General features: G+C 33.5%; 1 protein-coding gene across 1 annotated transcript; it reads left to right on the top strand.

Annotated features, from left to right (window-relative positions):
* The first annotated feature begins 32,951 nt into the window (after positions 1 to 32,951).
* On the top strand, positions 32,952 to 41,884 carry LOC139852722 (protein phosphatase 2C 70). Its single transcript, XM_071842050.1, has 13 exons — positions 32,952 to 33,119; positions 34,194 to 34,407; positions 34,494 to 34,694; positions 34,804 to 34,979; positions 35,074 to 35,232; positions 35,574 to 35,714; positions 35,790 to 35,851; positions 36,929 to 37,064; positions 39,527 to 39,621; positions 40,184 to 40,299; positions 40,386 to 40,515; positions 41,280 to 41,334; positions 41,435 to 41,884. Exons 1-13 carry the CDS (start codon positions 32,952 to 32,954, stop codon positions 41,588 to 41,590), a joined length of 1,809 nt encoding a protein of 602 aa, XP_071698151.1. The 3' UTR covers positions 41,591 to 41,884.
* The last annotated feature ends 30,205 nt before the right edge of the window (positions 41,885 to 72,089 follow it).

Raw genomic sequence — 72,089 nt, 5'->3', positions numbered from 1 at the left:
TTGGAGGATGCACTCTGGGCTTTTAGAACAGCCTACAAAACTCCAATTGGAACCACACCTTTTAGACTTATTTATGGAAAAGCATGTCATCTTCCAGTAGAAATTGAACACAAAGCATTTTGGGCTTTGAAGGCATGTAATCTTGATTTACATGAAGCTGGACGTTTACGATTAAGTCAACTAAACGAATTAGAAGAATTAAGACATGAAGCATACAAAAATTCGTTAATCTATAAAGAAAGAACGAAGAAATGGCATGATAAAAGAATCAGAAGTTCAAAAGAATTTAAAGAAGGAGACAGAGTTCTTCTTTTCAATTCACGATTCAAGCTATTTCCTGGAAAATTGAAATCAAGATGGTCTGGACCATTCATAGTCAAAAGAGTTTTCCCATACGGAACGATAGAATTAATAAATTCAAATGGGATTGAATTTAAAGTTAATGGTCACAGAGTTAAACATTACATACATGGTCCGATGGAAGTTGACAATGAAGTTAATCATAATTTCACCACCCAAGAAAACCTTCAAAATGAAAACATAAATATGTTATCAACAACATATGAAAAATCAAAACTGGAATATAGGGAGGATTCAAATTTGAGTGATGAAGAAGAATTCCTATACAAACCTCCCATTCCAAGAAATGAAGAAAAATGTGAACAAGAAATTCAAATAGAAATGAAAGAACTAAGGAAAGAACACCCGAAAAAAGTTTACAAACCAACTCGACTTACTAAAGCAGGAGACCCGGGTGAATTTATCATTTCTTGCTTACTTAATGATGGTGCTGTATATAATGAACTCGCAGATTTAGGAGCAAGTGAAAATATTATGCCTCTTTCCTTATACAAAAGATTAGGTATGGGTAAATTAAAACCAACCAAAATAGGTGTTCAATCATTTGACCAAATCATTAAACACCCGGTTGGAATAGCAAATAATTTACTTGTTAACGTGGGAAGTTTAACCTTTGTTGCAAACTTCATAGTGATTAACATGGAGGAAAACCTTGATATTCCTCTAATTCTAGGTCGCCCATTTTTAGCAACCACCGAGGCATTCATTGATGTAAGAGAAGGTAGAATGACACTTAGGGATGGTGATACATCGATCACCTTTGTGAACCGAAAGTTTAGATCTCCACAAACCAAAACTGTTAGACCAATAAAAACGCATAAGTGTGGGGAAGATGAAGAAACACTTAATGATGATCCAATCACAAAGAATGCCGTTGATGATACGAAATTAGATGAACCCATTTTTAACAGTTCAACGAAGAAACTTTATAAACGGATTCACGATGCTAAGATTAAAGGAAACTTTAAGTTATATAACCGATTAATATCCAATTTATCGTCAAAAGAAAAGGCAATGTTAGTTGAATTTGTGAAAGTTACGGAGGAAATCAACAAATGGATTGAAGTAAAAGTCAAAGATATACAAGTTGTTGATGATTCAATTGAAAATAATGTTAATCACAATTTCGATACCACAGCTGACTAAGTATGGGGAGAATCAAGGGGTTTATGTATTTCTGTTAGAGTTAGATTGTCTGTTTTCGTGTAGTTCTCGAAAATGGAAACCGAATGGTCTTTCCCTAGCAGACCCTAAAGAACTAGTCTTCTCCCCCCATTCTGAATTTTTATTTTTTTTAGGAAATGAAGACTGCCTGTGAACTAAACCATGGTCTAATGCTACACGCTTTGATCACTAAACGTAATAATGACACACTTCCAAGTGAAATAGTATCAGTAATCAGAGAAAGAATGGACGGAGTTAGAAAAGAATCCAGATGCGAAGATAATAAGTTACAATTTGGTAAAGGAAAATCAAAATCCGCAGCGAAAAGAAGAGCACGACACCTAGAAAGATGTCACAAATGCGGAAAATGGTCACATGGAGGTAAATGTTTAAATAATCAAACCTATTCAAATACCGAATTTGTTACTTTATGCAGAGACGGACCGTTCATATGTTTAGAAGAAAAGACACTGAATGCTCGAGGTTACGCCTATGTAGCTATGGAAAACCAATTAAACCGACTATCTTATGAATGGGATAGATCATATAACTAAGAAATCTATTTCACAGGTAAGTCTGTACAGTTTTTATTTTATTTTTTCTTATTTTTAACCTTTTGATAATAAACGCTAATTTGTTCGCTAAAAAGTATTAAATTGATATTGAATAAAATTAGGTTTGGCGACCGAAATTATTGATATCATTCAAAAATTTATTACATCACTGCGAAATTTAACGTTTATTCTTAAGGTATAAATATCTTTAATCAATCAACCCAAAATATTTCAAAAATTCGTCATGAGTTAAATTAGGTCTTGGAACCGAAATTACTTTACCGAAAAGAGGGGCGCATATTTTTGATAATATTTGATTGATTAAAGTGGGATAAAAAGCCAAAAAGATTTTTAATTTTATTTTTACCATGTTTTTAAAATTAATATATAAATCTTAAATTAATATTGTAAACTTTGTAAAAACAATATTTTTAAAATTGTAAATATTTGAAAAATTAATATAAGTTTGGTGTGAATTTATAATATGAATTTTTAAATTAAGTTTGGTGTGAATTTTTAATTTTTAAAATATGAATTTTAATTTTATGCATTTCAAATTTTAAGTTTGATGTGAATTTTTAATATTAATTTTGAATTTTATATTTAAGTTGTGTGAATTTAAAAACAAAAATTTACTTTATCTCATTAAGTTAAAAATATGATTTTTAAAATTCGTCGTAAGTTGAATGTAGTGACCCGAACTTTTCCATGTTTATATATATTAATTGAGATTGATGTTTACATGATTAAATGTTTCCAACATGTTAAGCAATCAAACTTGTTAAGACTTGATTAATTGAAATAGGTTTCATATAGACAATTGACCACCCAAGTTGACCGGTGATTCACGAACGTTAAAACTTGTAAAAAAAAAAAAAACTATATGATGACATATATATGGTTATATATATAGTTAACATGATATTATGATAAGTAAACATATCATTAATTATATTAACAATGAACTACATATGTAAAAACAAGACTACTAACTTAATGATTTTGAAACGAGACATATATGTAACGTTTATCGTTGTAACGACATTTAATGTATATATATCATATTAAGAGATATTCGTACATCATAATATCATGATAATATAATAATTTAAAATCTCTTTTGATATTATAAACATTGGGTTAACAACATTTAACAAGATCGTTAACCTAAAGGTTTCAAAACAACACTTACATGTAACGACTAACGATGACTTAACGACTCAGTTAAAATGTATATACATGTAGTGTTTTAATATGTATTTATACACTTTTGAAAGACTTCAATACACTTATCAAAATACTTCTACTTAACAAAAATGCTTACAATTACATTCTCGTTCAGTTTCATCAACAATTCTACTCGTATGCACCCGTATTCGTACTCGTACAATACACAGCTTTTAGATGTATGTACTATTGGTATATACACTCCAATGATCAGCTCTTAGCAGCCCATGTGAGTCACCTAACACATGTGGGAACCATCATTTGGCAACTAGCATGAAATATCTCATAAGATTACAAAAATATGAGTAATCATTCATGACTTATTTACATGAAAACAAAATTACATATCCTTTATATCTAATCCATACACCAACGACCAAAAACACCTACAAACACTTTCATTCTTCAATTTTCTTCATCTAATTGAACTCTCTCAAGTTCTATCTTCAAGTTCTAAGTGTTCTTCATAAATTCCAAAAGTTCTAGTTTCATAAAATCAAGAATACTTTCAAGTTTGCTAGCTCACTTCCAATCTTGTAAGGTGATCATCCAACCTCAAGAAATCTTTGTTTCTTACAGTAGGTTATCATTCTAATACAAGGTATTAATCATATTCAAACTTTGGTTCAATTTCTATAACTATAACAATCTTATTTCAAGTGATGATCTTACTTGAACTTGTTTTCGTGTCATGATTTTGCTTCAAGAACTTTGAGCCATCCAAGGATCCATTGAAGCTAGATCCATTTTTCTCTTTTCCAGTAGGTTCATCCAAGGAACTTAAGGTAGTAATGATGTTCATAACATCATCCGATTCATACATATAAAGCTATCTTATTCGAAGGTTTAAACTTGTAATCACTAGAACATAGTTTAGTTAATTCTAAACTTGTTCGCAAACAAAAGTTAATCCTTCTAACTTGACTTTTAAAATCAACTAAACACATGTTCTATATCTATATGATATGCTAACTTAATGATTTAAAACCTGGAAACACGAAAAACACCGTAAAACCGGATTTACGCCGTCGTAGTAACACTGCGGGCTGTTTTGGGTTAGTTAATTAAAAACTATGATAAACTTTGATTTAAAATTTGTTATTTTGAGAAAATGATTTTTATTATGAACATGAAACTATATCCAAAAATTATGGTTAAACTCAAAGTGGAAGTATGTTTTCTAAAATGGTCATCTAGACGTCGTTCTTTCGACTGAAATGACTACCTTTACAAAAACGACTTGTAACTTATTTTTCCGACTAGAAACCTATATTTTTTTTGTTTAGATTCATAAAATAGAGTTCAATATGAAACCATAGCAATTTGATTCACTCAAAACGGATTTAAAATGAAGAAGTTATGGGTAAAACAAGATTGGATAATTTTTCTCATTTTAGCTACGTGAAAATTGGTAACAAATCTATTCCAACCATAACTTAATCAACTTGTATTATATATTATGTAATCTTGAGATACCATAGACACGTATACAATGTTTCGACCTATCATGTCGACACATCTATATATATTTCGGAACAACCATAGACACTCTATATGTGAATGTTGGAGTTAGCTATACAGGGTTGAGGTTGATTCCAAAATATATATAGTTTGAGTTGTGATCAATACTGAGATACGTATACACTGGGTCGTGGATTGATTCAAGATAATATTTATCGATTTATTTCTGTACATCTAACTGTGGACAACTAGTTGTAGGTTACTAACGAGGACAGCTGACTTAATAAACTTAAAACATCAAAATATATTAAAAGTGTTGTAAATATATTTTGAACATACTTTGATATATATGTATATATTGTTATAGGTTCGTGAATCAACCAGTGGCCAAGTCTTACTTCCCGACGAAGTAAAAATCTGTGAAAGTGAGTTATAGTCCCACTTTTAAAATCTAATATTTTTGGGATGAGAATACATACAGGTTTTATAAATGATTTACAAAATAGACACAAGTACGTGAAACTACATTCTATGGTTGAATTATCGAAATCGAATATGCCCCTTTTTATTAAGTCTGGTAATCTAAGAATTAGGGAACAGACACCCTAATTGACTCGAATCCTAAAGATAGATCTATTGGGCCTAACAAACCCCATCCAAAGTACCGGATGCTTTAGTACTTCGAAATTTATATCATATCCGAAGGGTGTCCCGGAATGATGGGGATATTCTTATATATGCATCTTGTTATTGTCGGTTACCAGGTGTTCACCATATGAATGATTTTTATCTCTATGTATGGGATGTGTATTGAAATATGAAATCTTGTGGTCTATTGTTACGATTTGATATATATAGGTTAAACCTATAACTCACCAACATTTTTGTTGACGTTTTAAGCATGTTTATTCTCAGGTGATTATTAAGAGCTTCCGCTGTCGCATACTTAAATAAGGACAAGATTTGGAGTCCATGCTTGTATGATATTGTGTAAAAACTGCATTCAAGAAACTTATTTTGTTGTAACATATTTGTATTGTAAACCATTATGTAATGGTCGTGTGTAAACAGGATATTTTAGATTATCATTATTTGATAATCTACGTAAAGCTTTTTAAACCTTTATTGATGAAATAAAGGTTATGGTTTGTTTAAAAATGAATGCAGTCTTTGAAAAACGTCTCATATAGAGGTCAAAACCTCGCAACGAAATCAATTAATATGGAACGTTTTTAATCAATAAGAACGGGACATTTCAGTTGGTATCCGAGCGTTGGTCTTAGAGAACCAGAAAATTTGCATTAGTGTGTCTTATCGAGTTTGTTAGGATGCATTAGTGAGTCTGGACTTCGACCGTGTTTTCTTTAAAAATGATTGCTTAACATTTTTGTTGGAAACTATATATTTTTAACATATGAATATTATGTGATATATTAATCTCTTAACGTGTTTGATATTATGTGATAGATGTCTACCTCTAGAACAAGTCCCATTGACTCACCTAATAATAATGAAGAGTCAAATGTAAATTGGAATGATTTGTGGACTGATTCACAAGTTCCCGAAGAGGAACCGGAAGAAGAGTCGGAACCGGAAGAAGAATCGGAACCGGAAGAAGAATCGGAACCGGATGAAGAAATAGAACCGGTGGGGGAAATAATAAAACGGTTAAGTAAAAGAAAATCCTCAACCAACCGACCAAAGTTAATTATGGTCAATGGTGTTTCCGCCAAGGAAGCAAAATATTGGGAGGATTACCAATTCTCCGATGAATCGGATTCCGACGAGAATTCCGATGATGTTATAGAAATTACCCCAACCGAATTTAAAAAGGCAAAAGAAAATAATAAGGGAAAGGGCATAAAAATAGAGAAATCTAATTCCAACCCCGATGAACTTTATATGTATCGTCAACCCCCGAAGTCCTTAAGTTGTAACAATGACCCGGGAACCTCTAAACCACCAGGTTTTTCTAAACCAATGTGGACAACGACGGCTCGTATTAGGGGAACATCATATATCCCTAGAAACTTGGCAAAACGAACCAAAACCGAAGAAGAAGAAACGAGCGAGTCGGAATAAGATAGTTGTATTCGTGTGGTGTAATATATGGAATATAGTGTTCTTATGCTTTATGATATATGTAAAAATTGCTTGTATTAATAAGTATTTTTTTTATGAATCTAACTCTTGTCTATTTTACAGTTTAAAAACACAAAATGGATAGACAACCCAATATTTTAAGAGACCTACCCGGAGACATGATTGATGAAATCTTGTCTAGAGTCGGCCAGAATTCTTCGGCACAACTATTTAAGGCGAGATCAGTTTGTAAGACATTCGAAGAACGTTCCAAGAATGTCTTGGTTTATAAGAGACTTTCGTTTGAAAGATGGGGGATATCACATTGGGAAACCCATAAGTTACGATGTGTTTACTTTGACGCATATATTGCGGGGAACCCAAATGCTATTTTACGCAACGGGTTAAGAAATTATTTTGACTCAATATATCCGAATATTGGACTTCGTGATTTAGAAAAAGCGGCTAACATGCAACATAAAGAAGCATGTTATGCTTACGGATTAGTAATGTTCGCTTCTCACCAAAGTGAGAACAAGAACATCGGGCTACAACTATTAAACAAAACGTTTCCACAAGTGACGGAGTCGGTAATTGGGGTAAGAAATGAGGTTTTTAGATTATTACGGGACTGTTGGACATTACGTAACCCTCGTCCCTTTGATGACGTTACAACACGCTGTCTTATCAACGGCCATAACGGTTATGTTGCACAAGACCAAGGATGGGAAGTAGTCATAGTAAAACCAGAATGCATGACTTGTTTCTGGACGTATGAATTACGTGTCTTTATTGCCTTTGCTGAACGACTTGTGTACTAGCTAGAATTGTCTTCACAACTATCTTGTATCAAAGTTATTGTGTGCTATATTTCATGCTTTATGTAAAATAAGCGGTATTGTAATTTTGTAAAATATTGTATAAAAGTTTGAACGCGAAATATTATTATAATCAGTTTTTCATATAGAATTGTAGTAGTTGAATTGTATATTAGCTACTAAGTATGAACTTAACGGGTAGGTACTACCCGAATTTAAACTTATAAAACGCTAATATGAAGAAAAAGCTTTTATAAATGAGTTCATATTATGCTACGAAATACTATTAACTACTCTTAATATTCTGTATGATTAACTTGTTCCATTTAACTATTTTGAAGGAAATGGCACCGACTACTCGACACACCGTGAATATGAATGAAGAGGAATTCCGTACTTTTCTAGCTTCAAACATAGCCGCAGTACAGGCTGCGCTACATACCAACAATAACCTTGGATCTAGCAGTACAGGAAATCGTGTAGGATGCACCTACAAAGAATTCACTGCCTGCAAACCTTTGGAATTTGATGGAACCGAAGGACCGATCGGATTGAAACGGTGGACCGAGAAGGTTGAATCGGTGTTTGCCATAAGTAAGTGTACTGAAGAGGACAAAGTGAAGTACGCTACGCATACCTTCACAGGTTCTGCGTTAACATGGTGGAATACCTATCTAGAGCAAGTGGGACAAGATGATGCGTACGCACTACCGTGGTCAGCATTCAAGCACTTGATGAACGAGAAGTACCGTCCCAGAACCGAGGTCAATAAGCTCAAGACAGAACTTAGAGGGTTACGAACCCAAGGATTTGATATTACCACGTACGAAAGACGATTCACAGAATTGTGCCTATTGTGTCCGGGAGCATTCGAAGATGAGGAAGAGAAGATCGACGCGTTTGTGAAAGGATTACCGGAAAGAATCCAAGAAGATATAAGTTCACACGAGCCCGCCTCCATACAACAGGCATGTAGAATGGCTCACAAACTAGTGAACCAGATTGAAGAAAGAATTAAAGAACAGACTGCTGAAGAGGCCAATGTGAAGCAAGTCAAAAGAAAGTGGGAGGAAAACGGTGATAAGAATCACCAATACAACAACAACAGCAATTACAACAATAATCGCAACAATTATCCCAACAATCGCAACATCAATCGCAACTACAACAAACGGCCCAACAACAACAACAACAACAACAACAGCAACTACAACAATCATCCCAACAACAATAATAACCGCAACAACAACAACAATCAGAAGCAACTATGCCAAAGGTGTGAAAAGAACCACTCGGGGTTCTGCACCAAATTTTGCAACAAGTGTAAAAGAAATGGTCATAGCGCGGCGAAGTGTGAGGTCTACGGACCAGGGGTTAATAGAACGAAAGGAACAAATGGTGTCGGAACGAGTAATGGCGGAGCAAGTAGTGTCGGAGCAAGTTATGCCAATGTAGTTTGTTATAAACGTGGAAAACCAGGCCACATTATTAGAAATTGCCCGAACCAGGAGAACACGAATGGACAAGGCCGTGGAAGAGTTTTCAATATTAATGCGGTAGAGGCACAGGAAGACCCGGAGCTTGTTACGGGTACGTTTCTTATTGACAATAAATCTGCTTACGTTTTATTTGATTCGGGTGCGGATAGAAGCTATATGAGTAGAGATTTTTGTGCTAAATTAAGTTGTCCATTGACGCCTTTGGATAGTAAATTTTTACTCGAATTAGCAAATGGTAAATTAATTTCAGCAGATAATATATGTCGGAATCGAGAAATGAAACTGGTTAGCGAAACATTTAAGATTGATTTGATACCAGTAGAGTTAGGGAGTTTTGATGTGATAATCGGTATGGACTGGTTGAAAGAAGTGAAAGCGGAGATCGTTTGTTACAAAAATGCAATTCGCATTATACGAGAAAAAGGAAAACCTTTAATGGTGTACGGAGAAAAGGGCAACACGAAGCTACATCTTATTAGTAATTTGAAGGCACAAAAACTAATAAGAAAAGGTTGCTATGCTGTTCTAGCACACGTCAAGAAAGTACAAACTGAAGAAAAGAGCATCAATGATGTTCCCATTGCAAAAGAATTTCCCGATGTATTTCCGAAAGAATTACCGGGATTACCCCCACATCGATCCGTTGAATTTCAAATAGATCTTGTACCAGGAGCTGCACCAATAGCTCGTGCTCCTTACAGACTCGCACCCAGCGAGATGAAAGAACTGCAAAGCCAATTACAAGAACTTTTAGAGCGTGGTTTCATTCGACCAAGCACATCACCGTGGGGAGCTCCTGTTTTGTTTGTCAAGAAGAAAGATGGTACATTCAGGTTGTGTATCGACTACCGAGAGTTGAACAAACTTACCATCAAGAACCGCTACCCACTACCGAGAATCGACGACTTATTTGATCAACTACAAGGCTCGTCTGTTTATTCAAAGATTGACTTACGTTCCGGGTATCATCAAATGCGGGTGAAAGAAGATGATATTCCAAAGACTGCTTTCAGAACACGTTACGGTCATTACGAGTTTATGGTCATGCCGTTTGGTTTAACTAATGCACCAGCTGTGTTCATGGACCTTATGAACCGAGTGTGTGGACCATACCTTGACAAGTTTGTCATTGTTTTCATTGATGACATACTTATTTACTCAAAGAATGACCAAGAACACGGTGAACATTTGAGAAAGGTGTTAGAAGTATTGAGGAAGGAAGAATTGTACGCTAAGTTTTCAAAGTGTGCATTTTGGTTGGAAGAAGTTCAATTCCTCGGTCACATAGTGAACAAAGAAGGTATTAAGGTGGATCCGGCAAAGATAGAAACTGTTGAAAAGTGGGAAACCCCGAAAACTCCGAAACACATACGCCAGTTTTTAGGACTAGCTGGTTACTACAGAAGGTTCATCCAAGACTTTTCCAGAATAGCAAAACCCTTGACTGCATTAACGCATAAAGGGAAGAAATTTGAATGGAATGATGAACAAGAGAAAGCGTTTCAGTTATTGAAGAAAAAGCTAACTACGGCACCTATATTGTCATTGCCTGAAGGGAATGATGATTTTGTGATTTATTGTGACGCATCAAAGCAAGGTCTCGGTTGTGTATTAATGCAACGAACGAAGGTGATTGCTTATGCGTCTAGACAATTGAAGATTCACGAACAAAATTATACGACGCATGATTTGGAATTAGGCGCGGTTGTTTTTGCATTAAAGACTTGGAGGCACTACTTATATGGGGTCAAAAGTATTATATATACCGACCACAAAAGTCTTCAACACATATTTAATCAGAAACAACTGAATATGAGGCAGCGTAGGTGGATTGAATTATTGAATGATTACGATTTTGAGATTCGTTACCACCCGGGGAAGGCAAATGTGGTAGCCGATGCCTTGAGCAGGAAGGATAGAGAACCCATTCGAGTAAAATCTATGAATATAATGATTCATAATAACATTACTACTCAAATAAAGGAGGCGCAACAAGGAGTTTTAAAAGAGGGAAATTTAAAGGATGAAATACCCAAAGGATCGGAGAAGCATCTTAATATTCGGGAAGACGGAACCCGGTATAGGGCTGAAAGGATTTGGGTACCAAAATTTGGAGATATGAGAGAAATGGTACTTAGAGAAGCTCATAAAACCAGATACTCAATACATCCTGGAACGGGGAAGATGTACAAGGATCTCAAGAAACATTTTTGGTGGCCGGGTATGAAAGCCGATGTTGCTAAATACGTAGGAGAATGTTTGACGTGTTCTAAGGTCAAAGCTGAGCATCAGAAACCATCAGGTCTACTTCAACAACCCGAAATCCCGGAATGGAAATGGGAAAACATTACCATGGATTTCATCACTAAATTGCCAAGGACTGCAAGTGGTTTTGATACTATTTGGGTAATAGTTGATCGTCTCACCAAATCAGCACACTTCCTACCAATAAGAGAAGATGACAAGATGGAGAAGTTAGCACGACTGTATTTGAAGGAAGTCGTCTCCAGACATGGAATACCAATCTCTATTATCTCTGATAGGGATGGCAGATTTATTTCAAGATTCTGGCAGACATTACAGCAAGCATTAGGAACTCGTCTAGACATGAGTACTGCCTATCATCCACAAACTGATGGGCAGAGCGAAAGGACGATACAAACGCTTGAAGACATGCTACGAGCATGTGTTATTGATTTCGGAAACAGTTGGGATCGACATCTACCGTTAGCAGAATTTTCCTACAACAACAGCTACCATTCAAGCATTGAGATGGCGCCGTTTGAAGCACTTTATGGTAGAAAGTGCAGGTCTCCGATTTGTTGGAGTGAGGTGGGGGATAGACAGATTACGGGTCCGGAGATTATACAAGAAACTACCGAGAAGATCATCCAAATTCAACAACGGTTGAAAACCGCCCAAAGTCGACAAAAGAGCTACGCTGACATTAAAAGAAAAGATATAGAATTTGAAATTGGAGAGATGGTCATGCTTAAAGTTTCACCTTGGAAAGGCGTTGTTCGATTTGGTAAACGAGGGAAATTAAATCCAAGGTATATTGGACCATTCAAGATTATTGATCGTGTCGGACCAGTAGCTTACCGACTTGAGTTACCTCAACAACTCGCGGCTGTACATAACACTTTCCACGTCTCGAATTTGAAGAAATGTTTTGCTAAAGAAGATCTCACTATTCCGTTAGATGAAATCCAAATCAACGAAAAACTCCAATTCATCGAAGAACCCGTCGAAATAATGGATCGTGAGGTTAAAAGACTTAAGCAAAACAAGATACCAATTGTTAAGGTTTGATGGAATGCTCGTAGAGGACCCGAGTTCACCTGGGAGCGTGAAGATCAGATGAAGAAGAAATACCCGCATCTATTTCCAGAAGATTCGTCAACACCTTCAACAGCTTAAAATTTCGGGACGAAATTTATTTAACGGGTAGGTACTGTAGTGACCCGAACTTTTCCATGTTTATATATATTAATTGAGATTGATGTTTACATGATTAAATGTTTCCAACATGTTAAGCAATCAAACTTGTTAAGACTTGATTAATTGAAATAGGTTTCATATAGACAATTGACCACCCAAGTTGACCGGTGATTCACGAACGTTAAAACTTGTAAAAAAAAAAAAACTATATGATGACATATATATGGTTATATATATAGTTAACATGATATTATGATAAGTAAACATATCATTAATTATATTAACAATGAACTACATATGTAAAAACAAGACTACTAACTTAATGATTTTGAAACGAGACATATATGTAACGTTTATCGTTGTAACGACATTTAATGTATATATATCATATTAAGAGATATTCGTACATCATAATATCATGATAATATAATAATTTAAAATCTCTTTTGATATTATAAACATTGGGTTAACAACATTTAACAAGATCGTTAACCTAAAGGTTTCAAAACAACACTTACATGTAACGACTAACGATGACTTAACGACTCAGTTAAAATGTATATACATGTAGTGTTTTAATATGTATTTATACACTTTTGAAAGACTTCAATACACTTATCAAAATACTTCTACTTAACAAAAATGCTTACAATTACATTCTCGTTCAGTTTCATCAACAATTCTACTCGTATGCACCCGTATTCGTACTCGTACAATACACAGCTTTTAGATGTATGTACTATTGGTATATACACTCCAATGATCAGCTCTTAGCAGCCCATGTGAGTCACCTAACACATGTGGGAACCATCATTTGGCAACTAGCATGAAATATCTCATAAGATTACAAAAATATGAGTAATCATTCATGACTTATTTACATGAAAACAAAATTACATATCCTTTATATCTAATCCATACACCAACGACCAAAAACACCTACAAACACTTTCATTCTTCAATTTTCTTCATCTAATTGAACTCTCTCAAGTTCTATCTTCAAGTTCTAAGTGTTCTTCATAAATTCCAAAAGTTCTAGTTTCATAAAATCAAGAATACTTTCAAGTTTGCTAGCTCACTTCCAATCTTGTAAGGTGATCATCCAACCTCAAGAAATCTTTGTTTCTTACAGTAGGTTATCATTCTAATACAAGGTATTAATCATATTCAAACTTTGGTTCAATTTCTATAACTATAACAATCTTATTTCAAGTGATGATCTTACTTGAACTTGTTTTCGTGTCATGATTTTGCTTCAAGAACTTTGAGCCATCCAAGGATCCATTGAAGCTAGATCCATTTTTCTCTTTTCCAGTAGGTTCATCCAAGGAACTTAAGGTAGTAATGATGTTCATAACATCATCCAATTCATACATATAAAGCTATCTTATTCGAAGGTTTAAACTTGTAATCACTAGAACATAGTTTAGTTAATTCTAAACTTGTTCGCAAACAAAAGTTAATCCTTCTAACTTGACTTTTAAAATCAACTAAACACATGTTCTATATCTATATGATATGCTAACTTAATGATTTAAAACCTGGAAACACGAAAAACACCGTAAAACCGGATTTACGCCGTCGTAGTAACACTGCGGGCTGTTTTGGGTTAGTTAATTAAAAACTATGATAAACTTTGATTTAAAATTTGTTATTTTGAGAAAATGATTTTTATTATGAACATGAAACTATATCCAAAAATTATGGTTAAACTCAAAGTGGAAGTATGTTTTCTAAAATGGTCATCTAGACGTCGTTCTTTCGACTGAAATGACTACCTTTACAAAAACGACTTGTAACTTATTTTTCCGACTAGAAACCTATATTTTTTTTGTTTAGATTCATAAAATAGAGTTCAATATGAAACCATAGCAATTTGATTCACTCAAAACGGATTTAAAATGAAGAAGTTATGGGTAAAACAAGATTGGATAATTTTTCTCATTTTAGCTACGTGAAAATTGGTAACAAATCTATTCCAACCATAACTTAATCAACTTGTATTATATATTATGTAATCTTGAGATACCATAGACACGTATACAATGTTTCGACCTATCATGTCGACACATCTATATATATTTCGGAACAACCATAGACACTCTATATGTGAATGTTGGAGTTAGCTATACAGGGTTGAGGTTGATTCCAAAATATATATAGTTTGAGTTGTGATCAATACTGAGATACGTATACACTGGGTCGTGGATTGATTCAAGATAATATTTATCGATTTATTTCTGTACATCTAACTGTGGACAACTAGTTGTAGGTTACTAACGAGGACAGCTGACTTAATAAACTTAAAACATCAAAATATATTAAAAGTGTTGTAAATATATTTTGAACATACTTTGATATATATGTATATATTGTTATAGGTTCGTGAATCAACCAGTGGCCAAGTCTTACTTCCCGACGAAGTAAAAATCTGTGAAAGTGAGTTATAGTCCCACTTTTAAAATCTAATATTTTTGGGATGAGAATACATACAGGTTTTATAAATGATTTACAAAATAGACACAAGTACGTGAAACTACATTCTATGGTTGAATTATCGAAATCGAATATGCCCCTTTTTATTAAGTCTGGTAATCTAAGAATTAGGGAACAGACACCCTAATTGACTCGAATCCTAAAGATAGATCTATTGAGCCTAACAAACCCCATCCAAAGTACCGGATGCTTTAGTACTTCGAAATTTATATCATATCCGAATGGTGTCCCGGAATGATGGGGATATTCTTATATATGCATCTTGTTATTGTCGGTTACCAGGTGTTCACCATATGAATGATTTTTATCTCTATGTATGGGATGTGTATTGAAATATGAAATCTTGTGGTCTATTGTTACGATTTGATATATATAGGTTAAACCTATAACTCACCAACATTTTTGTTGACGTTTTAAGCATGTTTATTCTCAGGTGATTATTAAGAGCTTCCGCTGTCGCATACTTAAATAAGGACAAGATTTGGAGTCCATGCTTGTATGATATTGTGTAAAAACTGCATTCAAGAAACTTATTTTGTTGTAACATATTTGTATTGTAAACCATTATGTAATGGTCGTGTGTAAACAGGATATTTTAGATTATCATTATTTGATAATCTACGTAAAGCTTTTTAAACCTTTATTGATGAAATAAAGGTTATGGTTTGTTTAAAAATGAATGCAGTCTTTGAAAAATGTCTCATATAGAGGTCAAAACCTCGCAACGAAATCAATTAATATGGAACGTTTTTAATCAATAAGAACGGGACATTTCATTGAAGACTAGGTCGTTGAACCAAAATTGCTTTACCCAAAGGAGGGACGAGAACTTTTATTATCATTATTTTTAATCTTATTGAATTAAAGTATGCCAAAAACATTAAAAAAAACCCAAAAATCTTAGCTTTTAAAACAATCGCTACAAAAAGACAAATTTTAAAATTTTGTCGAGGGACGGACTAGGACATCGATCCGAAACGACCTCGTCCTAAATAACAAGGGAAACAAAATTTTAAAATTAATTACTTAATTGTTTTAATTAGTATAAGTTATAAAAAAAAAATACCAAACTCCGCGACTCGCGGAGTTTGAAGGGTAAAACTCCGCGACTCGCGGAGGGATCGGATTACAGAAAAAAATAAAAAGAGCTGAAACAGCTCAAACCACACAACACACAAAAAAAAACCTGCGAACAAACTGCCGAAAATACACGAAAAATACACCCCAAAATCACAATTTTTAACCGTTAATCATCAAATCTTTTACTAAAATCATGTTGAGAAGGATGCTATCAAGGAATTACTCAAGAAAAACGGTAAATTTCTACACCTAAACGCCATTTAATCCGAAAATTAGTGTTCTTGAGCAATTTTTTCCCCAATTTGATTTTGATGCTTTTTAGTGTAATTATGCTTAAATTGTTTATGTATTATGCTTGTATAACCTAGATTGATGCTATTTAACATGATTAGAAGCCTTAAACTTCAAATTTTGAGTAATCTAGGGTTTGTGTTCTTGAGCAAATTTGGGGCTTTTTAATATAAACAGGTTATGGCCGATTTTTGTCATGAATTGTTGCTAAATTAAGTAGTGTAACATGTTTAGGTAGTTAAATGATCTAAACTTTGAGCCTAAACATGATTTTGAGAATTAAAGTGGACTTTTTCAAGTCTAAAATTCATGAACTTGATTTTTGAGAGATAATGCCATTTGAAACTTGTTTAATTGCTAGTAATGATTATTTTGACATGTTATTTGAGTTAAAAGCTTATGAACTTGGCGAACATTTTCGTATATGCTTATTTGAAAAAGTGTAGATTTGATAAAAATGTGAAAATGAGCTTAAGTTTGATATAAATTGATCATGTCATTGTAATTACTTTGATTGATGATTTTGCTGACACTAATGCATATTTGGATGCACAAAAATTGTGTTTGATGTGTTTTGCAGACTGAAAGGGGTGAATCATCATCCCAAGCTCGCAATGCTCCTGCTGAGAATGCGGAACAACAGGAGGTGGATAACTACTACAAGCAAGATATACCGCATCCAGTCATGACATTTTCTGATATGCACTTGGAAGAGTTGCACCCGAACCTGAGATTTGACAGACTTTGGATAGATTATCCAAAATACCAAAGGGGTTTGCATACTCTTCATTCTAAGGTTGTTGAGGTACCTAGGGTCATAGAATGGGGACCATTAGAAGCTGTAGAATTGGCCGGGCCAATTAGGGAATTACTTGTACAGAGGTATGGTAATTCTACTTTTAATGACTGGGTACGTTTATTCACCATGCGTAGACCTGTATATAAAGTATGGTGTGAAGAATTGTTGTGTAGTATAGAATTAAATGATCGGGTAGCTAGTTTAATCGATCGATCTTTTATTAGATTTTTATTAGGAGGTTCGATGCGCCACATGTCTTTACTAGACATGGCTCAGGCTTTACGTATATATACGCCTGAGGAGTTAGCATCTGCCGATTGTAGAGGGTTGATATTAAATGGTAGAAAGATAGATGAAAATTTTGATACACACGGTGTGTGGAGTCAAATGACAAGCCATCACCGTTTCAAAGGGGGAAATTACTCTTATTTGGATATAGATAAAGCTGAATTAAGAGTGATTCATAGGTTTTTAGCTAATTCGATTACACAAAGAGGTAAGAACAAGGAAAAGGTAAATGAACAGGATTTGTTTTACCATATGTGTATTCGAGACCCACAAAGCGCTGTAAGTATACCTTATTGTGTGGGTTATTATTTATCAGCTATGGTTAGGGGGATGAGACCGCATAGCATAATAGGAGGTGGTATTTTTATTACTTTGATTGCTGAATATCTCGGTGTGGATATAAGCCGGGGGGGATTATTAGTCGAAGAACCAGAACCCCGCGATACTATAGGTTTAAATGTATACCATGGTGTGAAAGTTTTGAAGAGGCAAAATAACGCCGCAGTACAATACCATGGTAGACATCCACAGGTTGAGAGAAACCAACAGCAAGGTAATGTAGGAGGGGGAAATGAGATGCAAGAAATGCAAAGGTTTATAGCTTCACAGGAGTACGAAAATGCTAGACAGAGAGCATTTGAAGATTGGCAAGTTCATCAGAACCAAATCATAGCTCATTGCCAACATATAGGTAGAAACTATATTCCTACACCAAAACCCATCTTCCCTCCCTGGTCTATAGAGATGCAACCACCGTATCCTACGTATAACCCTGCCGAAGCATTCTATAGCACCTATGGTTATGCTTGGAACCCCTATTGGTATCAGTATCATCCCTAGTCTACTTAGTTTTATTTATTTTGTAATTTGTAATGATGATACGTTTAATACTTATGTTAATATTATAATAGTTTTTATAATTTTCTAACTTTTATTCTTAGATTTTAATAATTTTTGAATGTGGGGTAATATACCAAACTTCAAAAATATGTATATATGTTTGCAGTTTATCTTATGTACACAACAGGGTAAAACAACGCATTTTCAAAGACTGGCATTAAGTTCAGCAAAAGCAACTAATTTTGACGACAAGATGCAAAATATATGTGAAATAACAACAAGACGGAATGAACAAATGATGTGCACCATTTATCATTCAGCAAACAAACGCCAATATATTTGGAAACTTTGGTAAAAATTTAATCATTTTCACACAAATCACCCTCAATAATTTAAATTGTTACTGATTTCTTGCAAATGAGGGCATTGCAAGATCTTAAGTGTGGGAAGGGGTTAAATTCTTTCGGATTTTAAAAATTTTTTTATCTTAAACACTGGGTTACCATTAAAAATACTAGTAAAGCAGTAGTTGTATTAGAATCTAGTGCTCTCTGATAATAAAGAACAGCCCTAGTCTTATATACTGACTACCCAAATCTAGTAAAAATTTTCAAAATTTTCAATTAAATGAACTCAAAATAATGTTTATACATATTTATGAACGATAAAACTAGGTTTTAACACCGAAATTATTATTACCTCAGAAAGGACATAAATTGAGAAACAAACCAAAATGTTAAAATTCATTTAAAATGGAATAGAGGACGATAAAAAGGAAAATAAAAGCCAAGTGTGGGAAAATTTACCAAGTTATTCAAAACATATATCACATATTTTTGTACAAATAACTGAAAATACTTTTGCTTTGGACTAAACTAAAAAGTTTTACCTGATTTACTGTAAGAAAGATGGATCTACACGATGAATCAATTCCATCATTAAAAGGAAGTAAAGTCTTCCGAAAAAGAAACGCGCTTCTTGATTTAAGTCAGGAAGTTGTCGTCCAGACCAGCTGTAGGTTGACGAAAAATCTAGAAAAGTCATCACTAAAATCAGCAGGAAATCCACGGACCTCAGCATAAAACAGGGTCGCCAAGTGGTCAGATTTATCCTAACCATGAGAAGGATTTATCTCGTACAATGGGGGGGCACCATGCAAATTAGCTTGATAAGACTAATGAATCAGATCTCCAGAAAGGATAATCTCCTTAAAAAATCAAAAATCAGCTTTTAAGCCTGATATTACTCAATCCTTGAGATTGACCTTAAAGAATGAGAATTACAAACTCATGGAATTCAATGATATCTAAACTCGAGCTTGAACGAGAAAATATTTTGATCAAAATTACAAACCGATTTGTTTTCTGAAAACCCATTTTCAATGCGTTCATTACCATTGAACGTAAAATCCTAGGAATTCACCTGGAATTCATTAGGTCACCTGAACTAAATCGGGTGTCAACCGTAAGAATGGTGGTTGCATAGCATGGTCAAAGACAGGACCTTGTGCCAGACCGAAAAATCATAAGGGTGAGCTTTACTATTGCTCCTACCAAGGATAGTAATTGCGTCCAACACGTTATAGACCATAATTAAAAGCATGTCAGGGGACATTGCCTTAACAGTTGCTTGTTCAACGCTTTCCTTTACAACCGGACGGTAGTTTACCGAAAGGTAATATACGGGATAAGTAAACTGGACGTGTTGCTTTCCAAATACAAGGTGAGCAAGTGGGTGACACAAAACCATAAGTTTTGAGCTAAAATTTTCAAATCTGAAACCCACCAAACCCACAAAAATATTTTGCAAATACCGGTAAAGGGTTATTCCGGAAAACTTATCTAGGGTAAAAACTAGATTTAATTTTCAAAAGATCAAATGTTTTCATAAAGATCCAATTTCCTTAATGGATCTAAATTTTTATAGCCATGAGGGACTGTAAACCATATCATTACTACCATTGTTTATACCGCTGTATAGAAATCACTGATGTACAAAGTGTGAAGAATAAAGAAGTGATTCTAGTATTTCAAGATGATATTGCTTGAGGACAAGCAACGCTTAAGTGTGGGAATATTTGATAATGCTAAAAATGAATATATATTTCATAGCATTATTCCTCAAGAAAGACAAGCTTTTAGTTGCAATTGTTCTATTTACAAGTGATATTCGTTTAAATAATAAAAGGTGAAGACAAAAGACAGATTCGACAAATTGAAGACGCAAACGACCAAAAAGCTCAAAAGTACAAAATACAATTAAAGAGGTTCCAATTATTGATAAGAAACGTCTCGAAGTTACAAGAGTACAAGATTCAAAACGCAAAGTACAAGATATTAAATTGTACGCAAGGACGTTCGAAAATCCGGAACCGGGACATGAGTCAACTCTCAACGCTCGACGCAACGGACTAAAAATTACAAGTTAACTATGTATATAAATATAATATAATATATAATTAATTATATTAATTATATATATATTATATTTATAAATAAATCGTCGGCAAGAAAGACTCCAAAAGCTGGTGAGCTGTATTTACAAACTCCGCGACTTGTGGAGTTTGAAGGCCAAATGGGCCGCGAGTCGCGGAGCCCCAAAGTTTGAAACTCCCTATAAAAGCAAACGAATTCTGATCGCAAAAATGCATCATATATCCATCATATATCATTCTCTCTATCTATATACGTAAAATATATATATATATATATATATATATATATATATATATATATATATATATATATATATAATTTATATTTTAATTTTAATTTTAATCTTAATAATAAGGGTATGTTAGCGAATGTTGTAAGGGTGTAAGTCGAAATTCTGTCCGTGTAACGCTACGCTATTTTTAATCATTGTAAGTTATGTTCAACCTTTTTATATTAATGTCTCGTAGCTAAGTTATTATTATGCTTATTTAATCCAAAGTAATCATGATGTTGGGCTAATTACTAAAATTGGGTAATTGGGCTTTGTACCATAATTGGGGTTTGGATAAAAGAACGACACTTGTGGAAATTAGACTATGGGTTATTAATGGGTTTTATATTAACTAAACAATACCTTGTTAATTTAATATACAAACTTATAATTCGACGTATTTATATATAACCACATACGCTTGACTGGGTACGGTGGGCGGGATATCTATAAATACCAATAATTATTCATTTTACCGGATACGGAACTGGATTAATAGTTAATAGACTTGTTGAAACAGGGGTGAATTACATTCAAGGGTAATTGGTGTAATTGTTAACAAAGTAGTAAAACCTTGGTTTACACGCAGTCGATAACCTGGTGTATTCATTAAACAAAGTATTAAAACCTTGTTACAATTCGAATCCCCAATTAGTTGGAATATTTGACTTCGGGAATAAGAATAATTTGACGAAGGCTTTCGCTCTTTATATTTATGACTGATGGACTATTATGGACAAAATCCGTATGGACATATTAAATAATCCAGGACAAAGGACAATTAACCCATGGGCATAAAACTAAAATCAACACGTCAAACATCATGATTACGGAAGTTTAAATAAGCATAATTCTTTTATTTCATCTTTAATTTCCTTTATTTTATATTTAATTGCACTTCTAATTATCGCATTTTTATTGTTATTGTATTTAATTGCACTTTTAATTATCGTACTTTTTAATTATCGCAAGTTTATTTTATCGAACTTCTATTATTCACAATTTCATTATCGTTATTTACTTTACGCTTTAATTTAAGTCTTGTATTTATTTTTAATATTTTACATTTGGTTTTAACTGTGACTAAAGTTTTAAAATCGACAAACCGGTCATTAAACGGTAAAAACCCCCCCTTTATAATAATAATATTACTTATATATATATTTGTATTTTTATAAAAGTAAACTAATATAGCGTTAAGCTTTGTTTAAAAAGATTCCCTGTGGAACGAACCGGACTTACTAAAAACTACACTACTGTACGATTAGGTACACTGCCTATAAGTGTTGTAACAAGGTTTAAGTATATCCATTCTATAAATAAATAAATATCTTGTGTAAAAATGTATCGTATTTAATAGTTTTTCCTGTAAAAATATAAGCTATTTCGTATACCCCGCTGCAAACATCACTTACAGTAAATCGGGTAAACCAGTTAATTTAGTCCAAAGTAAAAGCACCTGCAATAACTTTACAGAAACATCTGCTAGATAGTTTTTAATTTAATAACTAGGTACATTCTCCCCACACTTAGTTTCTTTCTTTGCCTTTTTATTCTCCTTTATTCCATTTTAAATGAATTCAAGCGTTTTAGGGTGTTTCTCAATTTATGTCCTTTCCGAGGTAACGATAATTTCGGTATTAACACCTAGTTTTCATCGTTCATAAATATGTATAAACATGATTTTGAATTCATTTAGTTGAAAATTTTTCAAATTTTCACAAAGTTTGGCAAATAAAATCAAGTATAAACCCGAGAGAATTTATAACCCTTCCCCACACTTGAGATCATTCAATGCCCTCATTTGCATGAAATCAGACATTAATTATAAATTCATGAGGGTGATTAGTGTAGAAAAGTGATTGAAAATACCCAGTTTGTAATTACAAAGCTCGTCGAATGATAGATGGTGCGTCTCATCGTTCACTCCTTCTTGTTTTATCACACATGCGTTTTTTTTCAAAAACGGCTGCTTTTCTGAACTATTTACTAATATTTGAAAAAGCGTCTTTTACCCTAATCATGCATTTTTATTAACGAGTTATGCACTAACCCGAACCCCTAATTTAACGTTAAGTGGGGTTAGACTTCCCCATACTTAGCTGACGACATGTGAAGTCGGTAGAATAAGTTCCACGAATTAAAATAGTGATCCAGTTATTTACATCTCGGGTGGTATAAAATATATCAATGGGTTTAAAGTTTAGACTCACCCGATCGTCACTACTTAATTCTTTTTTAAGTGTAGCTTTTAGTAAATGGATATGTCTCTTTTCTGGTTCTTGGTCAAATGGATCGATATACACCGACATACATATTATAGGGTGGACAATTCCTAACATTTCCTTCCTTTTATTCTCGGGATTAAAGGTTTCACCTCTATTACCCAATTGGGTGAAATTCGAGGTGTCAATATCTATTACAGCTTGTAGTTCATCTTTGGTAGATGACTCGTCTATTGAGAATATTGGGTTGGAAGGTTGTGGCTGGATTGAAGCAAATTCTTCTTCATTAACGGTACTTATCGGTCCCACCATTTTGGTCTCGGGGGTAAAATTTTCAATGTTATCGTTTTCCCAAGAGTACCAATTTGTCATCCTTACTTCTTCTTCATCCATAGATGGATCGATGATTTCGTTGGTTGAGGCTAATGTGTCAATATGTTGTGAAATTGCTAAAGCTGAATAAAAAGTATCATCGGGATAATTGGTGATTTCGGAGCTCTCGAATTCATCAAAATTCGATGATATGAGATTTTCTTGCACACGACTCCCCAGATCAACAGGTGTGTAATCTGATAGAGTTTCAGCTTGCCGATTTACAAACTCTCTCATTTGTTCATTTTGAGCATCAAGTTCTTCGAGTTTGATTTTCATATAATCTAAAGAATTTTCAGGCACATAATTTTCCTCGTCTTCTGGTTGTTGAGTTTGGATATATTCTTGGAAATAATCCCAATTAGAATTGTATTCCTCATAATCGTTCCATTCAGGTTCCATAGGTGCATAATTTTCCATAGGAACGTAATAATAACATTCCCATATTGAGTGATAATCTCCACAGATTTCACAACCAGTTATTGTTTCGTCGTTCGTGATCCAAGATTGACTGATCGAATTGTCATCAACACTCGGTTGAGAGTATTGATTTTGTATTTCATAAAGAGTTTCCAAAATATCTTCGAGACTTTTCATAATGCGCTTATTACCAAATTTTAATTATCCTATTAGTTATAAAAATAGAAAAACTTATATAAGTTGTCCAATTAATAGACTTTTCTGCTTTTGCCCACGTTTCGAATAGCCAATAGATGCAGCAGGGAGCCAGAACCCTTTAAATCGGAAGCTCACAACTCAGCCACTAACAAATCCAACTATTACTACGAAGCAGAAAATTTGGATGTCTATCAATTTAACCGCTTAAAATAATTTTTCGTTTTGAAATTTTAGAGAAGAAATAGAGAAAATTTCTAAGTTCTAAAAACTAGCGTGTCGAGAAATAAGAAAGAAAAAGAGTGTGCGTCGAAAAACGTCGAAAAATAAAAATAAGAAAGATAGCGCGAAAAAATGGCGTCGCAAAATTCTAAAGCACCTAAATCTTAGTCTAAGGAATAAGCACTTAAGGGATTTTACGGCAAAGCCTAAAAATCTAGAAATAAAAATAAGCTACGGCAAAATACTAAGCTTAAAACTAGATATGAACGATAAAAATACAAATATTACGATTAACCGATTAAAAAGATACAAAAATAAAAATAAGCTTAAATTTTGATAAAATTATTTATTTTTATAAAAATATTATTTTTATATATTTATTTTATAAAAGTATTAATTTATATATATAAATAAAACTAATTAAAATTTAAAATACAATTTAATTAAAAATTAAAACTAATTATATTAAACTAATAAAGTAATTAGGGTTTAAAAATAATAATAAATAATATTACTCCGTAATTAAAGCGAAAATAGGGTTTCTGTCAGCGCGTCAGGGCGGCTCCGCGAGTCGCGTTGCAACGTGCCCTAAAATTCCGCAAGTCGCGGAGTTTGCATTTTCGTTTTTTTTTATATAATTTTATATTGTTTTTCTAAAAATATATATATATATATATATTTATACAAAAATAAATTAAAAATATAGAGTTTCGCCGAGTCCCCGGCAGCGGCGCCAAAAACTTGATGTGGTAGCGTGGGGGTACGTGATAGTACTATTTTTTACTACGAAATACGTTACAAATTACACAAGTTTTAATTATTTATTTACAAATGGGATATACCTAAACCTTGCTACAACATTATAGGCAGTGTACCTAATCGTAGAGTAGTATAGTTTTTAGTAAGTCCGGTTCGTTCCACAGGGAGCTGGCTTATTTCACACTCTATTTTAAACAATTATATTCGTACAAAATATATTATATTGATAATATATAAAAGGGGGTTTACCGTTTAATGACTGGTTTGTCGATTTTATATTTTAAGTTACAATTAAAACCTAATGCAAAATATAAATGACGATAATTAAAGTAGCGAAAAATAAATGACAATAAATAAATGACGTTAAATAAAATAGCGAGTAAATAAAAGTACGATGAAATATGAAATAAAATATATTATGCTTATTTAAACTTCCGTAACCATGATGGTTGACGTGTTGATTTTAATTTTATGCCCATGGGTTAATTGTCCTTTGTCCTGGATTATTTAATATGTCCGTCTGATTTTTGTCCATAACAGTCCATCGGTCATAAATTTAAAGTGCGAGTGTCCTCGTCAAATTATCCTTATACCCGAAGTCAAATATTCCAACTAATTGGGGACTTAAACTGTAACAAGGTTTTAATACTTTGTTTAATAATTACACCAGGATATCGACTGCGTGTAACCCAAGGTTTTAATACTTTGTTATCAATTATGCCAAGTGTCCTTGTACATAATTTCACCCCTGTTTTAATAATTCCATAGACTATTAATCTATTCCCGTGTCAAGTTAAATGAACGATTATTCGTACATATAAATATCCCGCCCATCGTGTCCGATCGAGTGTATATGGTTATTTATAGGGACGTCCAATTGTAAATCTTTATATTAAAATTAACAAACTATCATTTAGTTAAACAAATATAAAGCCCATTAATAGCCCATAGTCTAATTTTCACAAGTGTCGTTCTTTTGTCCAAACCCCAATTATGGTACAAAGCCCAATTACCCCGTCTTTAATATTTAGTCCAACATCATGATTACTTCAGCTCAAATAAGCATAATAATAACTTAAGTACGAGACATTAATTTAAAAAGGAGAACATAACTTACATTGATTATTTATCGCGTAGTGTTACACGGACAGAGCTCCGACTTTAAAACCCGTAAAATAACCTTTACATAACCCGAACTAATCTAATATAAAACTACCCTATATTATATATATATATATATATATATATATATATATATATATATATATATATATATATATATTATATATATATTTATTTATTATTTATTACAAAGTTTTATTATTATTATTTATATTTTTTTTATCGAACGAATGCATGGCCTTTTATAGGCGTTTTGATTTCTGACAGCTCCGCGAGTCGTGGAGTTTTTGGCCTTCAAACTCCGCGAGTCGTGGAGTTTGAAAATCCAGCTCAGGATCCTTTGTCTCATAGCTTGTCGACATGATTATATATATATTTATAATATGTAAATAATTTATATATTATATTTTATTTTTGTGCATAGTTGACTCATAATTTTTGGTCCATTGCGTCGGGCGTTGATAGTTGACTCATGTCCCGGTTCCGGATTTTCGAACGTCCTTGCGTACAATTTAATATCTTGTACTTTGCGTTTTGTAACTTGTACTCTTGTCATTTTTAGACGTTTTTCATCAATAAATTGAACCACTTGAATTGTATCTTGTACATTTGAGTTTTTTGGACGTTTGTGTCTTCAAATCTTCGTTTTCGCCTTTTGTCTTCGCACTTATTTATTTAAACAATTACAATGAAAATATAATACAATTACATATGAAAACCTATTATTTAGAAAGGATATTGCTATGAAATATATGTTCCTTTTTAGCCTTATCAATTACTATGCTCATATATTTCATATATTAATTTACCATGGTTATTATATATTCATTCCTTATTAACTTTGTTAAGGAAATAAAGCGAGTATTCCTAAATAATGTATTCAGAGTTTTATAACTATATATATTCTACCATACTATATATATTTACTACTTAACAAGTTTTTATTATAATTCATAAACTATTTTATATCTTTAACTTAAATAACTAAATCGTATAATATTTTATTAATGTAGTTTAGATTATAATATATCTATACATATATATATATATATATATATATATATATATATATATATATACATATATACATATATATACATATATACATATATATATATATATACATATATATAGATATATACATATATATATATATATATATATATATATATATATTTACCTATCTTTTTACAATTAATTGTTCGTGAATCGTCGGGAATAGTCACAAGGTAATTGCATATATGAAAACAGTTCAAAAATTTTGAGACTTCAACATTACAGACTTTGCTTATCGTGTCGAAATCATATAAAGATTAAGTTTAAATTTGATTGAAAATTTCTGGGTCTCACATAACACCGCATCTGTGCCATCAATTCTGACTAGCCCGAATGATGGTGGGTCATTTTTAACCACGCATTCTGAGATCATCATCTCATATTAGGGTTACTCACGCTACTCAGGACAGGAGAGTTAAACTCAAAGAACCCTTAAATCCTCCTTATTTGTTGATCTTGCATAGACCGAACCCATTGAACTATTTTATGCTTGATCATACAACTTACAAATGTAGCAAATTCAAAGAAACCATCACCTTCTCTTGCATTCCTAATATTAGATGTTGTGAAACCGTAAATTCATATAAACCATTAACATTAATAAAATTTAAACATATAATACCAAAAAATTCTAATTATTGTATTGTATGTATATAGCCGGATTGCTATTTTAAACATGATTTGGTAGTTAACCTTTGTTGTTACGTTTGTTGTAGACTTTAGATTTAGTTAGTTTTCATTGATATGCACTCTCTGACTGGAAGTACCTACAAATTTATGAATCAAATTAACAATTAACATATGTATCAAGTAAAATCATTAGCATCATAGACAAATTAACGTGTAATTTAAATATGCCCTTAATTGATATATGTTCAGGGTGAAGATTTCAAAAAGTTAGGGTTTCGAGCATCTAATAATTTTCGTTTCAGCAGTTGTTATAAATCGATCAACACCTCAAACCCTAATTGAATAAATAGTGGATATATTACGTACCAGAATTAAAAAGTATGAATTAATGAACCCTAATTTAAAAGCAAGATGAGACAATTGACTGTTCTACAAACCCTATTTTTAACGATCAGAAAGAAGGCGACTATAATCGCGATTGCAAAGAGGCAAGAACAATTGCAGGAACGATTGTTAGGATTCATGCAATATGTAAAACCTAAAAATTGAAGAACAACAAATTACTAACCCGCGATTATAGAAGATGATTTATGCGATTGATTTTTCAAGCTTCCAAGAGGAAAATTGAAATAATTACGAAGGATTAGGTATTCTGAGCGATTGAGTGGTAGCTGTTGTAAATTATAATTAAATATGAGGGTATTTTAGTCATTTAACTGGATAATTAGCTAATCTAGTTTTTTTGTTAGCTAATAGGTAAAATGGATGGTTATGACTAAAAGTTAGTAATGACCCTATGATCATAAATGTGTTAGCTTCTTTAATTAAGAGAGATAATGTTCCTCTTATATTGTTTAAACTAGTGAAATGACCCGTGAAATCACGGGTTTGTTTAAACGGAATAGTTTAATGATATGTTTTAGGTATTAAATGAACGTAAATGCTAAACTCATTTAGTTTAATGACCCGTAGAACCACAGAGTCTGACTAAGAAACTCGTCAGCTGAACATTTCATCAAACACCTAAAATGCATATTAAATAATCCACATCCAATCATAAGAGATAATATTGGTTGTCATTTTATTTTAAAAGTGTAAATTAAAATATAAATTTAGAATTGATTTCCTTCTGCCTAGCTTTTATACCTTCCCGTACTCAATTCAAAATAATTAATTAAAATAATTCAAAATTATTTAATTTTAATAATTAAAATTTAAAATAATTATTAATAAGATTTAATAATAATAATTAATTAATAAGATTTAATTTTAAATCAAAATTATTTAGATCAATGACATCACCCACCATGCTTAGAATTTTTTCTTTTATTTTTTGATTTTCTTTTAACAAAAAAATTAGCCTAATAATGACATCATAATTATAGGATTTTAATAGAAACTATATATAGATTATAAGAGGCGGTCATTCATATTTTTGGTGTTTATTGTGGATAATTATAGTAATTATTTTGTGAATAATTTGTTGAGAGTTATTATTATCTAATTACAATTCCTTCAAAAATATTCAGATTCGTTTTATTTTTTCAAAAGATTGAAATAATTATTATTTTTACATGGATAAATATTATGGGTTATAATTTTGGATAGATGTTATAAGAGTCGTTCATTATTTTTTTAGTTTGCCTAAATTATTTTTTTTAGTTTAAATTGTGGATAATTATAGTAATTATTGTGTGAATAATTTGTTGAGAGTTATTATCTAATGACGAATCCTTAAAAAATTATAAAAACCGTATTATTTTTTCATGGATAAATATTATGGGTTTAAATTGTGGATAGATGTTATAAGAGGCGCGTTCATTATTTTTTTTCAGTTTGCGTAAATTAATTTTTTTAGTTTAAATTGTGGATAATTATAGTAATTAATGTGTGAATAATTTGTTGAGAGTTATTATCTAATGACGAATCCTTAAAAAATTATAAAAACCGTATTATTATCTAATTTTTGGTATATATTGTGGATAATTATAGCAATTATTTTTTGAATAATTTGTTAAAAGTTATCTAATTTCAAATTTGTAAAAAAAAATCAAGATCGTAAAAATATATGGAATCCATGTTCCTTTTTTTGGGTTTAAATTGTGGATAATTATAGCAATTATATTGTGAATAATTTGTTAAGAGTTATCCGATTACAAATTCGTTTTAAAGAATTAGATTTGTTAAGAAATCCGTAATGATCAAAGTATATAGTATTTTTTAAAATAAAAAGATTACACCAACTTATTTAAAAACATCAATTGATGATAGACTTAAATGATCACGTTTTCTGATTACAAATTCGTTTTAAAGAATTAGATTTGTTAAGAAATCCGTAATGATCAAAGTATATTGTATTTTTTAAAATAAAAAAATTACACCAACTTATTTAAAAACATCAATTGATAATAGACTTAAATGATCACGTTTGATCAACTGCATAATTGTACCTTTTTTAGTAATTTATCAAATCTATTAGTCTAAAAAACTCTATTAATTTAAATTGTGATAATGATTAATATTAAAAAGATTGTACCACCTTATTTAACAATTTAAATATATTTATTAAGGAAACACGTTTGATAATAAGGTGTGCTACTATGCAATTTTACGGTGGCTATTTTCCTTTTTTTTAGTGATAGTCCAATTTTAACAATAGTAAACATAATACAAAAGAAACATATAAAAAAGGAAAACATCTTTCACCAGAAACATTTATCACAAACAAAAAAGGGAAATATCTTTCACCATAAAACAAATATTGAAACAATACTAAACAAAAATCAAAAGGAACATTTATGAAAGACAAAATTATTAAACATCAATACTTTTAATTCTTTACTTGAAGTAACATATTACTAATCTTGAGAATTATGTGACAATGAGGGAGTCTACGTTTTTCAACGGAAATAGTGTAAATAACTGCAATCAAAGTGAGAACAATTACATTTAAAATTCACATATATATAGTTAATTAACATTTCATTATGGATCTTCAAAATACTTGATTTAAGAAAGCCAAAAACATCTTTATTTTTCAATTCTTGTATGAGACGTTGGACCTTCAATTGAAATAGGCGGAATATAATTTTGAATACGTCAGCAGTTTTAAGATCTATGTTGTTGAGTAGCCACACAAGAACAGCAGAATTTGGATTGCATTTGATGGTGATAAGTAAAGTTTGAGATACCATCTTAATCCTAGAACATTCAAAGTAAGTTAGATTGCATCATATAATAACATTCAAGATAGAATAATTGTTGTGTTGCAATAAAAGGAAAAAGCATAAATAAAAGGGAATCAAAGGAAAAAGCATAAATAAAAGGAAAAAAAAATAAAAATAATACAAACCTGGTTTTAGTCCCGGAATTTAGAGTAGATTGAAACAATTAGCCTAGCATATTCAAATATGTTAGCTTTCATCATCAAATATCAAATAAAAATCATCATATCGAAGTTAAAAAAACAAAAAAACAAAATAAAATAACGTGGTTGTAGAAGCAAAATTCAACCAGGGTTGTAGAAGCAGAGTAGATTGAAACAATAGAGGACATTGAGATTGAAACACAGACAGAAGAGAGATACGCCTATGCTTTTAAACTCAACTCTTTTCCTATATTTTTGGCAAATATCATTTGTGATATATATATTTTTAATTCGTTTAATTTTTTTCACGTATATATTTTTTGCTGACATCATTATATGCGGTATTATTATGACACATGTTATGATTAAGTGAAAATTAAAGGGGGAATAACTAAATAATGAAATCATCATTTTAGCAATATAATAGAATCTACTATAGATAGATAGATAAATAAATAAATAAATAAATAAAAATAAAATAAAATAAATTAAAAGAGAAAGAGATTTGTTTTATATTATATTATTTACTATTTAATTATGTTATCTAGTTAATTATTACTTTTAGTATCCATATAAATTTTCGAATGATACATTAATAAGTATCGAATATATATTGCTATTTTATGAAAGAATTATAGCTCACTACTTTAGTTACCATAGGATATATATGTAAACTGATTGTGTTAAATTAAATATAGATTAGCTCAAGATATAGAACATAAAATATTTTAAGATACTCCGTATGATATGTTTAATTAGCTAAATATAATATAATTTTCAAATATTTTTAGTTTTTTATTCATGACATGACATTATACATTTTGAAGAAGTTATATATTTGACAAATTGAAAAAATGCATAGGTTTCAAACGTAGAAGTATATGTGAGGATCTCGTGAGAATTTTTTGAGTGAGAACAATGAGAAATTCGAAGTCGAGCAAAAAACAGGTATGGTCGAGTATTTTTGGCAATAGTAGAATAAAAATTTTTAGATGCATAGAAATTAATTTTTATTCTACATTCCTTTTTATTTAGGAATTTGTTCGAATTTTTCTGTTCTACAAACTTTTTTTGTTCGAATTTGACTATTTTTGTCTGAATTCAACATTTAAAAAAAAAAAAAACTAAATTTAGAATTATAGTCCAGAGTTTTGATTTTAGGGACTAATACGTATATAAGTTAGTATAAAATATAGATTTTTTTATTGAAAAAATCAAAAAGCGTATATGACCGAGGAGTATATAAAATAATTAATATTAATATTAATAATTTAATAATCAATAATTAATACGTAATCAATATTGTTAAAATAATTACTTAGTTAATAATTTGAATAATAAAATCAATTACTAAAATAAGTGAAAATCGAGGTTATCGGAGAGGCCTGCGCCTGCGGTGAGGTGAAGGGTTGGGAGCGATTTGATTTAGGGGTTGTTTGGCTCTCTCTCTCTTGGTAACTCAATCAATAAATCACCGATGATGGCGATACTCGACGGCATTTACACCAACACCGGCGGTGCCCTACTTCTCCTCTTTTTTCTTCTTATTCTTCTTATTATTTTCATTATCTTCTGTAAACCATGGCGTTTATTTTCGCCGCCCAATTTCCGTTCCGGTACCATCAAGGCTTCCACCTCTTCCGATGTATGCTCTTCATCTCTTATTATTGTTCTTATTTTTATTTTTGTTGTTGTTAGGGTTTTTATTCGTTTCCTCAATTTCTTATGCTAAATTAAGCATAATCTGGGTATGATTGAATTAATTAACGCTCCAAGCTTGTAGATTTATCAATCAACTAGGTTTAGTTAGCTAAATGACTGCCATTGTTGATTATGCACTTATTGGTTTAGGGTTTATATTTTTATTAGATTAACCTAATTTTGTTCATATTATATGTATATGTATATGTATATATCTAATCCATCCCACTAAAACAGCTGCTTTATTGGCTTCTGTTCATCGGATCAATGACAACCGAATGCACATAAATCTGATTATACTTAGGTAAACATGATCAACTGTAGTAAAATATGATTAGTATATTGAATATATTTTGTTTGTCCAATATAAATATATCTAAAGATCAATAACATTGACCAGTTCTGAATTCTCTTAGTGAAAACAATAGAATGGAAGAGAAATGATGTTTGAGAGGATAAATACATGTGATGAATCATGCATATCCAGTCCGCATTCTACCTCTTTAGCAATCTTCAGCCTAAGATTTATTTGTGGGGTGGGAGTAGATTGCAATTACAGAGTCGATCATGCCGTACATCTATTCACAAGCAATATGTTCTTGTTACATGTTAGAGGTCTATGATCTGATTGGATATGCTCATTTATTCGTCATCTTGTGTTCTAATCCCAGATTACCAATCTGGACTTATTAGATGATAGTGATTTGATAGCACATTTATGGATATATCTCTTGATTACCCTTACGATAAAATTGGTATAGTCCGTGATATTATATGCTTACTAATCTGACTTAGGGTGATGCCATTGTTATACTATCTGCAGCTGTAAGAGCTTTAGTAGTCCAGAATTGCTGATCATCATATTCTGCAATGCATTATATTAAAAATATATATAAATTAAAATAAAAATCCATATTTAAGTATTGAACAATGTGTATGTTGTTATCCAAGATTGTTTTCATGCTTCCTTTTGTGTTGCTGATGTCATGTTGGTTACACTTGTTCAATATCTTTCTAGGTTCAAGACGACGTAGAAAGGCCTCTTGTTTCTCAAGATTCGGATGTAGTTGAGAGCAACGAGATCTTTTATTCAAAAAACGAGATCACACCCACTAGCATTTGCGCTTCAGAAGGTTCACGTAATCAAACTGATGGGCAATTCAGTTCACCTCGAACTCATAGCAATGCATACAAACATAGGCTTCCACCCCCTCATCCGAAGTTATCACATGGTATGTCTTACGATCCATTGTTACTTTTCGTGGTTGAAAATTTGTATACAGTAAACACATTTTATTTTTATTTTTTATCTTTTCAGATGACAGCCTTATTCTTGATGTTTGTGATCATTCTGAAAGTGTCGTGGTTGGCCAAACTCTTCTGAAACGACCTTCTGCTACTAATGACTCTGCTAGGGAACAGAAATATAATAAAAAAGAAGACTCAAGTTACAAGCCGAGAATCAGATCAGATAATGATAGTTCTGGGAAGGTTATTCCTAGATTAGATGCAAATCAAAGTAATTCTTCCTTCTCTTGCATAACGTATTATAGTAAAGACAATGTTTTTTTTCTCTTGTTGATTTGGTTTGCAAGACGTGTCATCATATATGTATGTTAGAAGTGCAGGAAGCATCCTTAATTTGGAGATTATTTCTGGTCCTTCATGCGGTGCACATTACTCGTTACAATCATCAGACAAATCTAAGCTCCCGTTGACTATTGGAAGAGTTTCACCTAGTAATTTTTTGGTAGTAGATTCAGAAGTTTCTGGAAAGCATGCCATGATAAATTGGAACCTCGATGTAAGAGGCATCATCATAAACTTAGTTATTTTTTCATTGTTGATGCTATTGGGTTGAATGACCAATTTTTTTTTATTGTTGTATGTGATTTCAGAAGTTGAAATGGGAGCTAGTTGACATGGGCAGCTTAAACGGAACTCTATTGAATAATAAGGCGGTCAACCATCCTCAAACTGGAAGTAGACATTGGGGTGATCCAGTTGACCTGAATAGTGGAGACGTTATAACTTTTGGCACGACTTCAAAGATATCTGTGAGCTTTATACCGAGCTGTATATATTTTTTAATGATTTTTACGTTTTTGAGTGCTTTCAAAGCCCACCATCCTCAAGAAGAGCAAACTTTAACGTCTCCCTTGCATTTTTAGTTTCTATGTCTATTCATGCTTTAGTTTATTCACATTCATGTCATCACAAACTTGAAATGAACAAATAAAGTAAACAAAAATGCATAAAAGAATAATTTAAATGTAGTTTTCATATACCTATATGTATCACATAAATAGCTGATAATACTTTCCCCAAGTTTCATAGATTACTGCTATTATATGAATATGAATAATGGTTAAGTTATCTGTCCATCATTTTTTTTCAGGTTCAAATTACATCTCAGCTACATAAGGTCCCATTTGGAGTTGGAGCAGTGTCAGATCCCATGTCTGTGCGCAGAGGTGGGAAGAAACTACCAATGGAAGACGTCTTCTATTACTATTGGCCTCTTCCTGGGGCTGATCAGGTACCTGAGTTGCTTATAATCATCACTTGAAGCTTCTGCTTATTTTTGGAAGACTGGTAATATATCTTTTTGTAGTTTGGGCTATTTGGCATATGTGATGGACATGGTGGAGCAGCTGCTGCCGTATCTGCCAGCAAGTCAGTATACGTTTCTCACTCTTCTCTCTCTCTACACACTCACACGCACTCACACTCACACATCATACACTCATACTCACAATGACAGATCTAGGTATCATCTTTTGTGCGATCATAGAAATCAGATCATGTATGTTTATTGTTTTTGGATATTGTTTATCATCATGATTCAACATGTTTTTTTATATACTAAAAGAAGACCGTAAATGTGTCGTCTTCTTCAGAAAACCCCCCAAAACGACATCTTCCCTTCCCCTTAAAAGCATCCCCTCCCACCCTTTCTCCATTAATTTCCTCCCAACAACAAAAAAAAAAAAAAACAGCTCCATCCTCATCTTCCTTATAACAACGGCCCCGAAGCCTTTATTCATTTACTGTAATATATATTTTTATCTTTATTTATTCATTTTATTATGGTTCTCTTGCTAGGAAAAATTATTTTCTTATTTAGCCTAAATGACTGGCTATGTAATCTTCGGTCAAATAATTAGTCTGCTGATTGTCTTTAACTTTTTGTGATTCTCATTATTGCAAGACCTCGTGCACTTGGTTGCATCATTTTAGATTACTGGTTGGTTGCAGCATTATCATAATTATATCGTGTATTCAGCGCATTTTATGAAAGTTGGTTTGATACTATTGTTTTACGTGCAATAGGTCTTATCCTCTTTTTTCACAGCTTAGAACCTAGATATGACACATGATGTCAACGATTGTAGACACTGTTGCTGATTATTTTTGATAATTTGCTTTTTGATGACACAATGCCTATCCAATAGTCATTTAGCCCTGGCATAACTAATTCGTAGCAAACACTACAGTGACGATCTTAACCTTTTTTATCTGCTGCGTTAATCATAGTAATATAGTTTATGTTATTTTTTTGAAGTAAGACTAAGTCATCCTCTGACTGAACCTGTACTTGTATTTAACCAAAGCTCTACAGATTTCAACTTACAACACTTACTTTTGGTATAATTTTTAAAGCATTAAATTGCTGCCTATTGCTTCTTATATAATTTATAATAAATAATAAATAATAAATAATAATAAATAATAAATAATATATTATTGCAGGATAATGCCCGAGATGGTTACTAGAATTTTATCAGATACGTTCAGAAGAGAGAAGGTTTTTTCTCATTGTGATGCTTCGGATGTCCTTAGAGAAGCATTTTCTCAAACAGAAGCACATATGGACCACTTATATGAGGTTTTTTTTTTCTCTTTTCAGTTATTTCTTGAATCTGCAATTTTATTTCTATTGTTATTTTTTCTTTCTTCTATATAAACTAGTGAAATGACCCGTGAAATCACGGGTTTGTTTAAACGAAACAATTTAATGACATGTTTTAGGTATTAAGTGAATGTAAATGCTAAAGTCATTTATTTTAATGACCCGTATGACTAAGAAAGTTGTCGTTGTTTTTACAAATATATAGAGACATGTATTTTCGCATACATATGTAATGTAATTAATTTCGTAAAAAGAATCTATATTTGAATATAATAATATAATAATTATAATGATTATAATTATAATTATTATATTAAAAGTAAATAATAATAAATAAACTTCGCTCAAAGTTGAGTATTTATATTTTTAATAATAATAATTATTATTATTATTAATATAATAAATGACTTTTAAATTTTTTCAGAAAATTAAAATTACAATTTAGGAGAGATTAGTATTTCCTTTTATTAAAGATTTTGTATTATTTTTTAATTAAATTAATATATAATTCTGACATCATCATTATAAAAATTAAAGGGTAATTTGCTTAATGATGACATCATCATTTTAGAGCTTTATATGACTATATAGATATAAACTTATGTTTTGCATGTACATAGCTATCTGTTTTTCTTTTATTTATTTAGTTGAGGATCCTTTGTTTTTCTTGTTAGTATATGCCTTATCTTTATGTTTATTAGATGATGGGGTCTCTTGAGCTTACACAATGCATGGTGGAATACATTATACACTTGTTAGATGATCTACTTAACTTCTAATTCATTTCTTATCGAACATTTTTTATTTTTATTTTTTCAAATCTGGAACTGTTACAGGAAACGTATAGGAATAATTGTGTGGAATACATTATACACTTGTTAGATGATCTACTTAACTTCTAATTCATTTCTTATCGAACATTTTTTATTTTTATTTTTTCAAATCTGGAACTGTTACAGGAAACGTATAGGAATAATTGTGTGGAGTCAAGAGAAAAGAGATAATTTTTTTTGGAATGGGTCGTGTACCTTTTAAAGTACTACTAAAATTAAAGTCCTTATACGTTGTTGAAAAGCTAGTTTCTTATGTTTACCTCATATAAACCACAAAATATCAAATTTACCCACCTAAACTACAATATATAATGTACACCCATTTTAAGTTCAATATCTATCATCTATATCTATAGTAATTTATATAATCGTTAAAATATACCTTACATATGTATATTTCCATTATACCCCTAACAATAAAATAAATACAACATACAAACAGTTTGAGCATATTAATACTAAATAAACATAGATGAGACACCTAACTACCAACCAACATTTTTTTGTTGTGGCATAATTGCACAATTAAGATATAGCGATATAAATGCTTTTTCGTTTAATCAAATAAGATATAAATAAAATAAAATGTATCATTATAGTAAATACAAATAGAACGCATCTGATGAGAAAACACCCATATGTCAATGTCAGCATAATGTAGTACAACAACAATACCCAATCCAGCCGAGGCGGGGTACGGGGAAGTAAGATGTAGTCAGTATGATATAATAACCATAGTATAATAGATTAGGTAATGAGAAGAAGTATAAATAGATTAGGTTATGAGAAAGAATAGTAATAAAATGAAATATACACCAACCTTGTGCTGGCTGTGTTATTGTAGAGATGTCGGGGATTGAACAACCTTGATTTTTACAATTGAGATGTAGTCAATCGATAGATATGTTTTGATAGCAATATGACAGGAATATATGCCGCTATTAAATGAAGGGTAGGATTGTATATATTATACTTTGTGATAGTTATTATCATTTTAAATATATCGTAGTTAATAAATAAATTATTCTTGATATAGTTGATAAATATTGAACTTCTATCGGGTATATATACAACAACGATACCCATTCCCCGCACGTGCGAGGTATGGGGAGGTAAGATGTAGACAATCCTTCTTCTACCCTTGAACTTGAATAGAAGAGAAGTCGTTTTTCCACCCCCTTGTAGAGAAAGAATTCTCCCTATCTCAAGTATATGATGTATTGTAGTTTAGGTGGGATAGATTTGAACTTTTGAGGTTTATATGGGGTATGTAAGAAATTAGCCAATTGTGGAATATCATTATGTAACTGTTTGTGTTAAGGTTTATTAATTGTATTCTATTGCGCAATACAGAAAAGAATGTGAACATACATTGCCCCAAAACAATTGTTATTTATATAGTGGGGTTTTGTTTACCTGAGAAGTTGAAGCAGATATAGTTGTTCAATATCAATTTCATGATGGAAAAAGTAACTCCACGCTAATTTTTGATTGATAAAAGGTTAATGTTGTTTTCATGACACTTATATGAACTAGTTCATGCTATTTTATGCTTTGTAAGTGTATTTGGCCTCATATATATTATAGTAACCAAAGTTTTTTCAGGGTTGTACTGCAACGGTGCTGCTAATCTGGACCGATGGTCATGATCATTACTTTGCTCAATGTGCAAATGTTGGTGATTCTGCATGTATCGCCAAGTATGTCTCTAACTATATGCATCTAATTACATGCTTATAAGCTTTTGTCATCTCTTGGATCTTTATTATACTTTTTAAATTTTACGTTAGTTGATTCTCTGTGGTGAACAACTGTCATTTTGCTTTGACTATTTAATGTTCAATTCAGCAATTAAATATGTTTTTGGTTTTCTCTCTACTAGTATTTGATGTTTAAAAACATGTTGTCAAAAAAAAAAAAAAAAAAATATCAGAGAGATAGACCTGTTTACTTGTTTTTGGTACCGGATTGTTTATTTTTGTTTTACTTTAAAAAAAAAAAGATTTAGTTGATGAGAGATGCCATTAATGCTCCAAAACCCTTCTAAGTTTGGCTCATCATTTTTTGCTCCCTGTTACGTCTCATTTTAGCTCGTATGGGATATCTTATGTGAAAGATGATTATTTTTTCAAAAAAAAAAAGTGAGTGCTGAACCTAGGGTTTTTTGGTGTGCTCGAGTCGTCTATATATTACCAATCGAGGGTTTTTTAAAAGTGGGGTGAGTTTTTGCTAAGCCCTTTTTAAAATAATTGTAATTTGCAGTATTGAAGGGCAACAAGTCAAGATGTCAGAAGACCATCGAATTGCAAGTTATACCGAAAAGTTGCGGATGCAAGCAGCCGGAGAACCTCTTAAAGATGGGGAAACAAGACTATGTGGTAATTCATAATCTTATATATTTTCTAGACCTTATCGCTATGTTTTATCACTCATTTTCAATCAAAAATTCTGGATGCACTTTTAGGTTTGAATCTTGCACGAATGTTGGGTGACAAGTTTCTTAAACAACAAGATTCTCGATTCAGTTCTGAACCTTACATAAGTCAGGTGGTGTGCATGAATTCAGAAAGCCGGGATTTTGCTGTTATTGCTAGGTAAAGTTAGTTTACGTTATTATTTGCTAAAGTGTCTTCCCTCTCATAATATGTAATGCTAATTTGTTTTCCCTAACATAAGTTCTCTAGCGTTATAGTCTTTATAATTGAGCATTACTATATAGACTTAACCTATACAACATCCAACACATGGCATATCATACATATTTTTTTCATTACCATTTATTTTACACATGTACCAACCATTTTGCTACACCTATCAGTTATTTTTCAGTTAATATATTCTATCATGTGATCCCCTGCCTTATGATTATCAATTAGTAATTACTCCATAACAAAATTTGGTTTGTATTCATATAAGTATATTTTGCTCATGTAGGTGTCATCTTAGTTTCTACCTTGATGACATCACAAATTCACAATCTATATGGCCTCACCGTGTTTGTTATAGTTAAAAACATGTATAATCAGTCTAACCATTGTAGCCCCCACCTTGTTTAATTAATGGGCATGACAACCTACATTGATGCCTTGTTTGGGATAACACGCAACCTAGTAATTACATGGGTCCAATGTTTTGTCTCTATCAATTACTATAAGGTGCAAGTGTTGAAACGTATAGCTGGTATTGTGAATGAAGTTAAGTTGGCTGATTTAGACTTCAAATTAATTAAAACCAAATTTTTTTATGAAATTCTACATTGATATATTTTGTTCGACGGTGTTGGGTTTATTTATACAAACTGAAACAAGTTTTTTGTGTGTGTACTTGTGTGATGCTAAACTGGTAAAATCTGATGCAGTGACGGGTTTTGGGATGTTGTAAACTCTAAGAAGGCCATCCAGCTTGTTCACCAGGTTATTCTTGTACAACGTCGACACACTTATTCGAAAGCTATAATTAATTATGTTAACTCACTGTGAACTTTTTTTGTTTGTTTTGTTTTGTTTTTTTCAGGCAAGAGATAGAAACATTGTAAGCTCTGAAGAAGATTCAGCCGATAAGATTGCAAAAGTATTGTTGAGTGAGGCGAGAACACAACGTACAAAGGACAACACATCAGTAATTTTCTTAGATTTCGACGTAAAGTATTCTTGTAAACATGATGAATGATGATGTACAGAATAATAAAGGTCACATGTCGTTTATAATTATTATGTGTAAAATATGGTGAGCCGTCCTTGGAAGGAGCTTTTTGTTCAAAATTAGGGAAAATTGCACCATCAGTCCCTACATTTTAAGGTGGTTGCATCACTGTGAGTTTAGGTTTAAATTTGTTGATTTGTTCATTATACATCAGAAAGTGTCTATTACGTGGCTTCATGTAATGAAGTGACAGTTAAAAAGTTTATACAGTTGTGGGTTGAGAACTTGAAATCTATAAAGTAAATAATGTTCGTGTTTAGTTTGCAGTGGCTAATTTTATTCACCTTAATATATAAACATCTAAACTTTGGGGTGTTCTCTAAGATTGTCTACTTATTACCTCACTCATACTCGTATTTACGAAATTGAGTATTGTTAATGTTGATTACACTGCTAGTTGAACAATCTAGTAATTTTAACTGACTGTAAAAATGTTTGTTTAGTTACATTTTTATTTATGTATGTATTATCTATAGTTTCTATTAAAATCTTATAATGATAATTTTATTATTAGGCTAATTCTTTTGTTAAGAAAAAATCAAAAAGAAAAGGAAAAAAATCTAGGTTACTTAAATGATGTTATTAATTCTAAATATTTTATTATTAAAAAACTGTAATAGTAACTAATTATTTAATAATTTAAATAAATTATTACTCCATTATTACAACAACAACAACAAAACCCAATCCCATATGAATGGGGTATGAGGGAGGTGACGTAGACAATCTTTCCTCTATCCTTGAATAAAAAGAAATCGTTTCTCCACCCCGAGTGAAACACTCACAAGAGTAGAGAGAGTCATCCCTCTCTCGATTCGACGGATAAAGAGATTGCTTCTAAGCGGACCTCCGGCCAAAAAGTAGAGGAAATTTAAAATTTTAAAAATAAATAAATAAATAGATAAAAATAAAATAATAAATATATAAAAATAAATAAAGAAAAAAAATAATAAAAAAATAAATAAATAAAGACACCATGAAAATGGTAAAAATCAAATTTTCATGGGTTATAGAACATGTCTGGAGTTCAATTTAGGCTCTAAGCAGCAGTCAGGCGCCAATAAGTCGACGCTAACTTTTGCCTCACTTAATAGAGCCATAAAAAAGAAAAATAAAATGTATTTATAAGTATGTATGTGTGTGTATATATATATATATATATATATATATATATATATATATATATATATATATATATATATATATATATATATATAGAAAACGTACCTTAGGCCGCCTTGGGGTGCTTAAGGCATACAGGGAAAAGCTACACTAAAAGAACAATAACCATAAATGATAAATACACCTAAACATGCATATCTACATACTTACATACATCCCACAACAATCCATATATACATACATACATACCTACATCCGGACCTAAACATACACAACACATATAAAAAAGGAATATACATGCGTACATACATACACACATACATACATACATACACCACATACATACATACATACATACATACATACATACATACATACATACTAGCATACCTACATACGCAATTTTAAAACAAACTTTATTATTATTATTATTATTATTATTATTATTATTATTATTATTATTATTATTATTATGAGTTCTCTTTACGAGATTAATTACGTTACATATGTACCCGAACTACATGTCTCAATAAAAGATTGTAATGTAGGTTTTTATGACAAAGAAAAACAATAATTGTGATGAAAATTGAAAGAAAGTGGTAAAAAAATGAATGTAGTTCATTTATTCTAACTAAATTAAGTACAACAACATGTTTGTAAAAACGACGACAAGTTTCTTAATCGGAATCCGTGGTTCCACATGTCATTAAACTAAATAACTTTAACATTAACATTCACTTAATACCTAAAACATATCATTAAACTGTTTCGTTTAAACAAACCCGTGATTCCACGGGTCATTTCACTAATAATATATTTGTTTGTCTAAATGTTGTAAAGACAAATATGAGTCCCGTTACTAAGTAGACGGTAATTTATGACGTGTAGATGTTATTCAAAATATCATTTCTTTGAATAAACTACCTTTGAAAGAATGCCCTTGCAAATTTTAAGTCGTTCACAAATCCTTGTAAAATGTGCATGCACCATGCTTGTGCATGTACCTTGCTGAGTGAGTTGTGCGGCTTGTGCCTTTGCAACAACAACAACAACAACAAACTCAATACCACATAAGTGGTATATGGAGAGGTGAGATGTAGACAATCATTCTCCTATTCGAAAATAAAGACTAGTCATTTCTCCACCGAGAGTGAAAACACTTTCAAAAGTAGAGAAAGTCATCCCTCTCTATTCAACGGATAAAGAGATTGCTTCCGAGTGGATCTCCGGCCAATAAGTAGGAAAAAAATTAAGACACCATGAAAATTGTAAAATCAAATTTCCATGGGTTTTAAATCCTGCCCGAAATTTAATTTAGGCTCTAAGAGTCAGTCAAGTCGCCAATAAATTGACGCTTGCTGTCGACTCAAAAACTAGAGCCGTATGAGTTGTGCCTTTGCACTTGACACATAATGAGTTGTGTCTTCGCTCACGAGCCATGATGAGTTTTAATGAATTACTCCTCCGTCCCAGTTCGTTGGAATGCCGAAAGAGGACCCGAGTTTACGTGGGAAAGACAAGATCATGAAAAGGAAGTATCCTCACTTATTCGTAGAATTGGCAACGCAAGGTCTCGAGGAAGAAACAATGACTAATACTTCCAACTAAATTTCGGGACGAAATTTCTTTTAAGGAGTAGGTAATGTAATAACCCGCCTTTGTCCGTTAATTTATTTTAACGCCCGTGTATTTTTTTATATAATATCTTTCGTTATCTAAATTCGTATCTTCCGTTTAGTTATTTTAAAGTCCGTTATTTAGTTATAACATCTCTCGGTTACTCTAGCGTATTTAAGATAATTCGTATGGTTGATTCACGCACCCGCTTTTAACTCGAGGGACTAATGTTGCCAAGGGGCCAAACTGTAGTGACCCGAACTTTTCTGAACCTTTCTATGATTATATGTTTAATGAAAACTATATTTACATGATTAAATGTTTCCAACATATTAAGCAATCAAACTTGTTAAGACTTGGTTAATTGAAACGAAAATTTTGTAAACGTCTGATTACCCAGTTTGACCAATGATTCACGAACGCTATAAGTTGTATATGACATGATGATACATAAATGAATAAATATATATGTTTAACATGATATAATGATCATCAAGTATCTCATTAAAAATAGTAACAATAAGTTATATACTTAAAAAGGAGACTATTGACGTATGAAACTCGAAACGATACATATAACGATTATCGTTATAACCACGTCTTACTAAATACATATGAAGCATATTAATACATTGTTATATTATATATAACATGATAATATGATAATTAAATATATCATTAAGTGTATTAACAATGAACTACATAAGTAAAAACAAGACTACTAACTTAAGGATTTCAAAACGAGACATATATGTAACGATTATCTTTGTAACGACATTTAAATGTATATATCATATTAAGATATATTAATATATCATAATATCATGATAATATAATAATTTAAAATCTCATTTGATATTATAAACTTTGGGTTAACAACATTTAACAAGATCGTTAACCTAAAGGTCTCAAAACAACACTTACATGTAACGACTAACGATGACTTAACGACTCAGTTAAAATGTATATACATGTAGTGTTTTAATATGTATTCATACACTTTTGAAAGACTTCAAGACACTTATCAAAATACTTCTACTTAACAAAAATGCTTACAATTACATCCTCGTTCAGTTTCATCAACAATTCTACTCGTATGCACCCGTATTCGTACTCGTACAATACACAACTTTTAGATGTATGTACTATTAGTATATACACTCCAATGATCAGCTCTTAGTAGCCTATTTGGGTCACCTAACACATGTGGGAACCATCATTTGGCAACTAGCATGAAATATCTCATAAAATTACAAAAATATGAGTAATCATTCATGACTTATTTACATGAAAACAAAATTACATATCCTTTATATCTAATCCATACACCAACGATCAAAAACACCTACAAACACTTTCATTCTTCAATTTTCTTCATCTAATGGATCTATCTCAAGTTCTATCTTCAAGTTCTAAGTGTTCTTCATAAATTCTACAAGTTCTAGTTACATAAAATCAAGAATACTTTCAAGTTTGCTAGCTCACTTCCAATCTTGTAAGGTGATCATCCAACCTCAAGAAATTTTTGTTTCTTACAGTAGGTTATCATTCTAATACAAGGTAATAATCATATTCAAACTTTGGTTCAATTTCTATAACTATAACAATCTTATTTCAAGTGATGATCTTACTTGAACTTGTTTTCGTGTCATGATTCTGCTTCAAGAACTTCGAGCCATCCAAGGATCCGTTGAAGCTAGATCCATTTTTCTCTTTTTCAGTAGGTTTATCCAAGGAACTTAAGGTAGTAATGATGTTCATAACATCATTCGATTCATACATAAAAAGCTATCATATTCGAAGTGGTAAACTAGTAATCACTAGAACATAGTTTAGTTAATTCTAAACTTGTTCGCAAATAAAGTTAATCCTTCTAACTACACTTTTAAAATCAACTATACACATGATATATATCTATATGATATGTTAACTTAATGATTTAAAACCCGGAAACACGATAAACACCGTAAAACCGGATTTACGCCGTCGTAGTTACAACCGGGGGCTGTTTTGGTTTGGATAATTAAAAACTATGAAAAACTTTGATTTAAAAGCTATACTTCTGGGAAAATGATTTTTCTTATGAACATGAAACCATATCCAAAAATCATGTCCCACTTTTAAAATCTAATATTTTTGGGATGAGAATACATGCAGGTTTTATAAATGATTTACAAAATAGACACAAGTACGTGAAACTACATTCTATGGTTGAATTATCGAAATCGAATATGCCCCTTTTTATTAAGTCTGGTAATCTAAGAATTAGGGAACAGACACCCTAATTGACGCGAATCCTAAAGATAGATCTATTGGGCCTAACAAACCCCATCCAAAGTACCGGATGCTTTAGTACTTCGAAATTTATATCATATCCGAAGGGTGTCCCGGAATGATGGGGATATTCTTAAATATGCATCTTGTTAATGTCGGTTACCAGGTGTTCACCATATGAATGATTTTTATCTCTATGTATGGGATGTGTATTGAAATATGAAATCTTGTGGTCTATTATTATGATTTGATAATATATAGGTTAAACCTATAACTCACCAACATTTTTGTTGACGTTTTAAGCATGTTTATTCTCAGGTGATTATTAAGAGCTTCCGCTGTCGCATACTTAAATAAGGACGAGATTTGGAGTCCATGCTTGTATGATATTGTGTAAAAACTGCATTCAAGAAACTTATTTCGTTGTAACATATTTGTATTGTAAACCATTATGTAATGGTCGTGTGTAAACATGATATTTTAGATTATCATTATTTGATAATCTACGTAAAGCTTTTTAAACCTTTATTGATGAAATAAAGGTTATGGTTTGTTTTAAAATGAATGCAGTCTTTGAAAAACGTCTCATATAGAGGTCAAAACCTCGCAACGAAATCAATTAATATGGAACGTTTTTAATCAATAAGAACGGGACATTTCAGTTGGTATCCGAGCGTTGGTCTTAGAGAACCAGAATTTTGTATTAGTGTGTCTTATCGAGTTTGTTAGGATGCATTAGTGAGTCTGGACTTCGACCGTGTTTACTTGAAAAATGATTGCTTAACAAATTTTGTTGGAAACTATATATTTTTAACATGTGAATATTATGTGATATATTAATCTCTTAACGTGTTTGATATTATGTGATAGATGTCTACCTCTAGAACAAGTCCCATTGACTCACCTAATAATAATGAAGAGTCAAATGTAAATTGGAATGATTCGTGGACTGATTCACAAGTTCCCGAAGAGGAACCGGAAGAAGAGTCAGAACCGGAAGAAGAATCGGAACCGGATGAAGAATCGGAACCGGAAGAAGAAATAGAACCAGTGGGGGAAATAATAAAACGGTTAAGTAGAAGAAAATTCTCAACCAACCGACCAAAGTTAATTATGGTCAATGGTGTTTCCGCCAAGGAAGCAAAGTATTGGGAGGATTACCAATTCTCCGATGAATCGGATCCCGACAAGGATTCCGATGATGTTATAGAAATTACCCCAACACAATTTAATAAGGCAAAATAGAACAATAAGAGAAAGAGCATAAAAATAAAGAAATTTGATTCCAAACCCGATGAACTTTATATGTATCATCAACACCCGTATTTCTTAAGTTGTGACAATAACCCGGGAACCTCTAAACCACCAGGTTTTTCTAAACCATTGTGGAAAATGACGGCTCATATTAGGGGAACATCATATATCCCTAGAAACTTGGCAAAACGAACCAAAACCGAAGAAGAAGAAACGAGCGAGTCGGAATAAGATAGTTGTATTCGTGTGGTGTAATATATGTAATATAGTGTGCTTATGCTTTATGATATATGTAAAAATTGCTTGTATTAATAAGTATTTTTTTTATGAATCTAACTCTTGTCTATTTTACAGTATAAAAACACAAAATGGATAGACAACCCAATATTTTAAGAGACCTACCCGGAGACATGATTGATGAAATCTTGTCTAGAGTCAGTCAGAGTTCCTCGGCACAACTATTTAAAGCGAGATCAGTTTGTAAGACATTCGAAGAACGTTCCAAGAGTGCCTTGGTTTATAAAAGGCTTTCGTTCGAAAGATGGGGGATATCACATTGGGAAATCCATAAGTTACGATGTGTTTACTTTGACGCATATATTGCGGGGAACCCAAATGCTATTTTACGCAACGGGTTAAGAAATTATTTTGACTCAATATATCTGAATATAGGATTTCGTGATTTAGAAAAAGTGGCTAACATGCAACATAAAGAAGCATGTTATGCTTACGGGTTAGTAATGTTCGATTCTCACCAAAGTGAGAACAAGAACATCGGGCTACAACTATTAAACAAAACGTTCCCACAAGTGACGGAGTCGGTAATTGGGGGTAAGAAATGAGGTTTTTAGATTGTTACAGGACTGTTGGACATTACGTAACCCTCGTCCCTTTGACGACCTTACAACACGCTGTCTTATCAACGGCCATAACAGTTATGTTCCACAAGACCAAGGATGGGAAGTAGTCCTAGTAAAACCAGAATGCATGACTTGTTTCTGGACGTATGAATTACGTGTCTTTATTGCCTTTGCTGAACGACTTGTGTACTAGCTAGAATTATCTTCACAACCATCTTGTATCAAATTTATTGTGTGCTATATTTCATGCTATATGTAAAATAAGCGGTATTGTAAGTTTGTAAAATATTGTGTAAAAGTTTGAACGCGAAATATTATTATAATCAGTTTTTCATATAGAATTGTAGTAGTTGAATTGTATATTAGCTACTAAGTATGAACTTAACGGGTAGGTACTACCCGAATTTAAACTTATAAAACGCTAATATGAAGTAAAAGCTTTTATAAATGAGTTCATATTATGCTACGAGATACTATTGACTACTCTTAATATTCTGTATGATTAACTTGTTTCATTTGACTATTTTGAAGGAAATGGCACCAACTACTCGACACACCTTGAATATGAGGGAAGAGGAATTTCGTGCCTTTCTTGCTTCAAACATAGCCGCAGTACAGGCTGCGCTACATACCAACAATAACCTTGGATCTAGCAGTACAGGAAATCGTGTAGGATGCACCTACAAAGAATTCACTGCCTGCAATCCTTTGGAATTTGATGGAACCGAAGGACCGATCGGATTGAAACGGTGGACCGAGAAGGTCGAATCGGTGTTTGCCATAAGTAAGTGTACTGAAGAGGACAAAGTGAAGTACGCTACGCATACCTTCACAGGTACTGCATTAACATGGTGGAATACCTATCTAGAGCAAGTGGGACAAGATGATGCTTACGCACTACCGTGGTCAGCATTCAAGCACTTGATGAACGAGAAGTACCGTCCTAGAACCGAGGTCAATAAGCTCAAGACAGAACTTAGAGGGTTACGAACCCAAGGATTTGATATTACCATGTATGAAAGACGATTCACAGAATTGTGCCTATTGTGTCCGGGAGCGTTCGAAGATGAGGAAGAGAAGATCGACGCGTTTGTGAAAGGATTACCGGAAAGAATCCAAGAAGATATAAGTTCACACGAGCCTGCCTCCATACAACAGGCATGTAGAATGGCTCACAAACTAGTGAACCAGATTGAGGAAAGAATTAAAGAACAGGCGGCTGAAGAGGCCAATGTGAAGCAAGTCAAAAGAAAGTGGTAGGAAAACGGTGATAAGAATCACCAATACAACAACAACAGCAATTACAACAATAATCGCAACAACTATCCCAACAATCGCAACATCAATCGCAACTACAACAAACGGCCCAACAACAACAACAACAACAACAACAACAACAACAGCAACTACAATAATCATCCCAACAACAATAACAACCGCAACAACAGCAATAATTAGAAGCAGCTATGCCAAAGGTGTGAAAAGTATCACTCGGGGTTCTGCACCAAATTTTGCAACAAGTGTAAAAGAAATGGTCATAGCGTGGCGAAGTGTGAGGTCTACGGACCAGGGGTTAACAGAACGAAAGGAACAAATGGTGTCGGAACGAGTAATGGTGGAGCAAGTAGTGTCGGAGCAAGTTATGCCAATGTAGTTTGTTATAAATGTGGAAAACCGGGCCACATTATTAGAAATTGCCCGAACCAAGAGAACACGAATGGACAAGGCCGCGGAAGAGTTTTCAATATTAATGCGGCAGAGGCACAGGAAGACCCGGAGCTTGTTACGGGTACGTTTCTTATTAACAATAAATCTGCTTACGTTTTATTTGATTCGGGTACGGATAGAAGCTATATGAGTAGAGATTTTTGTGCTAAATTAAGTTGTCCATTGACACCGTTGGATAGTAAATTTTTACTCGAATTAGCAAACGGTAAATTAATTTCAGCAGATTATATATGCCGGAATCGAGAAATTAAACTGGGTAGCGAAATATTTAAGATTGATTTGATACCAGTAGAGTTAGGGAGTTTTGATGTAATAGTTGGCATAGACTGGCTGAAGAAGGTGAAAGTAGAGATCGTATGTTATAAAAATGCAATTCGCATTGTACGAGAAGAAGGAGAACCCTTAATGGTGTACGGAGAAAAGGGCAACACGAAGCTACATATTATTAGTAATTTGAAGGCACAAAAACTAATAAGAAAAGGTTGCTATGCTGTTCTAGCACATGTCGAGAAAGTACAAATTGAAGAAAAGAGCATCAATGATGTTTTTGTCGCAAAAGAATTTCCCGATGTATTTCCGAAAGAATTACCGGGACTACCTCCACATCGATCTGTTGAATTTCAAATAGATCTTGTACCAGGAGCTGCACCAATAGCTCGTGCTTCTTACAGAATCGCACCCAGCGAGATGAAAGAACTGCAAAGCCAACTGCAAGAACTATTGGAACGTGGTTTCATTCGACCAAGCACATCACCATGGGGAGCTCCTGTTTTGTTTGTCAAGAAGAAAGATGGTACATTTAGGTTGTGTATTGACTACAGAGAGTTGAACAAACTTACCATCAAAAACCGTTATCCACTGCCGAGAATTGACGACTTATTTGATCAACTACAAGGCTCGTCGGTTTATTCGAAGATCGATTTACGTTCTGGATATCATCAAATGCGAGTAAAGGAGGATGATATTCCAAAAACTGCTTTTAGGACGCGTTATGGTCATTACGAGTTTATGGTTATGCCGTTTGGATTGACTAACGCACCAGCTGTGTTCATGGACCTTATGAACCGAGTGTGTGGGCCATATCTTGACAAGTTTGTCATTATTTTCATCGATGACATACTTATTTACTCAAATAATGATCAAGAGCACGAAGAACATTTGAGAAAAGTTCTAGAAGTATTGAGGAAAGAAAAACTGTACGCTAAGTTTTCAAAGTGTGCATTTTGGTTGGAAGAAGTTCAATTCCTCGGTCACATAGTGGACAAAGAAGGTATCCAGGTGGACCCGACAAAGATCGAAACCGTTGAAAAGTGGGAAACCCCAAAAACTCCGAAGCATATACGTCAATTTTTAGGATTGGCTGGTTACTACAGAAGATTCATCCAAGATTTCTCCAAAATAGCAAAACCCTTGACTGCATTAACGCATAAAGGGAAGAAATTTGAATGGAAGGATGAACAAGAGAAGGCGTTTCAGTTATTGAAGAAAAAGCTAACTACGGCACCTATATTATCATTGCCTGAAGGGAATGATGATTTTGTTATATATTGTGACGCCTCAAAGCAAGGTCTCGGTTGCGTATTAATGCAACGAACGAAGGTAATTGCTTATGCATCTAGACAATTGAAGATTCACGAGCAAAATTATACGACGCATGATTTGAAATTAGGCGCGATTGTTTTTGCATTAAAGACTTGGAGGCACTACTTATATGGGGTCAAAAGTATTATATATACCGACCACAAAAGTCTTCAACACATATTTAATCAGAAATAACTGAACATGAGGCAGCGTAGGTGGATTGAATTGTTGAATGATTACGACTTTGAGATTCGTTACCACCCGGGGAAGGCAAATGTGGTAGCCGACGCCTTGAGTAGAAAGGACAGAGAACCCATTCGAGTAAAATCTATGAATATAATGATTCACAATAACCTTACTACTCAAATAAAGGAGGCGCAACAAGGAGTTTTAAAAGAGGGAAATTTAAAGAATGAAATACCCAAAGGACCGGAGAAGCATCTTAATATTCGGGAAGATGGAACCCGGTATAGGGCTGAAAGGATTTGGGTACCAAAATTTGGAGATATGAGAGAAATGGTACTTAGAGAAGCTCATAAAACCAGATACTCAATACATCCTGGAACGGGGAAGATGTACAAGGATCTCAAGAAACATTTTTGGTGGCCAGGTATGAAAGCCGATGTTGCTAAATATGTAGGGGAATGTTTGACGTGTTCTAATGTCAAAGCGGAGCATCAGAAACCATCAGGTCTACTTCAACAACCCGAAATCTCGGAATGGAAATGGAAAAACATTACCATGGATTTTATCACTAAATTGCCAAGGACTGCAAGTGGTTTTGATACTATTTGGGTAATAGTTGATCGTTGATGTTAAAGCTAAGAGGTATAAAATACTATTCAATACGATACAATTTTACACAAGTTTTTTTATTTATTTATAGAATGGATATACCTAAACCTTGCTACAACACTATAGGCAGTGTACCTAATCGTAGAGTAGTATAGTTTTTAGTAAGTCCGGTTCATTCCACAGGGAGCGAGCTTATTGCACACTATATTTTTAAACAACTATATTTGTACAAAATATATATAATTATATATAATAATATATAAAAAGGGGTTTACTGTTTAATGACCGGTTTGTCGATTTATATTTTAAACGAAGCGTATAGTAAATGACGATATTTAAATAACAATATAAAATAAATAACAATAATTAAAATGACAATAAATAAAAGTACGAGGAAAAATGAAATAAAATATATTATGCTTATTTAAGCTTCCGTAACCCTGATGTTTGACGTTTTGATTATTTATTACCCTGGGTTAATTGTTCTTTGTCCTGGATTATTTAATATGTCCATACGGATTTGTCCATAATAGTCCATCAGTCATAAATATAAAGAGCAAAAGCCTTCGTCAAATTATTCTTATTCCCGAAGTCAAATATTCCAACTAATTGGGGATTCGAATTGTAACAAGGTTTTAATACTTTGTTTAATGAATACACCAGGTTATCGACTGCGTGTAAACCAAGGTTTTACTACTTTGTTAACAATTACACCAATTACCCTTGAATGTAATTCACCCCTGTTTCAACAAGTTTATTAACTATTAATCCAGTTCCGTGTCCGGTAAAATGAATAATTATTGGTATTTATAGATATCCCGCCCACCGTACCCAGTCAAGCGTATGTGGTTATATATAAATATGTCAAATTATAAGTTTGTATATTAAATTAACAAGGTATTGTTTAGTTAATATAAAGCCCATTAATAGCCCACAGTCTAATTTCCACAAGTGTGGTTCTTTTGTCCAAACCCCAATTATGGTACAAAGCCCAATTACCCCGTCTTTAATATTTAGTCCAACATCATGATTAGTTTGGCTAAAATAAGCATAATAATAACTTAAGTACGAGACATTAATTTAAAAAGGAGAACATAACTTACATTGAGTATTTATCGCGTAGTGTTACACGGACAGAATTTCAACTTCAAAAACCCGTAAAAATAACCTTTACATAACCCGAACTTAATCTAATATAAAACTACCCTATACTATATATATATATATATATATATATATATATATATATATATATATATATATATATATATATATATATATATATATATATATTATATATATTTATTTATTATTTATTACAGAGTATTATTATTATTATTTATATTATTAAACTCGGCAGAATGCATGGCCTTTTATAGGGATTTCTAATTTTTCAAACTCCGCGAGTCGTGGAGTTTTTGGCCTTCAAACTCCGCGAGTCGTGGAGTTTGATTTTCCAGCTCACGTCAATTTGGATCTTAGCTTTGCCGACATAATATATAAATAAATATAATATATAAATAATTTTAAGAATTATTTAAATATTATATTATATTTATGTGCATAGTTGACTTGTAATTTTTAGTCCGTTGCGTCGAGCGTTGAGAGTTGACTCATGTCCCGGTTCCTGATTTTCGAACGTCCTTGCGTATTATTTTATATCGTGTACTTTGCGTTCCGCAACTTGTACTCTTGTCATTTTTAGAATTTTCTCATCAATAAATTGAACCACTTGGATTGTATCTTGTACATTTGAGCTTTTTTGGTCATTTGCGTCTTCAAATCGTCGTTTTCGCCTTTTGTCTTCGCACTTATTTAATATAAACGATTACAAATTTAAATAGGACAATTACAACTAAATAATTTACATATTGGGAGGATATTGCTACTAAATATATGTTCATTTGGAGCACTATCAATCGTCTCACCAAATCAGCACACTTCCTGCCAATAAGAGAAGATGACAAGATAGAGAAGTTAGCACGACTGTATTTGAAGGAACTCGTCTCCAGACATGGAATACCAATCTCTATTATCTCTGATAGGGATGGCAGATTTATTTCAAAATTCTGGCAGACATTACAGCAAGAATTAGGAACTCATCTAGACATGAGTACTGCCTATCATCAACAAACTGATGGGCAGAGTGAAAGGATGATACAAACGTTTGAAGACATGCTACGAGCATGTGTTATTGATTTCGGAAACAGTTGGGATCGACATCTACCGTTAGCAGAATTTTCCTACAACAATAGCTACCATTCAAGCATTGAGATGGCTCCGTTTGAAGCACTTTATAGTAGAAAGTGCAGGTCTCCGATTTGTTGGAGTGAAGTGAGGGATAGACAGATTACGGGTCCGGAGATAATACAAGAAACTACTGAGAAGATCATCCAAATTCAACAACGGTTGAAAACCGCCCAAAGTCGATAAAAGAGCTACGCCGACATTAAAAGAAAAGATATAGAATTTGAAATTGGAGAGATGGTCATGCTTAAGGTTGCACCTTAGAAAGGTGTTGTTCGATTTGGTAAACGAGGGAAATTAAATCCAAGGTATATTGGACCATTCAAGATTATTGATCGTGTCAGACCAGTAGCTTACCGACTTGAGTTATCTCAACAACTCGCGGCTGTACATAACACTTTCCACGTCTCGAATTTGAAGAAATGTTTTGCTAAAGAAGATCTCACTATTCCGTTGGACAAAATCCAAATCAATGAAAAACTTCAATTCATTGAAGAACCCGTTGAAATAATGGATCGTGAGGTTAAGAGACTTAAACAAAACAAGATACCGATTGTTAAGGTTCGATGGAATGCTCGTAGAGGACCCGAGTTCACCTGGGAATGAGAAGATCAGATGAAGAAGAAGTACCCGCACTTATTTCCAGAAGATAAGCCAACACCTCCAATCGCTTAAAATTTCGGGACGAAATTTATTTAACGGGTAGGTACTGTAGTGACCCGAACGTTTCTGAACCTTTCTATGATTATATGTTTAATGAAAACTATATTTACATGATTAAATGTTTCCAACATGTTAAGCAATCAAACTTGTTAAGACTTGGTTAATTGAAACGAAAATTTTGTAAACGTCTGATTACCCAGTTTGACCAATGATTCACGAACGCTATAAGTTGTATATGACATGATGATACATAAATGAATAAATATATATGTTTAACATGATATAATGATCATCAAGTATCTCATTAAAAATAGTAACAATAAGTTATATACTTAAAAAGGAGACTATTGACGTATGAAACTCGAAACGATACATATAACGATTATCGTTATAACCACGTCTTACTAAATACATATGAAGCATATTAATACATTGTTATATTATATATAAAATGATAATATGATAATTAAATATATCATTAAGTGTATTAACAATGAACTACATAAGTAAAAACAAGACTACTAACTTAAGGATTTCAAAACGAGACATATATGTAACGATTATCTTTGTAACGACATTTAAATGTATATATCATATTAAGATATATTAATATATCATAATACCATGATAATATAATAATTTAAAATCTCATTTGATATTATAAACTTTGGGTTAACAACATTTAACAAGATCGTTAACCTAAAGGTCTCAAAACAACACTTACATGTAACGACTAACAATGACTTAACGACTCAGTTAAAATGTATATACATGTAGTGTTTTAATATGTATTCATACACTTTTGAAAGACTTCAAGACACTTATCAAAATACTTCTACTTAACAAAAATGCTTACAATTACATCCTCGTTCAGTTTCATCAACAATTCTACTCGTATGCACCCGTATTCGTACTCGTACAATACACAACTTTTAGATGTATGTACTATTAGTATATACACTCCAATGATCAGCTCTTATTAGCCTATTTGGGTCACCTAACACATGTGGGAACCATCATTTGGCAACTAGCATGAAATATCTCATAAAATTACAAAAATATGAGTAATCATTCATGACTTATTTACATGAAAACAAAATTACATATCCTTTATATCTAATCCATACACCAACGATCAAAAACACCTACAAACACTTTCATTCTTCAATTTTCTTCATCTAATGGATCTATCTCAAGTTCTATCTTCAAGTTCTAAGTGTTCTTCATAAATTCTACAAGTTCTAGTTACATAAAATCAAGAATACTTTCAAGTTTGCTAGCTCACTTCCAATCTTGTAAGGTGATCATCCAACCTCAAGAAATTTTTGTTTCTTACAGTAGGTTATCATTCTAATACAAGGTAATAATCATATTCAAACTTTGGTTCAATTTCTATAACTATAACAATCTTATTTCAAGTGATGATCTTACTTGAACTTGTTTTCGTGTCATGATTCTGCTTCAAGAACTTCGAGCCATCCAAGGATCCGTTGAAGCTAGATCCATTTTTCTCTTTTTCAGTAGGTTTATCCAAGGAACTTAAGGTAGTAATGATGTTCATAACATCATTCGATTCATACATAAAAAGCTATCATATTCGAAGTGGTAAACTAGTAATCACTAGAACATAGTTTAGTTAATTCTAAACTTGTTCGCAAATAAAGTTAATCCTTCTAACTACACTTTTAAAATCAACTATACACATGATATATATCTATATGATATGTTAACTTAATGATTTAAAACCCGGAAACACGATAAACACCGTAAAACCGGATTTACGCCGTCGTAGTTACAACCGGGGGCTGTTTTGGTTTGGATAATTAAAAACTATGAAAAACTTTGATTTAAAAGCTATACTTCTGGGAAAATGATTTTTCTTATGAACATGAAACCATATCCAAAAATCATGGTTAAACTCAAACTGAAAGTATGTTTTTCAAAACAGTCATCAAGATGTCGTTTTTTCGACGGAAATGACTACCTCTTTCAAAATCGACTTGTAACTTGTATTTCCGACTATAAACCTATATCTTTTCTGTTTAGTTTCATAAAGTCAAGTTCAATATGAAACCGTTGCCGCTTAAATCACTCAAAACGGATTAGAAACGAAGAAATGGCGAGCAAAACAAAATTGGTAAAAACTACTCATTTTAGCTACGTGAAAATTGGTAACAAATCTATTCCAACCATAACTTAATCAACTTGTATTGTATATTATGTAATCTTGAGATACCATAGACACGTATACAATGTTTCGACCTATCATGTCGACACATCTATATATATTTCGAAACAACCATAGACACTCTATATGTGAATGTTGGAGTTAGCTATACAGGGTTGAGGTTGATTCCAAAATATATATAGTTTGAGTTGTGATCAATACTGAGATATGTATACACTGGGTCGTGGATTGATTCAAGATAATATATATCGATTTATTTCTGTACATCTAACTGTGGACAACTAGTTGTAGGTTACTAACGAGGACAGCTGACTTAATAAACTTAAAACATCAAAATGTATTAAAAGTGTTGTAAATATATTTTGAACATACTTTGATATATATGTACATATTTGTTATAGGTTCGTGAATCGACCAGTGGCCAAGTCTTACTTCCCGACGAAGTAAAAAAAATCTGTGAAAGTGAGTTATAGTCCCACTTTTAAAATCTAATATTTTTGGGATGAGAATACATGCAGGTTTTATAAATGATTTACAAAATAGACACAAGTACGTGAAACTACATTTTATGGTTGAGTTATCGAAATCGAATATGCCCCTTTTTATTATGTCTGGTAATCTAAGAATTAGGGAACAGACACCCTAATTGACGCGAATCCTAAAGATAGATCTATTGGGCCTAACAAACCCCATCTAAAGTACCGGATGCTTTAGTACTTCGAAATTTATATCATATCCGAAGGGTGTCCCGGAATGATGGGGATATTCTTAAATATGCATCTTGTTAATGTCAGTTACCAGGTGTTCACTATATGAATAATTTTTTTCTCTATGTATGGGATGTGTATTGAAATATGAAATCTTGTGGTCTATTATTATGATTTGATAATATATAGGTTAAACCTATAACTCACCAACATTTTTGTTGACGTTTTAAGCATGTTTATTCTCAGGTGATTATTAAGAGCTTCCGCTATCGCATACTTAAATAAGGACGAGATTTGGAGTCCATGCTTGTATGATATTGTGTAAAAACTGCATTCAAGAAACTTATTTCGTTGTAACATATTTGTATTGTAAACCATTATGTAATGGTCGTGTGTAAACAGGATATTTTAGATTATCATTATTTGATAATCTACGTAAAACTTTTTAAACCTTTATTGATGAAATAAAGGTTATGGTTTGTTTTAAAATGAATGCAGTCTTTGAAAAACGTCTCATATAGAGGTCAAAACCTCGCAACGAAATCAATTAATATGGAACGTTTTTAATCAATAAGAACGGGACATTTCACAAACTAGTGACTAGGTCAACTAGTCAAACCCCACTCCCCACCATTCATTTCACCTCCCACCATTTTTGCTACTTCCACTTTTTCTCCATTTTCTCTTCAAACAAAGATTCATCATCTAAATCATTTCAAGGAAGCTCACAACAAAACAAATTACATATTTGGAATTCTCTCTTCATCCTCTACAACTTGATACCAATTTCATTACTTGGGGTAAACTTTTCTAAAACTATAGATTTCTTGTTCTTGGTGCTCATGACTTATAAAAGTGTTAGTTAGTGTCTATGGCTCAAGTCTAACATGAATATGTTAATTGTTTGCTTGTTCTTGTCATTTTTGTGTAACTAGCATAAACTTGAAAAGTGACTAGTTTAATCTTGGGTTTTGGTCGATTAAATGTTGTTATATGTTAAAGTTCATGTATTAAATGTGTTACTAGCATCATTAGCTTCAATTTGATGTGTAGGTTGACTTGGAAAACTTCACTAACATGATTATTGAATTTGTGATTTTTGGTTAGGGTTTAATAAAATTTAAAATGAACTTTTGATGCATTGAATGCTATGAGATGTTATTAGTGAGTGTTTAGTTGTATTGTATGCGTAATTACCTACAAAACGGCATATCATATGTGTGCATTTATTTCCCGAATCATCAAATTGCATTTATGAACTTGAAGCATTAATGATGAACATTCAATGATCATTCAACGAGGATTTAGTTATCGTAAATGATGGATTTGGTTGATGATATGTGTTTAGTTGTATTCCTTGTCAAAATACCTTTCCAACGATGTATGATATGCGTTTTTAGTGTTTTTGGTTCATTAGTTATGAATGAAAGAAGTTTGATTCAAGACTAGTCAAAAACTCAGCAACAGCACCTGGAAACAAGGGCTTCGCGATCGCGGAGTCTTGTGTGCCTGAAGCTTCGCGATCACGGAGAAATGCCTGATCAAATTTAATTTGTGTTTTCACAATTCCATTCCCGCTTACTCGTAACTCCGATTAACATGAAACTTGGCCAACATGCTTATATATGACTTCTTATTATTGAACAATAGCCGGATACCCGACCCGACCCCGTTGACTTTGACTTTGACAAATTTTGACTTTTAGTCAAACTTAACCAAAAACTTATGTAATCGTTCTAATCTTCTTTTATACTTATGTCTTGAATGAAACTTGACAATTTGACTCATGCTATATAATCGAGTCGTAACGAGCCATAGGACTAATTGAACAACTTTGACCGACCTCGTATTTTATCGGTATTGATACAACCTACTTGTTTAGGTCAATACTAGCATCCGTTCTTGCACACGTTTACTTTGTGAAGTACCTTTATACTCGTGCACTCAAGGTGAGATCATAGTCCCACCTTTTGAACAACTTTTACTCTTTTAAAATATGGGATGAGAAACATATACATTTTATACTTCTATGCTTTGAACACAAGTACGTGTAACATCCCGATTTTCCCATACGTGATTTAAGGTACGTAATTGATCTTAAGAACGTTTATACTTGGTCGTATATGTGTTTAAATGATTGGAAGTATAGTGTCATTTTGAACTTCACCTGGAAGTTTAGTGTCATTTGGAACTTCACCTGGAAGTTTAGTGTCATTTGGAACTTCACCTGGAAGTTTAGTGTCATTTGGAACTTCACCTGGAAGTTCATCTAGAAGTGTAGTGTCACCTGGAAGTTCACCTGGAAGTTCACCTGAAAGTTTACCTTGAAATAGGTTATTTTAAATTAAATTGTAATTTTAAAAGATATTCAAGGGCATTTTGGTCATTTCACTTATGTGCCAGATTGGGATCTTAAATCCCATCCACTCATCTCATTTTCTTATTTTCTTTTTCCTTTTCTTTCTATTTTCCTCTCAAACTTCAAAACCCTATTTGATTCAAAGGGATTTTTGGAAAGGAAGAAGCGGTTTTTGATCGAAAGCGTAAGAGACAAGTTTATTCTCCTCGTTCTTAGCTACAAGGTGATACTAGCGGTAAGCTCTAATTCCAAATTTTATTTTCGTGTTCATCATCTAAATTTGGGGCTTTTGATTGTATGTTCGTAGATGAAACCCCATTAGTTGTTAATTGAAGATTAACACCAAGATTCGGGTTTATTATTGTTGTTGGTGGATTTTGGGTATTTTTGGGAAAGATTGGGGTCATGAGTTGTGAAGTGTCGATGTGTTAAGACACCACATCTCACGTGACGAGTGAAGTGTCGACGTGTTAAGACACCACTCGGAGTGAAGTATCGACGTGTTAAGATGCTACTCCAAGTAATATGACGAGTGAAGTGTCGACGTGTTAAGACACCACTCGGAGTGAAGTATCAACGTGTTAAGATGCCACTCCAAGTAATATGAAGAGTGAAGTGTCTACGTGTTAAGACACCACTCGGAGTAAAGTATCGACGTGTTAAGATGCCATTCCAAGTAATTTGATGAGTGAAGTGTCGATGTGTTAAGACACCACTCGGGGTGAAGTGTCGATGTGTTAAGACACCACCCGGGGTGAAGTATCGACGTGTTAAGAAGCCACCCGTGGGGTTAGTGTACGACGTGTTAAGTACTCTAACGGTTGTTATGAACACCGATGGGAAATTCATGTACCATTCCTTGTATCATTGGTTAACCAAGGTTGTGTGTTGTGACGTAGCATATTATATTGATTTGAGTTATATACCAATGCTATGCTAGCTTGTGTGGTTGGAGGTTTAGTATTATACTTGTGATGGTATGATTATTTTATATTGCTAGCATGTATGCGGTAAATGTGGAAGTGATTGCAAGTAAGTAGGTTGTATATGTAACCGTATAACTATTGCACTCACTAAGCGTTAGCTTACCCCTCTCGTTGTTTATTTTTTAGATGCAGGTGCCGAGAAAGGAAAGGGGGTTGTTGGGTATTAGATTTCCCATGTTGGTTGCTAGGTGGAGCTTTTGGAAGTCGACCAATTGTTTTGGGTAGTTTAACCTCAAACCATACTCGTATGTCGTTTGGTCTAAAACTATCATATTAAGGTCGAGCTTGTATTACATTTGGTTAATGGCCTTCGTGCCAAGTATGTAAACTTTGGATGATTAAACATTTTGTAAGAAATGGTTCATTTCATGTAACCGTTTAAGTGGCGCATCAATGGTTAATATAAAAAAAAATTGATTCGGGTTGAATACGGGTTGGGTTGTTTCAAGTGGTATCAGAGCATGGTCTAAGAGATTTAGGTGACTTGAGATAGGTGCCTAGACTTAGACTTTTGTGTGTGCTAAATTGTTGAGAGACTTGTAGGTGTACGGGTCGGAAAGGGAGATGTAGTTAGTGCCTTGGTTGTAGGTGTACTAACGATTATATTAAAATGCGGATATTATTAATATACTTTGCGTTGTGTTTGTACTTATGTTGGCGTTGCGAATATCATCGAGCAAGATAGTCGTTGTACTAACGAGTTGATACGGCGTGTGTGTGTAATAAGGACTTGCAAACCTTATTACGGGTGCAAATCATGTCTAACAAGTGATGTACGACGGGTGTTGAGCAAGATGGGGCAGTGTTGTGCGTATAGTTTTATACGTTCGTGGACTAACCGTTTTGCATTCTTTAGAATGACGACGCGAAACGAGATCGAGACGAATGCCGAGGAGTTTAATACTAGAGTTGCGGTCACCGTTGCGGAGCAAATGAGTGCGTTGGAAAAAAGAATGGATAGGAGGTATTCCGAATTTCGGGGTAGTAGTGAAATGGAGCGTTATCTTAAGAGCTTCATGAGGACTAAACCTCCGATGTATGACGGGAAGCCGAATCCTTTGGTAAGCACAACTTGGATCTCGGATGTCGAAGGGTATTTTCGTACTATTGAGTGCCCTCCCGAGAAAAGGACGAGACTCGCTACTAGCTTGTTGTGGGGTAGGGCCAAGGATTGGTTGGATGGTAAGATTAATCTTGTCGGTGGTGAACCGTTTATGGCGTTATCATGGGGCGATTTTAAGAAGGAATTCTTCGAGGAGTTCCGGACTTCTGCCGATTTGTCAGAATTGCGAATGATTTGCGAAATTTGCAACAAAGATCGATGGACTTGAATACTCTAAAGACGAACTTTATGTCGAAGGCTCGATTTTGCCTGGAGTATATTGGGAATGATCGGATGTTGATGGAAGATTTCTATCAGACTTTGAATGATGAGTTGCATGGCAAAATTAGCGTTGGACAAGTGAACTCGTTTGCGGAGTTATTCAATATGGCTAGGGGTTTCGAATCATATTCGCGATCGAAGGCTAGCGAGCTTTCAAGTAAGAGAAGGGTTGATTCGTATGGTGCTCCAAGTAAGAAAACTAAGGGCGCGAGTGCGAGTATGGGTAATGTGGAGAAAGGTTCGACGAGTTCTCGTGCGCCTAGATGTTTCAATTGTGGTGTTAGGGGCTACAAGTTATGGGAATGCACAATGCCAAAAAGTGATGACGGAATGTGCTACTATTGTCATAAAGAGGGACATCGCAAGCCGGATTGTCCCGAGTTGGCGGCGGTGAATGCAGCAAGGAGACGTCAAGGTACGTTTCGTTTTAATAAATATGTCCTTTGGATATTTATTATGTGTCGTCGTGTGCGAATTTGTTGAATGCATTGCGTTGTGCGTATTATTGTTATGAGTGATGTTCCTATTGGAATTACTCTATGGTGGCATTTTGATTGGCGAACGAAGGGCGTAAGACTTGGTCCAACCAAGCATTCCTTAGTGTTGGGAAATATTTCTACCAAGCCATGGGTATGGGCTTTGGTGTTTGGTTGTTAGCACATGTTTGCTTCCGTGTTGAAGTAGTGGAACCATGAGGTTCACTGGGTGGATAAATCCCTAAAGGTCGAGTGTTTGATCTCGATGTATGTTGGTAATGGAGTCTACGCAACGCGGTGTTAGGTGCCTCTTTCATACCTACTAGCGTGGTATTTGACTCCGATGGTAGTGCGGTTACTTTATGCTTAGGGTACCGGTAAGAAACCCTTAGGTACATGAGTGACTAGGTGAAAATTGGACAAGCCATAGCAATTGGAAGATTGCAGAGGAAATATGTGCAACTTGTAGTGACTTCTGTTCAAAGTGTTTTAGGATTGGTTAAAATCCTTTGCATGCTCAAGGTTGGAGCAAGATGTGGTGATGGGTCGTGTGAACCCAATTGTTAGTAAAGTCTACCTTTGGTAGCATGGTACGGTTGTACAAGAGGCGGTTATGGAACGTAGTTCCGAGTGGGGGAGTTACACTCCCACACGAGGAGGTTTTAGTGTAAGGTTTCGAATGATGCTCTTAGTAGGTCTGGAAATTTGTGACGGGACCTAGATTTGGTCGATTTGTGGTAGAGTACGATTTCGGTTAAATTGTACTCATGGTTTCGGATTTGGATTATCACCGAGGTCGTAATGTGGTGAATCTCGTTGAGAGATAATGGGCGTATTTGGCGAACAAGGTGAAATCCCTCGATTAAGGGATGTGTGTGTCGGATTCTCTTCTAGAGAATTATTGTTTTGTGCCTATGTGCGATATTGGTGGTTCTTGCTTGATTGTGATAGCGATGTTCGCGTATACGTATACGTTTCGTTTGTGGTGAATGGTTAGTGTGATCCGTTAGGATTCACTATAGTGTAGCAGTGCGCGATGTTGCACTACTCGTTGTATGAGGCCAAAAGTGCGTAAGGGATTGGTGGGTTATGGCCGTGGTTCGGTCCGCTAACTTCATCATGGATTTAGTGTTATATCGGTATGGTATAACGTTGTCGGGAAATTCGAGTACCGATGGGGAATGGGAGTACCATTCTTGCGTGTGGTTTGGGACGTGAATATCGGGTTGTTCGTATTCACAATATTTTGGGTGGTACGATTGTCCTTGTTGGTTGGACTCATAGTTTGAGGTAGTGAATGTCGGGTAGTTCGGATTCACTAAGGTTCGGGTTGTACGGCCATCCTCGGTTATACTATGGGGTAGAGGTAGTGAATATCGATTTGCGCGTATTCATGATGACTCGGGTTGTGCGGTCATTTCGTTGTGGGAAATATGGATTGGGTTGGTGAATTTTGGGTTGTTGCGAATTCACTAAGGTTCGGGTTGTTTCGACCATCCTCCATATGTGTTTAGGCTCGGGTTGTTTCGGCCATGTTGTGTTGTGATCTATTGGTTGTTTTATACACCAATGGTGGGGTCGTAAGGACCATGTTGTGTTGTGATCTATTGGTTGTTTTATACACCAATGGTGGAGTCGTAAGGACCATATTGCGTTGTGAACTATTGGTTGTTTATACACCAATGGTGGGGTCGCGAGGACCATGTTATGTGATTAGTGATGCGATGGCCGTGTTTCGCTCACATGTTATTACGGGTGTGACGATAGCCGATTTTGTATACCTTGGGTTTAGCGTTGCCATATTCGTTCGGGACGCTAGCTGTGATGCCCCGTACAAAATCAACGTGTACAGATCATCAACAACAGGATCATTACAAGGTCAAACACTATATGGTGTTTTAAAATAAGTTTGCATTCATAAAACGGAGTGACGTCTTAACCAACATTAAAAATTTTACAACCGATAGTGTGCTTCTACGAATAGAAGGAAATAATAATAGTACGTGACCCATAGGTCGTTACAAATTCATCGTTTCAAAAGTAACATAGTTTGAATGCAAATTAAACGTTTCATGCGAAGACATCTCTAATAAGCGCAGCGGGAGTCTACAAAGCATGACAACTATAGCGGAAGCAACCAAACCTTAAGCACCTGAGAAAAACATGCTTAAAAACGTCAACACAAAGGTTGGTGAGCTATAGTTTAAGTATAACAGTAATGTAAGGTAGGCCACGAGATTTCAGTGTTTCAAAACAGTATGAAAAGTATATGTATAACCGTGGGCACTTGGTAACTAACTTAACGTAAATAACACCCCCTAAAAGTACACTTGGCGATTGTGTAAGTTTACGAAGTATTAAACACCCGTTAAATGCTAGCGCTACTAGCCCGAGTGGGGATGTCAAACCCTATGGATCCATATCTAAGATTCGCGTTCACCGGTTCAAAGACCAATGACTAAACGTTACCGAGCTAAGGGGAAAGTTTATGCCGTTGTATAACTCACACATATATAAAGTTTAAGTACTCATGCCTAGTATGTAAAACGTAAAATGCACATGTATTCTTAGTTCCCAAAATAATTAAAGTAAAAAAGGGATGTTATAACTCACAGTGAAAAGTAGTAAAGTTGATTCGGGAAAGTAAGCAAGTAGTTGGTCCGGAAGGTCCTCAACCTAAGTCAAAAGTTACTAAGTCAGTAAATCGTTCCCAAAGGTTTAAAAGTATGTAAATTAGGTCTTAAGTATCATCATCATTCATCATCAAACAAAAAGTGTAAAGTAAGTTTCATTCAAGAATAGAGTTTGAAATAAAGGCTGACTTTGTTCAGTCGCCACGACCTCTATACAAACTGAAATGAGGTGAAAATAGTGGCCATGGCTCCGTATATGAGTCCCCTAGAGGCTGACCAATTTCCAGAACCAAACTCGTCTTCGTTTGACCGTGCCGACGGTTTAAGTGCGAGTAGGTCAGAAATTTCAGCACAACGTTAAAAGGGTGTAGTGACTTTCGGATGGCCATAAATCCTAAACCTTAACTTGGATTAAGACGAGGTCTAAACGGAAAATCATATACTCGAACCGAACTAGCTGGAAATCAACTTTTACAATAGCCAAGGTTATTGATCAGACCCGAAAAACAGTAGGTAAGGTGCTCCGGTGGGTTCTTGGTGCTTGATGCTCATCACGGTTAAACTATATGTATGTATATATATATATATATATATATATATATATATATATATATATATATATATATATATATATATATATATATATATATATATATATATATAATTATATGTATACAATTGTATATTATATGTATACAATTGTATATATGTATATATAGTATATATATTATTACAAAATCTTATTATTATTTTGTAATAATAATTATTACTTCAAGTGTACAACTCGTTGATGTGTTTGCATCATCTTGACCAAGTTTCGACCATCATAACACTAATGTAAGTCTAAGATATGTAGCACAACTCTCTAAAGGGTTGTAAGTAGTTTGATGAACCAAAGTTACATCAAGATCTTAGATCCGACACATACATGAGTTCTAATAGTAATATTAAGCTACAAACTTGAAAGTAAACTAAATAAACAAGATCTTAAGTTGTAGAACTTAGATCTTAGCTAGAGCTTAAAGATCCTAGAATAGAAAGTCTAGATCTAGTGTTCTTAAGTTAGATCCTAAGTTATTGAACTTGGATCTTCACTTTAATGAAACCATAAGTTATGAAACTTAGATTTTCAACTTGTAAAATGTATATATAAGCTTATAAGCTCTTATTTACAACAAAATTAGAAGACCATAAGTTATATAAACTTAGATCCAACATAAATATATGGAGTTATAACTAGAAAGTTATACTTCTATGTTCTTGAACTTATAAAGTTAACTTTAGTTTCAAGAAATATGAGATCAAGTTTAACTAGTAATACTTGACCAAATTAACAACATCACAACTTTAAAGTACTTACAAAAGAAAGAAATAACTAAAGTTACAAGTATTATGTTCATGTTTGTTTCATACTTAAGAAGATTTAAGTCAAGCTTGGATCTTAAGAATTTAAGTCTACAAAACATGAACACAAGTATGATTATAAAGTTTATGAACTTTAAATCTTATGACATTTAAGTGTAGAACCATAAACTAACAAGTTTAGATTCTTGTTCTTGGTTCTTCATCAAACAAAAGATGGAAGTAACCAAGATTACATGAAGATACAAGTTATAGAACTTGATCTTTAACAACAACAAACAACAATAAACTACAACTAGTAAGAATGATGATGAAGATTTCAGTTTTAAGGAAGAAAAAGAAAGGAAATAAAGTCTTGTTACTTACAAGGTTTGAGAGAAAAAGTGAGAGAAATGAAAGTGTAAATATGGAGTGTGTGTAAAATGAAAGAATGCTTGCAAATAAGTAACCAAAAAATGAAATTTGAACTCCCTCCAAGACCACCTATGGCCGACGGTTTTATGGCCACAAAAGGAAAGGTCAAGTGCTACTTTCATGTGTTGGAGAATGGTGTAAGCTTAGAATGGTATTAAAGTTAGATGTATGGGGAAGAGTTTTAGCATGCTTGCACATTTTGTTTTCTAACTAAGCTAATTAATCCTTGCTTTTCCTTAATGATTCATTAGCTTAAAAGATGGGCTTACTAGTCCATTAAGTGTGTAGGGTGGGCTTCCAAGTCCATATAATAAAAGCCCAAGTCCAAGTAACCAACAAATAAATAAAAAGCCCAAGTAATTAACTACTAACATTAGTTAATTAAAAATGATCAATAATAATTAATCATGTACGTAAATAATATTCGAAATATTATTCGTGAAAAGTACGTGTGTCACAAAGACAAGTCGGGACATGTAAAGTCAATTACGATAACAAGTAAATGTATAAAAATACATTTATTAAAACGCAAATATTAACAATAAATATTAATAATAATAGGTTGAAAAATCCAGGGTCGTTACATTACCCACCTGTTAAAGAAAATTTCGTCCCGAAATTTTAAGCTGAGGTAGATGGAGGAGTTGGGAAAAGGTGAGGATACTTCTGCATCATTTGATCATCTCGCTCCCAGGTAAACTCAGGTCCTCGTTTGGCATTCCATCGGACTCGGACGATCGGAATCCTATTGTGTTTCAAAGTTTTGACCTCACGGTCCATAATTTCGACAGGCTCTTCCACGAAGTAGAGTTTGTCATCAATTGTAAGTTCTTCCAATGGTATGACATGTTCCGGTTCAGCGAGACACTTCTTCAAATTCAATACATGAAAGGTAGGATGAACTGAGCTCAATTGAGTTGGAAGATCCAAACGGTAAGCAACGGGTCCAAAACGCTCCAAGATTTCAAAAGGACCAATGTACCGCGAGTTTAACTTTCCACGTTTTCCAAAACGAATGACACCTTTCCAAGGTGCGACTTTCAACGTTACACGGTCACCCACGTTGAATTCGAAGTCTTTACGTTTAAGGTCGGCATAACTCTTTTGGATATCACGGGCCGTCTTGAGTCTCGCTTGAATTTGGACAATCTTCTCAGTTGTTTCATGGACTATCACGGGTCCGGTGATTTGCGTTTCACCTACTTCGGCCCAACAAATAGGAGATCGGCATTTGCGACCATACAATGCTTCAAAAGGTGCGGCATTAATACTTGAATGATAACTGTTGTTGTAAGAGAATTCGGCTAGCGGCAAATGCCTTTCCCAAGCCTTTCCGAAATCAATGACACATGCACGCAACATGTCTTCTAAAGTCTAAATCGTGCGTTCGCTTTGTCCGTCGGTCTGCGGGTGATATGCAGTGCTCATGTCGAGACGAGTCCCCAAGGCTTCTTGCAAAGAACGCCAAAATCTAGAAACAAAACGGGGATCGCGATCTGAGATGATCGATAAGGGTACACCATGACGAGATACAACATCTTTTATGTATAGTTGAGCGAGTCTCTCCATCGTATCCGTTTCCTTAATGGCTAAGAAGTGTACAGATTTGGTAAGACGATCAACGATAACCCAGATGGTATCGTATCTACCCACCGTCTTTGGTAACTTCATAATGAAATCCATTGTTATCCTTTCCCACTTCCATTGCGGGATTTTCGGTTGTTGAAGTAACCCAGAAGGCCTCTGATGTTCGGCCTTGACTTTCGAGCAAGTCAAACACTTTCCAACATAAGTTGCAACGTCCTTCTTAAGATTAGGCCACCAGTACTGTTCCTTAAGATCATGGTACATTTTACCGACTCTTGGGTGAATCGAATACCTCGACCTGTGGGCTTCATCTAGTATAAGACTTCGTAAATCTCTATAACGAGGTACCCAAATTCTTCCAGCATAGCATCGGAGTCCAGTCTCCTTAACCTCGAATCAAGAGACGAGAATGTTCAAGTGTTCATGAGAAATATTCTCCTCTTTGAGAGCCTCTTCATGGGCTACTCGGATCTGGCTGTTGAGGTTCGAATGAATGGTGATGTTCAGGGCCCGAACACGAAGAGGTGCCATCCTCTCCTTTTGACTCAAAGCGTCAGCTACAACATTGGCCTTGCCAGGGTGATAACGAAGTTCACAATCATAGTCGTTCAGTGTCTCGATCCATCGACGCTGTCTCATATTTAGTTGCTTCTGATCAAAGATGTGCTGGAGGCTTTTATGATCGGTGAAAATAGTGCTCTTAGTTCCATAAAGATAGTGTCTCCACAGTTTTAATGCAAAGACAACGGCTCCAAGCTCGAGATCGTGCGTTGTGTAATTTCGCTCGTGAATCTTCAGTTGATGAGAGGCATAAGCGATAACCTTTGTTCGTTGCATCAGTACACAACCAAAACCACTTTTCTAAGCATTGCAATAAATGATGAAATCGTCACTGCCTTCAGGAAGTGATAAGATAGGTGCGGTGGTTAACTTCTTTTTCAAGGTTTGAAATGCTGATTCCTGTTCGGGTTCCCAAATGAACTTCTTCCCTTTATGTGTCAGCGCGGTCAAAGGACGCGCAATCAGAGAGAAACCTTCAATAAATATTCGGTAGTAACCGGCGAGGCCTAGAAATTGGCGAATATGAGTCAGAGTAGTGGGGGTTTCCCACTTGCTGATAGCTTCGATCTTTGCGAGATCAACTTTGATACCTTGATCACTCACAATGTGACCCAAAAATTGGACTTCCTTCAACCAAAACTCACACTTGGAGAATTTTGCATAAAGTTGCTCTTGTCTCAAGAGTTCCAACACTAGTAGAAGATGTTTCTCATGTTCTTCTTTGCTTTTGGAGTAGATGAGGATATCATCTATGAAGACGATAACGAACTTATCCAGGTATGGCTTGCATACACGATTCATGAGATCCATAAACACGGCAGGTGCGTTGGTTAGACCGAATGGCATCACGAGAAACTCATAATGACCATAACAGGTCCTGAATGCAGTCTTCATCACATCGCTCTATTTCACCCTCAACTGGTGATAACCGGATCGCAAATCGATCTTAGAGTAAACGCTCGATCCTTGTAGATGATCGAAAAGATCATCAATTCGGGGAAGAGGATACCGATTCTTGATCGTTAATTTGTTGAGTTCACGGTAGTCGATACACATGCGGAAAGATCCGTCATTCTTCTTCACAAATAAGACCGGTGCGCCCCAAGGCGAGAAACTTGGTTGGATAAATCCACGGTCTAGCAGTTCTTGTAATTGGCTCTGCAACTCTTACATCTCGGAAGGTGCGAGTCGATAAGGTGCGCGAGCTACAGGTGCAGCTCCTGGCACTAAATCAATCTAAAACTCCACTGCTCTGGGTGGCAGTAATCCAGGAAATTTTTTCAGAAAGACATCGGAAAATTCGTTCACAATTCGTACATCATCCACGCTCTTCACCTCAGTTTCTAATGTTTTCACATGTGCTAGAACAGTAAAACGTCATTTCTTCATGATCTTTTACGCTTTCATGGAACTAATGAGATTCAGTTTCGAGCTACATCTCTCTCCGTAAATAATCAGTGATTCACCGTCTCCGTGTGGTATACGAAGAGCTTTATCTCCACAGATAATGTCGGCCCTTATCTTGGTCAACCAGTCCATACCGACAATAACATCAAAGCTTCCCAACTTAATGGGTATCAAGTCAATCTCGAAATCCACACCAGCTATATTGATAATAGCTCCTCGGCTAATTTGGTCAACTTTCTCAAGTTTTCCATTGGCTACCTC

This window comes from Rutidosis leptorrhynchoides, chromosome 6 (assembly GCF_046630445.1).
Source record: "Rutidosis leptorrhynchoides isolate AG116_Rl617_1_P2 chromosome 6, CSIRO_AGI_Rlap_v1, whole genome shotgun sequence".
In the NCBI taxonomy this organism is placed as follows: Eukaryota; Viridiplantae; Streptophyta; class Magnoliopsida; order Asterales; family Asteraceae; genus Rutidosis; species Rutidosis leptorrhynchoides.
Note: the sequence above shows the minus strand (reverse complement) of the source record. Positions and strands in the feature narration are given on the sequence as shown.

What these genes read in the sequence shown, in the direction of transcription:
- LOC139852722 (XM_071842050.1), top strand. Translation starts at nt 32,952, where the DNA reads ATGATGGCGATACTCGACGGCATTTACACCAACACCGGCGGTGCCCTA. An exon ending in TCATCCGAAGTTATCACATG is followed by an intron (nt 34,408 to 34,493) that starts GTATGTCTTACG and finishes TTATCTTTTCAG; the next exon opens with ATGACAGCCTTATTCTTGAT. An exon ending in TAGATTAGATGCAAATCAAA is followed by an intron (nt 34,695 to 34,803) that starts GTAATTCTTCCT and finishes TTAGAAGTGCAG; the next exon opens with GAAGCATCCTTAATTTGGAG.